At 37.0% G+C, this 54,798-nt stretch overlaps 7 protein-coding genes and 1 pseudogene across 13 annotated transcripts; 5 read left to right on the top strand and 3 right to left on the bottom strand.

Annotated features, from left to right (window-relative positions):
* The first annotated feature begins 2,613 nt into the window (after positions 1-2,613).
* On the top strand, positions 2,614-7,433 carry LOC125190114. Of its 2 annotated transcripts, XM_048087315.1 has the most exons (5): positions 2,615-2,938; positions 3,411-3,830; positions 4,005-4,520; positions 6,226-6,586; positions 7,174-7,433. In XM_048087315.1, exons 2-4 carry the CDS (start codon positions 3,482-3,484, stop codon positions 6,558-6,560), a joined length of 1,200 nt encoding a protein of 399 aa, XP_047943272.1. In that variant the 5' UTR covers positions 2,615-2,938; positions 3,411-3,481; the 3' UTR covers positions 6,561-6,586; positions 7,174-7,433. The 2 variants fall into 2 exon arrangements, with proteins under 2 accessions (XP_047943271.1, XP_047943272.1); XM_048087314.1 differs by having other exon boundaries at positions 2,614-2,938; positions 3,411-4,520.
* A 633-nt stretch (positions 7,434-8,066) lies between these two features.
* LOC125187788 lies at positions 8,067-10,399 on the top strand. The gene is made up of 2 exons (XM_048084426.1): positions 8,067-8,516; positions 10,119-10,399. Exons 1-2 carry the CDS (start codon positions 8,172-8,174, stop codon positions 10,281-10,283), a joined length of 510 nt encoding a protein of 169 aa, XP_047940383.1. The 5' UTR covers positions 8,067-8,171; the 3' UTR covers positions 10,284-10,399.
* Positions 10,400-19,824: 9,425 nt separating this feature from the next.
* Positions 19,825-22,940, top strand: LOC125187790 (uncharacterized protein At2g34160-like). The gene is made up of 5 exons (XM_048084428.1): positions 19,825-20,110; positions 20,245-20,293; positions 21,967-22,029; positions 22,134-22,198; positions 22,641-22,940. Exons 1-5 carry the CDS (start codon positions 19,991-19,993, stop codon positions 22,731-22,733), a joined length of 390 nt encoding a protein of 129 aa, XP_047940385.1. The 5' UTR covers positions 19,825-19,990; the 3' UTR covers positions 22,734-22,940.
* A 1,658-nt stretch (positions 22,941-24,598) lies between these two features.
* On the bottom strand, positions 24,599-26,057 carry LOC125187787 (probable sugar phosphate/phosphate translocator At5g25400). The gene has a single exon (XM_048084425.1). It carries the CDS (start codon positions 25,933-25,935, stop codon positions 24,868-24,870), a length of 1,068 nt encoding a protein of 355 aa, XP_047940382.1. The 5' UTR covers positions 25,936-26,057; the 3' UTR covers positions 24,599-24,867.
* Positions 26,058-33,720: 7,663 nt separating this feature from the next.
* Positions 33,721-38,186, top strand: LOC125187785 (beta-glucuronosyltransferase GlcAT14B-like). Of its 6 annotated transcripts, none has more exons than XM_048084420.1 (7): positions 33,721-34,447; positions 34,746-34,821; positions 34,909-35,024; positions 35,733-35,804; positions 36,377-37,286; positions 37,645-37,702; positions 37,804-38,186. In XM_048084420.1, the coding sequence occupies exons 1-5, from the start codon at positions 33,907-33,909 to the stop codon at positions 36,865-36,867; spliced, it is 1,296 nt and encodes a 431-aa protein (XP_047940377.1). In that variant the 5' UTR covers positions 33,721-33,906; the 3' UTR covers positions 36,868-37,286; positions 37,645-37,702; positions 37,804-38,186. The 6 variants fall into 6 exon arrangements, with proteins under 6 accessions (XP_047940377.1, XP_047940378.1, XP_047940379.1 ...); XM_048084421.1 differs by having other exon boundaries at positions 37,645-37,959; positions 38,074-38,186; XM_048084422.1 differs by having other exon boundaries at positions 36,377-37,297; positions 37,639-37,702; positions 37,898-38,186.
* Positions 38,187-42,101: 3,915 nt separating this feature from the next.
* LOC125189471 (polygalacturonase ADPG1-like) lies at positions 42,102-44,368 on the bottom strand. Its single transcript, XM_048086745.1, has 10 exons — positions 44,282-44,368; positions 44,063-44,197; positions 43,865-44,002; positions 43,605-43,781; positions 43,482-43,508; positions 43,186-43,393; positions 43,006-43,087; positions 42,806-42,914; positions 42,604-42,720; positions 42,102-42,510 (listed from the first exon to the last, which is right to left on the bottom strand). Exons 1-10 carry the CDS (start codon positions 44,366-44,368, stop codon positions 42,280-42,282), a joined length of 1,311 nt encoding a protein of 436 aa, XP_047942702.1. The 3' UTR covers positions 42,102-42,279.
* A 1,583-nt stretch (positions 44,369-45,951) lies between these two features.
* LOC125187789 (protein BUNDLE SHEATH DEFECTIVE 2, chloroplastic) lies at positions 45,952-47,357 on the top strand. The gene is made up of 5 exons (XM_048084427.1): positions 45,952-46,096; positions 46,340-46,437; positions 46,674-46,746; positions 46,802-46,898; positions 47,113-47,357. The coding sequence occupies exons 1-5, from the start codon at positions 46,039-46,041 to the stop codon at positions 47,189-47,191; spliced, it is 405 nt and encodes a 134-aa protein (XP_047940384.1). The 5' UTR covers positions 45,952-46,038; the 3' UTR covers positions 47,192-47,357.
* Positions 47,358-48,139: 782 nt separating this feature from the next.
* Positions 48,140-52,605, bottom strand: LOC125189470 (annotated as a pseudogene).
* Positions 52,606-54,798: the final 2,193 nt, after the last annotated feature.

Raw genomic sequence — 54,798 nt, 5'->3', positions numbered from 1 at the left:
ATGATGAGTTGCCCCTGTGTCAAGTAACCAAAGTGGTGTAGGTGATGTAACAGAAGCTATGTAAGGGGAGAAAAGTGTAGTACTAGTAAAAGGTGAAGATGTAGCTGGAGCTATTTGTGCGGCAGAAGGAGGAGCAGTAGAGGTGGATGGAGAACTGAGAGATGAGGCAGCAAGTTGTGACTGGAGAAGAGAGATCAACTGCTGACACTGATCAGAAGAAGGCAATGTAGTAACTGCAACAACTTTCTCACTTCCATCGGGAAGTGAATCATCAACGTAATTCACTGATTTAGCAGAGGTGGAGTTATTTGAAGGAGGTTTGCCCCTGCCTCGACCAAAACCTTGTGGAAATCCATGAAGTATATAACATCTGTCAACAGTGTGGTTTGTTTTACCACAATGAGAGCACAAGAGCCTGCCTCGGCCATATAATGAATTAGCTGCATTCACTGAATAAGGAAGTTCACTCGAAGCAGGAGGAAGAATAGAAGGCACAAAACCATCAATATTTCGTTGTCGTTCCTCCAGTGGAACAACGGACAGAATACTGGATCGAAGCTGAGAGAATGATGAATTCAATCCAATCAGGAATTGCATTGTGTAATCCTCTTCCTGATACTTATGCCAACGAGAAGTACTATCACACCTACAAGTGCGGCAAGTACACCAAGATATTGGCTGTGAATGCTTGAATTCATCCCCATACAATGCGCAAATTAGTAAAATAGGCATTGACATCTGAATTTCCTTGATTAAGCGACATGAGCTGTTGTTTCAGCTGGTAGTGCCTAGCTGAATCTCCCTGGGCAAAATGATCACGCAGATCTAACCAAACATCATGCGCATCATCCAAATACATGATACTAGAACATATTTGAGGAGATATAGAGTTCCTAAGCAATGAAACTACCATAGAATTGCACCGAATCCAAGCAGGATATAGAAGATCATCATCATGAGGCCTCAACAAAACTCCATTGACAAACAACAAATTATTTTTAGCTAAAAGAACAATAGACATAAATCGACTCCAATTGATGTAATTGGAACCGACGAGCAACTGAGATACCAATTGAATACCAGGATTATCACTCGGATGAAGATAATAAGGACTCGACGAATCCTCCGCCGGCTGGATCTGGTTACTGCCGCCGCCGCGAGGAGCCATCGGAGAAGAAAGAGACCAGAGAATAATGGCGGAAGTCAACAAATCTTCACTAATACCATGTAGAAAACACAAATCGAACATGCACAAAGAATGCATACATAAGAAAATCAGAGAGAGAAATATGAGATTTTATTTCATCAAAAATATCTGAAAAATTGTACAGCCAAGAGCTCATCTCTTATATACATTGGGATGACTCATTCTAGACAAAAAAAAAAAAACTAGCTAAGTACATGTAAAAAGTCAGCAAGAAGTAGCTGATTATTTCCCACACAATTGACTAATTGACTAACCTTTGCCACGTCAGCTTCACCGGCTCTTTCGCTCCTAAACCCAACTGTAGCATTCTTCATTTCTTCAACACATTTCTCCATTTTCAACAGTGGCTATAATCAATTATGTACTCTATTGCTCTCAATAAAATAAAATTTTAAGATTTCAATTATGTATTTTTTATTCTCGATAAAATGCAATTTTAGAATTTTGATTAAATTTTTATGTTTTAATTATGTACTCTGTTATTTGGGCTTGGTACTTGAGTTTACCCTAAGGCCAGTCTAATTCTTTTAGACCACCTACACACTCTAAGTCTGCGAGCCAAGTAGCAAGCCATATTGTCAACATGATGCGACGAAGTCCACGTCGCAGCCTCCAGCTCCATCATTGGCATCTGTAACGGCTTGTAACGACCGACGGTTATAGCCCAGCGATATGATAGACTTTAAGTCTGTGTTATCCCCTGCATTCGACTGAGTCTACAAATAGACTAGTCATTCTATGCATTCCACACACCAATCTACAAAGTATTCTGCATCATAAGCTTTATCTTCTTTTAGCATTGTTCTTCTATCGAAGTTCTGCCTTGCCTCCATTCAGTTCGTTGGAACTCTACTGATAGTAGTGCTGCTACATCAGAGACGAAAAACCATTTTATTTTTGGGGACGACATGCCAATCCGAGAGCACTATCAGGTATATCTCGTTTTGCGTACAGAGGCCTCCTCGACTTGGCTTATTACTGGTTTATGATTTTTATTATTTCGAGTTTGTTATTGAGTTTCCATTTTAGTCTTTTTTTTATTCCTTCTTTTTTTGGGTTGTATTATGCTGGTTAGTTTTTTTTTTACCTAGAACCGACACTTATATTATTGATAACATGCTTTCATGATTCTAATTGACAAACTGAAAAAGATGTTAGATGCAGTTTCATAGGGTAGATAATTCTAACTATTTTAAAGTTATAAAAAGATGAACTAAAATGAGTGTTTTTTTAATATTTTGTTTATTTATATGAGATAAACAAATGGCTGTGGATGACTATAACCCTTAATTAGTGATGATAGGGACAGGAGGGTGATTAGGGTTTAAGTATGCCAAATTATTAAATACTGTTACATTGTTGATATATCTATAAATTATTGATGGGTTCATCATTTTAAAAAAAAAATTATTAATGGGTTCATTTTAGTTTGGGCTTTACTTAGGTCTGCAGTTACAGTCCCACGTGTAGATTTTTTCCCCAGAAATTGAAGTCCGATTTTTGCTTAACATGAAGAATTGATGAGAAATTGGTATTTTTCGAGCTGAAAAGAGAGCGTTTGATCTGCCGCACGGATATTCATGAGGTGAAAATTTAGGGGGAGACCGCCTACAAGACGAGGAGGAACATCAAAGGAAAGAAACAATCAATTTATGCCGAGATCCTCAAATATTGTATATCAATCTATAGGAAGCTGAGTTTTAAAGAGCTCAAGTTCAAGTTACACTCGAGGTTCGTTCAACATCTCGAATTCAATCCCTCATTTTTAGGAAGATAAATTGCGCATTTTTATGCCAAGTATATACCGTCCGGTTGATTTTACGATTCGTGGGATTCCAAATTGATTGTTTTTCACCAAGGTTAAAATGTTAGTTGTGTTTGTTTTGGATGATTGATGGGAAAAATGGGCTATTTGGCGTTGGTAGTTGGTGCATTGCCCGATGATAATGTCCTTTTATACCCGTTAAAGATGAGAAATTTCGAAATTTATGTGTTCTTACGGTGATGATGAATAGAAGAGTTGCTGCATTTTTTAAGACTTTGGTGCATCTAAAGTAGAGTGCTTTAGACATAATGATTTAGGCATAAATACATTGCACATTTCTAGTTTAGTGAGAATTCGGATTGGTATGTTTGTTTACCTTGTACTTGAAGTCAAAGATCACTACAATAAGTTGCTAAATGTAATTTTCTATTTGTGTAGTGCTTTATACAGCCAATAAAAGGGATTTGGTTGATTTGTTGGTAAACACATTGGCGTTTCTGGAGGATTCCATGGCAGGCAATGGCCTGCCAACACTGGGCCGGGTGAAACTTGTTGATTTAATACCATCCGAAGGCATTCCTTCGGATTCATATAAACTGTCAGTTTCAACTTTGTCGCAGTCATTGGCTCAATATTCAGCGGCCATTATCCAATTCCCCATGAATTTTGGAGCGCTCTTAAGGTCTTGTCTTGAGTCATCACGTCTCTACTTTCATCATAAACCGTCATTTCCTTCTGCTGATAGTATTCAGCACAGCGAGTCTCGTGAATGGTGCAAGACATCTGGTTATCGTGCAGACCCTCACATGTGGCAAGAGATTTATGATTTTAGACCTGGGCTTACTTCTACTGAACCAGGTAATGAAATTGAAATCCCTCCAGCAGGCCTAGTTGACATATACTCGCTGCTTGGGAAAGCATCTCGTGACATACTGGATGCTATCAGCTTCTACCTGAATCTCCGTAGTTCACCATTCACTGAAATACTTGATAATGTTCCCTTAAGAAATCGTGAAATTTCATCTTCTGTAGTGTCTGTCTGTTGTCATGGGAGGCCCTCTTTTCAGGGAGCACAACATCATAATTTGACTGCTCAAGAAGATGGTCAGATAGTTATGTTCTCCGACCATGACTATCAGGTCGATAGAAGCCTTTTAACCCTTCTCAAATCCGATAAGGCAGGACTATATATAAGAGATCTTCATGGTCATTGGGTTCTTGTGGATGGTGATCTTGGGCCTCAAGAAGCAATAGTGTATCCTGGACTTGCTCTATACCAGGCGACTGCAGGTTATATAAATCCTGCTATGTATCGAACAGATATTAGTAATCTGCAAGGCTCTATTTATGGTCGCTGCACACTAGCATTCAAACTCATGCCTAAATCCATGGCCAGTCTCAATTGTTCAGAGATGAGAGCTGCCGGGCATGGAGTGGAAGCTCAGTTCCAGCTTCCTGTGCCAGTTGATGACTTCATGCAAAGATCCACAGATCAACTCCTTAGCCGGAATAGTTTTGCCACTTTTGGTTTCCCGGCAGCCCAAGAAGGTGGGTTTTCATTATTCACTCCTTTTCCTTATATTGAAAAGTTAGTGGCTCAATACGTCCTTACAGTTAACTGCTTAACTAATGCTGTATGATGTATCATTCCAGTAGCTTACTGTTTCATTACTAATGTGTGAATGTGTTGGAAATTTTGCTATTATGTGTTTGCAAGTATCCCATTAAAAGGCAATCTGATGAATATATATACTTTATTTCGAGGCAGAATCCAGCTCTTTCCTTGTACTACCAACCTCATGGTTGCATTTCCAGTTATCTCTGTTAGCTTATTAATATTCTAAACTTGGCCCCATTAGACAAATGATCATTGATGTAGAAAGCAGTAGCTGGGCTACTGATTGGTGCCTTTTGCCTGGATGATGGACACGATCTGTTGCAGGATCCATCCCCTGATTTGTTACTTTAAGTTTTATTAAATAACTAAATGTTTTTTTTTTCACATTTAATAGCCCAAATATTCTTGAAATATAAAAGTCATAACAAGTTTAGTATTTCTGGAATTAGACTGAACAGGGCCAAGGATATAGGTCATGTTTCAGTTACATGATTTTTTTGGTAAAGAATAATGAAAAGGCTGTCTAACTGCCAAGAGACTTCCCAAGGAATGATTCCTAAAAAGGTCAATTAGGCCTAAGGCTCAACTAAGCCCCCCTAAGGGGTGTTGAAGCCTTTGCACCACTATAATATGTTTAGATGTCATTGTGTCAATCCGAATGAGGAGTACAATGGGAAAAAAATAAACTCATACTCCCTTCGTCCCACATAAGTCACTTTCCTTTCTGGGACATCCCACTTAAAGTGACACATTTTCCTTAAATGGAAACTCCATCACCTCTACTTTATTTTCTCTCCTCTCTCCTCTCAACTCACAAAACAATAGTACCTAAAATCCAATGCCAAAAAGGAATGTTTCGCCTTATGCAGGACGAAGGGAGCACTTAATTAGCCAGTTTGTTTCCTCTAAATTGACTTCTTCCTTTTTTTAGATTATCGAGTTAATGGTGCACATTTGGAAGAATATTGTGGTTTCTTTTTCTAATAAGTTTATCCATGGGATGCTTGCTAAACCACATGAATTGTTTTAAGTTGATTTACTTTTTAAGTAAAGCTGTTTTTAATGTTCATTTTTGGTAAAACTGAAGTGCTAATGAGCAATGATCCTTGAAAATTACTTCCTGCAAGTTTTTATACTTTGATACCCTTGTTTTTAAGTAATAAAAGCATGCCAGTATCATTTAACTAGACTTGACAGACGAATTTGATCTGCTATTCTTCTGAAAAAAGTGCTTGCAAACTTCTCTTATGCTGAAACTAACAAATATGAAGTATATTTCCTAACAATTCAACATATTTTAGCTATATAAGCTAGGGCAAGCAGTGCTATAATGATTTATAGAAGTCAAATTGTTGATGAGGTAGGCAATGAATAGAATAATATATGTGGATATGGCTGTTTCTGAATTTGGAATGCCTCTTCCGGTAATAGAACCAAATCATATGTTTGCAATATTTGTTAACTTGGGATGCTGTGCAAAAACATCTTTGAAGCATAATGCTAGTTCCTTCTATACATTGTTTGAAATCCATTCTCACTCTTTACTGCATATAGTTTCTCTTAGCAATTATGCTTGTCTGTCTTAGTTAGAAGTTCATAACAACAGGTCCTTGGGTCGATGAACTACTGGTACAGGATCTATAAAACCAATTATGCAGAGGAAGAAGAATAATCTAAGATGTAAGCCCCTTCCACCTTCAAAGAGGCTCCGGCTCGAGGCCCAGAGAGTCTTGAAAGAGAGGGTTCAAGATATTGCTGATAAAAAGGGCATAAAGTTGAGATTTTGCACCTTGAAGGAGTGTGAGGGTCACATCAATTCGATTGACAGTCCTTGCGCAAATGTGAGAATGGAGATTGGGTGGCCACCAGGAGTTCCATTTGTCCACCCACACGATCTTCCAAACAAGGCAAAGATTGGATTTCTGGAGACCTATGAACCGGGATGGTCAGAGACAAATGATATAGAGTAATGCCAACTGAGACAGCAACTGCATTTGTGAGTACCTTTTAATTATTTTGTTCTGTATTTAATCTCAAGTTGACTTCAATTCTCATTGGAAATCATTGATTTTGTGTGAAAATGTTCAGATATTGGATGATGATTTATAAGTAATAGCAATATATTGTACACCTTTAAAATTGGAAAATCGTTGGTTTAAGTGCTTTTTGTGTGTGCTTTTCATTGTGAAAAGATGTGAGAAACAAAACATTTCTATATGTTTTCAATCTCTCCATTTGTTTGATTATGTAAGTAGATGATGTAAGTAGATTATGTGAGATTCACAGTAGCATATCTGTATTATGATTTGGAAGATGTCTTAATGTGATAGTATATTGTTTCAATAGTACGGTGTGATTTGGAGCAGTAAGTTTCACACCAAATTTAGTTTGAACGTGGTAATTTATGAAGGTGTTTCGTGTATTGTCTGGGGTCCTATTAAAATGATTGTCTTATATTGAATATAGATGATATAATTCCATTCGTAAGCCTTTAAATAACGCATCTCTATTACTTTATTCTTTAACTGACTAAGAGATACCATTCATCACATAAGCATATTGTCTATTTGCTTCTTGTTGCAGGCAACTGATCTCGCAGGTCTCCTTTGTATGATCTTACAACGTGTCTGCGCTTGACTGGAGTTGGTCTCATAGTCATAGGCACGGAGTTTTCTCCTGCCATGAAAGTTTTGTTACCATAGGAGTTTGGTTGTAGAGGGATAATGTACTATTATCATTACTATAACTATTAGCTCATTCTATCATTGGAGAATTGAAAGACCACAAATGTAATCAAGTCTGATACTAAATTTAAGATGTATATGTTGCAGCTAATTCTGACAGGTTTGCTCTGGTTTCCCCCAACTAGAGATTGAACTATATATTTTCTGTTGAAATATGATTGCTTTGTCTGCATTGGATATTTATAAGAGTTCAAATCGGCATTTACTATTTTATTTCTCTTAATTTTAGATTTAAATAGTTGAAAATGTTTTATTTGTGTAATATGATATTATTATATACATTTATATTCTTTAAAGTTCACATAATAAATTAGTTCTTATTTTTTAATAAAAAATTGTAACTGGTTAGAAAAATCATTTGGCCCGTGCATGGTGACGTTAGCAAGGTATTAAAACATATAACCTCACAAATATTTAAGTGCAGAGTGAGCAGATTAGCATGAGAATAAACATCATTCTCAAGCATTTTCAATGGAGTTATAATTTTTAGACAAATGAGCAACAACTAGTAAACAATTCCAAAATGGAAGAATATAGACAATGAAAATTTCGAGAGGGGCCCTATACACTAAGGCCCATGTGAAGGGGGGCTGTCTTCCAAAGACCAAATATTGTTAACAAAATTAATTAATTAAATTCAGTAAACAACAAAATGCATCAAATCTTCCCTTCCACCCACATTTAATCTCTTGGTTTTTATAATCCATGCTTACAGCTAGTCCCACATGCTTTGCTTCTCCTAATCCCATTCAACACCTAATCCTCACATATTTGATATTTCTCCATCAATTAATTAACTCATGCATACATTCTATGCTTAACTAACATTTCCTTTCCATGGCGAGCGATGGGCGAAGGAGAGAAGGCGTCTACGTGTACGACATGATCGCGGGAGCTCCACGAGCGCCCGCGGCCGCCAAGGGCGCGGTGTGGGGGTCGTTGGTGAGGTCGAAGACTTATAGGGAGAAAAACAAGGTGGGGGAGCAGCCGAGGAGGTCGGAGAGGAGGTCGGTGTCCGGGGCAGAAGGGGACGTGGGGGCCGCCGCGGCGCTGCTGCAGGTGAAGGTGTTGGCGAGTGACATGCCGGGGTTCATGCAGCTGCATGCCTTCCGATGTGCTAGGACTACTTTTGATGCATTGGACAAGTTTAGCTCCAAGCATATGGCTTTTACCATTAAAAAGGTAATTTTTTTTATTTCTCTCCTTTTTTTTTTTCTATTTTTAGTGTTTTTTATTGTTGCGGTTCATTTGTTATATTTGTGTAGTTTTGTCCTTCAAAATGATGATTAATATTGAATATGCTTATAAAGTTTAAAAGTAGTACTGTAGTAGCTTGGTGGCATTATATTTTGATTGAAAAATAATCTAGAGATTGATATCAAAGAATTTGTACGGAATGAAATGTTTGTTTACGATGATTTGTTTGAGAGTTTTCTAGGTGCGCTAAGGTTTAATATAATAATAATAATATTATTATTATTATTATTATTATTTACTCCTTATATATTGGATAGTTCTTTAAATTTGAATATTATAATTAAGACAATTAGAAGAAAATAACTAATTAGCCCTTTAAAAATTAAGGTCAAGTTTTCATTCTAGTACTATATGCTACTTGTTAATTAAATCGTTTCTTGTATGTGCGTGTTTGCCTAGTGATAGTGGTTGATGTTGATCCCAAAGGTCTCAGGTTGAGTCCACCGTGAGCAATATTTAGATTTCTTTATTAATCAATCAAACAAGATGCAAGTCTTTTTGGCACGGAGGTTAAGAAAAAGATATTTTATGCATTAAGTGGCAAAAGAATAATGCATGAAAACGGATAAAGTAATAAGAGAAAATGTGTACACTTTTTGCCAAAAATAAAATAGCTTTATGAACCTCCTAAAATGAATATACGACTCAATTTAAGTTACATATATCTAATTGTTTTTTTACGGTGCGGATGTTATGCAATTATTAGTACATAACTCTATAAACATGCAAGATAATAAATTAATAATGCCATCTTCATTTGTTTATGTTTACAATGGCGAAACATCGATCGTGCATCAAGGTTAATTTTGGTTGTCTTAATTACAGTCATGTTTTGGCTTCATCATTCATCCACGATCGAGGCCTATATAATTTGTCTTAAAGCTGGTTTTGATTAATTACGTTTATGTATTTATATGCCCATCAATATGCGTACGAAACCTTCCAAGTAGATCCAAACATATTCATGTTATATTATAGACGACGACGATGGAGGTCTAATCACATAGACACAACCATGATCGTTTGTTATATCTTACGACATACACCTAATTAAATGTACCATGCATATACAATTAACCAGATCAATATTTGTCAAATATTCTCCACTTGATTAATCATGCTGTGACGGCCCATCTCATGACTCTTAAAACTAATTATAAATATTTATTCATTCTTACAAAGCCGACATTCTTCATATTCTTTCATAATGAGTGGAGCCTAAGGATCCTCTCTATATATTATTTTATTTTTGCATATTTTGTATTGTGAATTGGTGATCACATACATACAATATCGGTCTATGATTACTTCTTCCAAATAAAAATGAATTAGAGTAGAAAGACAAGTGTTGGTCCTATGCCTTACAAGATCCTAAAATTCAGGGTGCTTGAATTGGCTCGAAGAGAGATCATTAAGCTCTTGTCTGGCCAAGAAAATGACTAGTTCCCAATAATGTATAGAATATTGCAAAATTATTTGAAGACAAATCATGTACGGAGTATTAATTTTTTTCAAAATGTGTGACAGGAATTCGATAAGGTGTATGGACCTGCGTGGCATTGCATTGTTGGATCGAGTTTTGGGTCATTTGTGACACACTCAACTGGATGTTTTCTCTACTTCTCTATGGAGAAGCTATACATTTTGGTGTTCAAGACCAAAGTTGAAAGAGCATTACTTGATCATGTTTAAATGTATATATTCAAGTTTTTATTTTTTTTTGTTAATCTTTACTTTTCTAGCCTCCAGCCATGTGTGTTCCAGATACTAGTAGAAGTATATAATTAAATACATTGAAGTTTGCAATAGTCAGATATTTATTTAATTTGTAGATTAAAATATTATTTTGAATCATACGAGATACGAAGATAAACCATTGCCGAGTTGTGTATCCAATTGACATTAACTATGGGTCGTCGACTTGTCGTGTAAGTCTAACCAGACAACATGCACGTAAATGAGTCACTGTTTATCCAGATTGCCTGAAATCAAAGCCGAGTCGACCACCCTCTTTTTTTTTATAGTGTGCAATTACGCAAAGAAACATTGTCACTTGCTCCTTTACAAAAACGTACTTCACCACTTACCATCTTTCATTCTCGCCCTTTCCCTCAGTACCAAACATAGTCTCCCAAAGAAGTTGTAATCCCTTCCTAGATTATCTAAGTATAAAAGATATAAAATGAACATAGAAGAAATAACAACTCTCAACGTTGAGATAAAACTGGAGAAAAATATCTCTCATTCATATATTCAAATAGAATGAATTACAAAGGAAAGCAAGAGACTTATTTATACTCCAAATACAACACGTAGCACGCATGTGCTCGAGTGCATGGGAGCATGGGTTTGATCACACACGATCAAAACCCTTATAACTGCCTATAACTACTAACTAACTTGCCAGCTCACTTCAGTGTCTTCCTTCTTATTCATCACGCCTCATTTTTCACTTTATTCTCATTTGCATTTATATTTCAATATCCCCCTTCAAGATGGACTATATAAACTTTTAAAGTTCATCTTGGATAAGACTCCTTGAAAAGCCATTTCTCCCAAAGGCTTGGTAAATATATCAGCCAGCTGCAATGTGTTTCGAATGTGCAAAGGCTTAATGATCCCTTCCAAGTATTTTTCTCTCACCGTGTGACAATCAATTTCAATGTGTTTAGTACGTTCATGAAACACCGGATTAGAGCAGATATGAACAGCTGCTTGATTATCACAATATAAGGGAACAAATTTCTTTCTTTGTATCCCAAAATCTTCAAGGAGAGCTGCTGCCCATACTACTTCACAACTAGCTTGAGCCATGGCTCTATACTCAGCTTCAGCCGAAGATCTGGAGATTGTGTGTTGCTTCTTAGCTCTCCAAGATATCAAAGAAGAGCCTAATAGCAAGCAATAACCAGTCATGGATCTTCGAGTATCAGGGCAAGCTGCCCAATCTGCATAAGAGAAGATGCTTAAAACAGATTCTACATTTTTAGAATAAAAAAGACCATGTCCAGGAGTGCCCTTGATGTATCTGAGTACTCTTTCGGCTGCTAGCCAATGTTCCTCACAAGGTTTAGAAACATATTGACTCAACATATGTACCGCAAAAGTAATGTCTGGTCTAGTAATGCACAAATAGAGGAGTCTGCCAATCAACCTCCTATACTTTGAAGGTTCTGCCATTACTTCACCAACTTTTTGTCCCAGCTGCTTGATAGGATCCATGGGGACTGAAGAAGGTTTACAACCTATTTAACATGTGTCTCTTAACAGATCCATAGCATACATTCTTTGAGACACAAGAATACCATTTTTGCTTCTAGCAATTTCTAGGCCAAGGAAATATTTTGGAATGCCTAAGTCTTTAAATTTGAAATGCTGAGCTAAGAACTTCTTAAAGTTCTCAATCTCCCTCTTATCACTTGTGGCTAACAAGATATCTTCTACATACAACACGATGCCAAAAAAATCAGAACCATTTTTCTTACAAAAAAATGAATGGTCCGAGACCGATTGTTGGAGGCCAAAACCGCTCAAGACTTGTGATAATTTCAAGTACCATTGTCTAGAGGCTTGCTTTAGACCATACAGAGATTTCTTGAGTCTGCAAACAAGTTTAGTCCCCGGCTCAGACTCAATCCCTTCAACGGATAGCCCAGGTGGCAGATTCATGTATATTTCTTCTTCTAAATCTCCATACAAGAAAGCATTATTGATATCAAGGTGACATAAGTGCCAATCATGAATAGCCGCAAGAGCAAGCATGAACTTTACTGTAGTCAACTTTGCCACAGGAAGAAAGGTGTCCAGAAAATCAACACCTTCTAGTTGAGACTATCTATTAGCAATAAGCCTTGCTTTATATCTTTCTACTGATCCATCGGCTTGAAACTTCACTTTGAAAACCTATTTGCAGTCTATAGGGATCTTTCCAGGTGGTAAGGCTGTAATATACCAAGTCTCAGTCTTTTTCAAAGCATTTAGTTCATCTTGAATATCCAAATGCCATTCTGGGATTGGAGCTAATTTCATGCATCGGTTATGTGATGAAAAGTCACCATTTAGTGGGTCTAACACAAATTTTAAGCCAGGTGTGTGAAGGAATTCGCTAGGTCCAGGAAGTACTGAAGGCAGTGGACCAGCGGAGGAGAGAGACGAAAAGTAAGCAGAATTAAGAAAGAAAATGGCCGGACGAAGGAAGTCCAAAGCTGAGCGCAAAGAAGACTATTCACACAAAAGAGTCCCTGCTGGACCCACTTCCATGCCTATATAAAGAGGAGCATGCAACACACGACATATAGATGATTTAGCTCTCAGCTCACACACACACTCACACACTTGGGAAAATGGGGATTCTGGGGTAGTTAGAGGTTTCATCTTCGGAAAAATTCTGTTGCAACACCGTCCTCACGGAGGGCGAAGATACAATCGTTACTTTTCAGTTTTTTGCATTTTGGTTCCGTCGAACTTCACCGTTTTGGAAGTCGACTGCTCGTGCTACTTATCGTTATTCTATGAAGTACATTTTATGTCATGATAGTGTTGATGTGAGTTGATCTATGTTGATTTTATGTTCTGGGGAGTTTTATTTCGAAGGTTGATGGTTATTTTCTGCTGTTTCGATGTTTATATACTTGATCTGGGAAATATGTTGTTAATCTGTGGTTGTAGTTGTTGATCTGTGGTGATTCAGCAAATCTGTAGTTATGGAGATGGTTTTTATCGTATTTTGGTTCGGATGCTTGGATCCGGAGTGGATTTAGCATCCGAAGTGTGGATCTGAACAGGGAAAACTGAGTTGTGCATGGATTTTGGTTTTCTGTTTTCGTTTTCATGTTGCTTCGTCTAGTATCGTAGATCTGCCTAGTTTTAAACTGTTCTTCATTTTTTTTACTGTTTTTATAATTCAGTCTGCTTCGTTTTAATTCACGTTCTCTCTCTGTTTTTACTGATTGTTTCATGCCAAAGGTTGGAGAAGATGATGTCGCTGTTAGTTAGTCATTTAGTTAGTTATTTTGCAGCCTTTTAACCGTACTCTACCTTTTTTCAGAAAATGGTCCCCACTTGCAGTTGTTTTCCCAGGTCTAGGTAGTTTAGGAAATAGTTTTCTTAGATCTAGAAATTGTCTCGCTTGTTCCAGTTTATATGCATGTTTCCTGTTTCTGCCTAGATCTAGTTGTTAGCGTAACAAATTTCAATTACCAAGTCTAGTATAAATTCCTCAACCCCAAGTTGCGTGGCAGCAGCCATACCACCCAAAATCTCTTAAATGCGTACTTTCACATCTGTCCTCGTGGGATCGATCCCTACTTCCCTATACTAATTTTAGTATACGTGGTTGAGGGTTTTGAAGAGATATTATGTGTGTCCGACGACCAAGATCTTTCAGCATTCCGTGAGTTCCTAGACCCTGTGATCTAGTGGATTCTCTGGACCCAGGAAGCTTGACATTCCTTATTGTGCACGCAGTTTAAAAATATCCAGAGTTTCGAGCAGCCTGAGAGTAAGTGGCTGGCTCAAATACTGCAGTCATCAGAATGACATATTGAAGGTATGTTGGTGTAAGATTTGATAGAGTGAAGTATGAAGATATGGGATAGGGAGTGGCTGAGGATACTGAATTACATAAGTAATTAGTCAAATGAGAGGGTGGAATTATTTGTCTCCCAGTTCTGGTAATGGTCAGTGAAGGTTGAGTGTTATTTTGTGAGGATGAAGGAAGATCAGGAGTGGCATTATTTTGTGGAGCTTTATTCAGTGAGGCTGAAGAAAGGTCTGTAGGTATGGTGAGCACTTTGACGCTTTTGGTGAAAATTTGTCTCTGCCTCTATGAAGAGTGAAGACATAACACATGCATCAAAAGACCTTTAAGTGTGGGTAGGAAGACTGTTTATTGAACAAGATATGGAAAGGAGTGGTATTTTGAGGTATCACAGAAGATGGTGTTCTATTTATAAGGTAAACAACAGTGAGAATGCAATCCCCCCTGAAATGTATAGGTAAATGAGATTGGAAGAGAACACTTCTAGCCACATTTAAGAGGTGTTGATGCTTTCTCTCCACCCTAGCATTTTGTTGGGGAGTTTCTACACATGAATGTTGTAGGATTGTGCCAAACTGAGTATATAGAGAGGGTATGGAAAACTCTGGGGCATTATCTGTTCTGACCACTTTTATTTTCTTAGAAAATTGGGTATGGATAGTGTTAAAGAACTGGATGAGGATGTCTTTTGTTGGGGTTTGTATACTAAAAGATGCTTCGAGCGTACATGCCTTTGTACAGTCAGCTTGTGCATGTATACGAAAAACACCACGTCCACTTGTTTACCTAATTATGAAAATAAATAATATAATATAATGGTTTATTATTGAAATATGATAAAAAAAAGTCTAAGGCTTTTTACTAAGAAGGTCAAGTAGGGAAATTCGATGAATCTCCTCATGAGTTTTCCAGTAGGGGACTTGGCCAGATCTAGTAAGAAGAAAAACGTATTCACAACCTAGATGGGCTTTGGCTACCTATTGGTACGGTTGCGGTGTTTGTGATAATTCTCTCTTACCTAAGACGAGATTAGTAACACCGGTGTGGTAAAGCACTGAAAGGATCTAATTCGAAATGTATTCTTTATTGCTATCTACTGAAAGAATATATTTCAGAAAGTTTAGTATTTTCTAGTCTATGATATTAATATCAATATTGTTTATTCAATCAAACGCCACTTTGACTTATCAATATGTGAGAGTTTGTACGTAACTCAAGTTCATGATATCTTGGGTGGTAGTAATTGAATAACATGAAGGTATTGGAATATTATTTCATAGAATTCGCGTGCCCAGTGTGGTATGATTAAATCCCTAAAAGGGTGATCCCCAATGAGGTGTTTGAAAGAGGAATTTATTATTCAGAAATCTGCGTAGTTGGAATTTATTCCACGAATAATAAATAAAGTTTCAAACTAGAAAAACTCTTTGGAGAATTAATTTAATTCTAGTCACATAGCAGACAAAAGAATTAAATTGACGGATCAAGATAATCTTAAACGCGGGAAATATTATAAAATAAAATGGACCCAAGTTATTTGTAATTTGGTGATTTAAGTGGGAGTGCAATATTATTCTTTAGTGGAACAAAATAATATTCCATTGATAATATATTAAATCATGGGTCATTTGATTTAATTAGTAATTTGTCTAATGGGTGAGCCCAACACTTAAGTCATTCCATGGATCCCCAACCTAGCCCAACAAGTCCATTATAAATAGTGATGAGATGTGGAAACCCTAGCACACCACATACAAGACAACACACTCCAAAACCCTAACCCTAGCCGCCTAAATCGGCGCCTCTCTCTCTCTCCTCTTGGTCTCGAATTTCGTGCCTAGCACGTGGGAGAATTAGGGTTTTGATTATTGTTCTTGATCTATCCTAATTCATAGGATTAGATCTAGACAATTTCGTGTTTGTATTGGTTTTCCCTAGATCTCTTCAAGACTATTATTGATTATTCAAGATCCGCCCACACGGATGAGTGGTCAAGGACAAGGGAATAGGTTGGAAGATTCACGGTCGATAAACCAAGGATCTCCGGGTGGTGCAGCTAGCAACTTCGATCCTATGATGGATTATGAGGTAACAATCGAATCTACATCCAATATGCATGATTATGTGTTTATTTGATGTTAAATCTATAGATCTATGTTTATTGCATGAAATTGGAGTCGAATGCATAATCACCTAAATAGATCCGTTAAGGACCTGTTTGTTTTCCGTGTCTTCCGCTGCGGTAGTCCCAACATCTTTAACATCAGATTTGTGTTTCATCAGGAAAGTCCAAACAAATCTAGAAGCATCATCAACTATGGTTAGAGAGTAGGGGAATCCTTGTGTAGTGCAGGGATTGAAAGGGCACCAGACATCATAGTGGATCAAATCAAAGGTTTGATCTGCTATAGACTCAGAACAAGTAAAAGATAAACGTTTTTGTTTGGCCATAGGACAAATATCACAAACAGACAGGTTTATTTGGTAAATGTAAAAGGTCTGAGATACATTTAAGTTTATTCATGGAGGGATGTCCCATTCTCATATTCCAAGTATCAACAGAAACAATGGAATTTACAGCAGAAATACATGCTGAAGGATTAAGAATAGTACCAGATTCAACATTGAGAATGTAAAGATTTCCAACACGTCTACCCTTCCCAATCAAAGTCCCTTGTGAAGTTTCCTGAATGGTGAGGGAATCATGAGTGAAATTTACAACACAAGATAATGAAGTAATCAGAGAACTAACATAGATCAGGTTAAAGGTGAATGAAGGAACACAAAGAACCGAGGATAGGATAATAGATGATGTGAGGTGAATAGTGCCTATGTGTGTTACTTTAGTTGTTTCACCATTAGGCAAATTCACAAAGGCATCATTCACAGGAGATGAGGAGTCAAAAAGAGACAAATTGCAGATGGTGTGTAGCACACCAATATCTATTATCCAGGAAGGAGGTGAGGTAATATTAGCTACAAAAGGAGTAAAGGAAACAGTACCAGTAAAGTGAGATTGCTGAGACTGCTGTGGAGTTGTAATCTGAGGTGATGAGGTAGAGGAATGTATAAGTGCGGCAGAGATGTTTTCTGGTGAGTGTGTAGAAGGAGATGATATGCCAAGCTAAGACTGCAGAAGTGCCATAAGCTGTTGGCATTGCTCCATGGTTGAATTCAGAGAATTTGCTGAAATTGTTGAAGAAGTATTTCCTGCAACATTAGAGGAACTTTTATCACCATAATCAGCAAGATTATCCTCTACTTTACTAAATTCACAGATTTTGGCTGCACAGAGTCCTTGTATGGAGGTTTCCCCCTTCCACGTCCAAAACTAGGTGGAAAACCATAGAACATAGCATCTATCAATTGTGTGATTATTTTTGCCACAATGTGTACACAACCTCCCCCTGCCAAAAGATGAAGAGGTAGCATTTGCAGCAAATAACTGCTCACTAGATGAGTGAGAAGGAGATCCAAAACCATGATCTATGTTTCTCTGCCTCTCTTCCTGCACAACAAGAGAAAAAGCTTTGGATAGAGATGACAATGGTATCATTGCCAGAATATTATATCTGACTTGAGAGAATGAAGGATTAAGGCCAATGAGGAAATGCATCGTGCAATCTTCCTCTTGTGAAGCTTGCCACCTCCGTGCGCTGTTGCATCGGCAAGTAGAGCAAGTGCACCAAGAGACCGGTTGAAAATGCTTGAACTCATCCCAAACAATTCTTAGATTCGTGAAATAAGTGCTAACATCACCTTGATTGAGACCCATTATTTTCTGTCGAAGCTGATATGAGCGTGACGAATCTGATTGAGCAAAGCGATCATGCAGATCTGACCAAATTTCATAAGCATTATCCAAATACATTACGCTTGAGCATATTTGTGGTGAGATCGAGATGCGAAGCCAAGATACAACCATACTGTTGCATCTAATCCATGCCGGATATAGGAGATGATCATCATTTGGACGGAACAGCTCACCATTGACGAATGACAACTTGTTTTTGGCCAAAAACGCAGTGGTGACCGATCTACTCCAAACAATGTAGTTTGAACCGGTGAGAACTTGAGATACGAGCTGCAAGCTCGGGCTATCACTTGGATGAAGGTAGTATGGACTTGAATGGTCCTCCAAATTCGCGTAGCGCCATTATTGTTAGCATTACCAGCGTTGCCGCGAGGAGCCATCACAGAATCGAACAGAGAAGATCAAAGGTGAAAACAGAAGCAAATTTTGTTCACTGGTACCATATAAAAGATATAAAATGAACATGAAGAAATAAAAACTCTCAACGTTGAGATAAAACTGGAGAAAAATATATCTCCTTCGTATATTCAAATAGAATAAATTACAAAGGAAAGCAAGGGACTTATTTATACTCCAAATACAACACGCAACACGCATGTGCTCGAGTGCATGGGGAGCATGGGTTTGATCACACACGATCAAAACCCTTATAACTGTCTATAACTACTAACTAACTTGCCAGCTCACTTCAGCATCTTCCTTCTTATTCATCACGCCTCATTTTCACTTGATTCTCATTTGCATTTATATTTCAATACTAAGCAATCCCTATCAGTGAGATTGACCAACCTAGTAAGGTGGCAAACTTGTGCATGAATTCTCACTAGCCGTCTAAATTTATGTCTCTTTGTAGGAGGGTTTCAACCTTTCTCTCTATTATGTAGACAACAATACTTATGTGCACAATTCCTATAATTCGTAAACGATTTAAACGGATAATTGATGAAAAGATTGTCAATTTCTTTTCTCTCACGGTCTTCCTCATTTGAACTAGAAAATATTGATAAACTCACTTTCTACACGTATGTGATAGTTGTTTTATAGTAATAATTTGTTTTTATTAAAATTCTAAATTTTTTTATCAATGCTCATACTTTAATCTAAGATTTATTATCTTGAACAATGTTTATACTTCCCTCCGTCCCATTAAATATGTAACATTTGCTTTTTGGCACGAGATTTTATGTAGTGTTATTTTGTGAGTTAATTAAGAGAGAGTAAAGTAAGAGAGAATAAAAAGTAGAGAGAATATTGTTTCCAATTTTAGAAACGTTTCATTTTTAATGGGACCAACCAAAAAGAAAAACGTTTTATTTCTAATGGGACAGAGAGAGTATTATTTAGGGATATTGGTCTCTAAAACCATGAACTTTGGTCAAATTTTGGTATTTTCCACAAACTTTTAAATTAGTCTAAAATATCACAAACTTTACATTTTGTTTGTTATTTTCTATGACAGGTCAATCACTATATTTAACAACTTCTGTGCATTTTTATCCTACTTGGGACCACTAAATCAACATGATTTTCTATATAGCTTTTTATCATATTTGTCACGAACTTAAAAAATAATCTAAAATATATCATAATCATTTCACGATTGCCCACGTATAATAAGATGTTTGCTAAAGGTATCTTATTTAGGCTATCATGGGAAATAACAAATAAAATGTAAAGTTTGTGATATTTTAGATCAATTTTAAAGTCTACGTGAAATACCAAAATTTGACTAAAGTTCATGACTTCAGACACCAATGTCCCTATTATTTATAAATATGCTAAATTAGTTAGATACAAAACTAAATTATTGTTATTTACATGTGATAGTCTAGTTCAAGTAAATTGAAAATAGAAATTAAAACCCTAGAGAGGGGTAAAATCGGATCGCATTACAATTCCAAGTCTATCCCAATTTTGCCAACTGCAACCGCTCCATATCTGTATCCATATTCAACCAAATCATACATCGAAATCTCGTTGATTTTGTTGCACGTCTCTAAGATCAATTCAATCAATCGTTGGATTACTTCTTAATTTTTGTAAAAAATGGAGGAAATTACAGAGGGAGTGAACAACATTGCCATCGCCGGAGATACTCAGAAGAAGAACCGAATCCAGGTGTCCAACACCAAAAAGCCGCTCTTCTTCTATGTCAATCTCGCTAAGGTGCGGATTGTTGGCTTTCTCATCTGTTTTGCACGAATTATTTGTTTAATTTGTTTCTGTGTGCTACGATTACGATACTGAAACTAATTTTGATTTCCTGGATCTGAAATTGAGAGGATTTGAATTGTGTGCAGAGGTACATGCAGCAACACAATGAAGTGGAGCTTTCCGCTCTTGGAATGGGTACTTTTCGCCTTATTTTTTTGCGTTATTTATACTATATGTCTATATTGTGTTTATTTTATATCTGCATCCTTTTTGTTTGAGTTCTTATCCGTGATTGAATCGAGAGATCATACTGGATGCACTAATATATTGTCAATGATATTGGATTAGATTTTTGTTTAGCTATTATTGATGTTAAGACTACTAGATTCTATGAATGTCTCTGGAAATACTGTTGACCTTCTGTATTATGGTACATAACTACATGCCCGATTCATTTCGGTCTGTCTCTTCGTTAATATTTTCCCTTATGTTTGTTTCAGTCTATTAGGAGGATCAATTATGCTATTGCTTGATTAAAACAACCTTAGCTCTAGGAGATGCGTACAATTTCTGGTTTGCCGCCTTGCACTGCTCTTTCTCTTTCATTTAGTACTGGTGTATGTATAATTGCATTTATTAAAAAAGAGAGGTACATTGGACATTCTAAGACATGCTTAGATGTTGCTAATATTAACTCTCTTGTGGTAATTTAAGTTGTCGAGGTCTATGTGTTTTCTAGTTTTCTAGTTTCAATACTGTCAGAAGACTTCATTTATAGAATCATAAATATTTTTTAGGGGTATTGGTTTTAAAATCATTCACAATTCAGACTATACCACAAAAGTTTTACAGCTAGCCACTTAGGGTCTAAGTACACTGAGAATTTTCTATTTGGGTAATCAGATTGGGAAAATTGCTCACTTTCAAAAGTTTATGGTTAAGACCAATATCCCTATTTTATTATTTTATACGAGTCCCTATCTTTATAAAGCATGGAGGAGGGATAGCTGGAAGCTGCTCATAATCACCATATCACTCAATTTATCTATGCATACTGAATCACTGATATAAGAAAAATAGGTGGTGCATAGTGTAAGGCAAAAAGGACAAACAAAAAAGTTTTCGCATGATGATTGTTTGCAATGCATTATATATGCTGTGATGCAAAGATGCACTACCAGTAGCAGAACCATTTCAGCAAACTTCCATTTATAACTAGCATCCTTGAACATTGCATCAAATTTTAAATGTTTTCTAATATTCACGCCAGAATTATCACCACTCTGAGCCTGAGATTCAATACTTTATTTAGCACGTACCCGTTCAATACTCTGGTTTAGCTTTCACTTTTATTTGTGTACATGCTAGATGATTTGGCTCTTCTATTTTACCTGAGGTGTTAGATCTGGGTTTATTTAGTTCCTCCACTTCTTATGACTTATGAGATCACCCCCGGTCCTCCATAGAACTGAGGAATTGTAGTCTGTTAGGATTAGGTATTTTTATCTCCTGAATCCATGATTATTGTTTATCTTGTCGTTGAGCCATGTACTGTGGCCCACTCACAATGCTATTGATAGTGAATTCTGAAAACATTTACTGAAGATTGCCAAGTATTTGCTTGTATATCATTTACTACTATTTTGAATCACAGTACTATAATAAAAGAATTGTGAGTTTCACTTACTTTATCACTGTGGCCCACTCACAATGCTATTGATAGTGAATTCTGAAAGCATTTACTGAAGATTGCCAAGTATTTGCTTGTATATCATTTACTATTTTGAATCACAGTAATATAATAAAAGAATTGTGAGTTTCACTTACTGTATCAATATTGCTAATTGGTCATTTCCATATATTTGCAGCCATTTCAACTGTTGTCAGTGTTGCTGAAATCCTGAAGAACAATGGATTTGCAGTAGAGAAGAGTGGGACTAAGCTTTAACTCTTTGTTTTACCATTTAGTGGCTCATTCTTAGATTTATAAGACCTTATCTAGGCATATTGACGTAAACGATTTGACACACTGCAGAGATTATGACTTCTACTGTTGAAATCAGAGACGAGTCTAGAGGACGACCCATCTCGAAAGCCAAAGTAAGTTTATAATCGTATACCTATTGTACAGTTTGCAGCTGAAATGAGATTAAAGGTTTCTATTATATGTTGGATGGTTAAAATCCAGTTAAACGGTCACTGTCTTGAAAAGAAAAATATTTTGTAGAGACAGAATCCTTCCTTCACCTTACTAATTCTGTTATCCCAATCCAATTAGATTTGGATTAAAAATTTTAATCTTACGAAATTCTTTAATTTGGCCAAATGATGGTTTATCTTACAAAAATTTATGTTAGAATAATTATAAGCTACCAATGAAATGTATTTCTATGTGCTCTTTTTTTTTCTCCCCCACCCTTTGGCTTTTTGGCTGTGACTGATGGATGGGCTACACATGCTGCTAAATAATTTTTGATGAAGTTTCTTAGTTTTGCTCTACTAATCGCTATACAATTTTCTTTGTTTATATTTTGATAATTAGATTGAGATAGTTCTGGGAAAGACAGAGAAATTTGATGAATTGATGGCAGCTGCTGCAGAGGAGAGAGCAGGAAACAGTGAAGAGCAAAGTTAGAAATGTGGTTGATTTATCATGGGGTTTTTGTTACTATGAAAACCTTAAATTTGAGCTGATGTTTGAACGCATTTTCCAAGTTAGAACTCCTAGTTGTAGTCAATCTAGGATTTTGAGTGCAGTCAATCTGGCAGCTGTGAAGATTCTGTGTTAGCAATTACTACAAAACATTCTCCTTCATTTCAAAATTCAGTTTTCTTGTCACAATCTTGACTCGTGTAATATGCTCACAAGCACATTCAAATTAGTACGTATCTATTAATCGATGACAAAATATGCTTACAAGCATATGCACTAGTTTGATATGTGAAAAGGATGTGTGACATAATTGACATCTTGATGTTTAATGTTTACTTCAAAACCCTCTTTATAAAACAAGGGTCGTGATGTATTATTCGAATTTTTTAGATTTATGATATATTTTTTATATGTTTCACAATTTTTATGTGGGATATTAATGCGAATCATAATTATGATATTCATGAATAGATTAAACTACCTTAATTAATTGATTAAATTATGAAATTTTATAATTTCTATAGTAATTTATTTTGCATCAGATGGATCAGTACATGTAACCAAATTTAACGTTGACACTTTATTAAGGGTGAGGATTAGATCCAGAATGAAGGAACCATCCGTCGAGGAAAGATTTGTTTCACGCTACGTTATTTCTATTTATATGTCTATCTAAATATCTACTAATGAATATGTTAATTTTAGATGAATAGTGTAATGGTGAAGGACCATGCATATAGAACACTTTCGTGGAGTGTTTAAAAGAAAATTTCGTTCTTTTGTTTTTTAAAATTATTTACTATACTGTACTCACTAAATTTTTGTTCGAAATTTGGATTTTAGTTTTGTCGTACCAAAACTCAACTTTTTATTACTTTGGTCAAGTTATCACCAAACTTTTAAGAAAAATTTATTGGTCAAGGTATCACCAAACTTTTTAATAAAAACTTATACGCGTCAAAATATGTGAGAACGATTGATAGTCCATGTCTCTAACAATATTTTCATTGGAAAGCTACTGATCTAGTATGAATTTATTTATTATAGCATAATGTATGAATTCTTAAACGCAAACGTACTACTTATGAAATGTCGTTATGGTTAAGTGGTAAACGTAATTACTACTTTCCCTGAAAGAATCAAACTCGTGAACAGAACTAAATTATTGAATGATTTCACGAGAGTTGCCGTTAGCTTATATATCCGTCACACTAAAAGCTTTCTTAATCTACTCTCTTAAATTCCATGGATTAAAAACTAGTACGAGCTTTATATGAAACTATTAAAGTACAATATTAAACACTTGAGTTATTTTACAAGAGAGTTGGTTTTAGTCTATATACTCCTAGTAGTATTAGTTATTACACACAATAATATCATTCTCCTCCTAGCGGATGCTAACATTTCCTTTGCCTTCCAACGCCATTAATACGTGAATTTATTATCCTACTAAAAAGATGGTACTAGTATTATTCTGATATAAATGTTTGCTCAAACTAAAATACTCCACAAAGCGAAGAACACGCCGCAATAGTTGATACAATTCAATTGAATAAGTCTGCCTTCAAACAGTAAATAATATGAGCCCAAAATCTTTCATAAAACATGTATTTGTATGTAAACGGAAATGATTAGATATCTGAGCTACTCAGAAAAGGCCACTCGTTCAAGTAACACAACCAAGCCAAAATAGTTAAGCTTATGACCCTAAGATACAGAAGTTATCTATCCTACTAAACATGCAATACAAGTTGAGGATTATCAAGCCTCACCTTACCTTATTAGACACCCAATTCAACCTGAACTACTCATCCAGATTCAATCACAAAATCCAGAAATAAACAGAATTGAGATGAAATAAGTTTAAAATTGATGATAGTGTAAAGTCAATCTCAAGTCACAGATAGCCCATCAGACATGAGCAAAAACAAGAGATGACAAACAGTATATGTTTAAAAATGGGAACAATACATATAAGAAGAAGAAGGTGGATGTAAAGTAACAGAACCTAATCAACCATGGCTCCATCCATACTCATCAAGATCAAATCAACATCCTTGCTTTTACTCTAAACTCATCCTGCAAAAAAGATCACCTCATTTATCAAAAACCCCAATCAATTCTGCGACTCATTCTTCCTTCCAATACCAACACCAACACCCTTGGTTTCCCCATCCCTCTCCTCCAACAGCCTCCCGGCCTCCTCGTCCGCCTGCTGCGTCGTCTTCTGCGCCTCCTTCACCTTCATAGCCTTGAGCTTAGCGTGATTGTAATACCCCACGCCTAAAAAGGCCAATCCATAGCCAAACAAGTTGATCGGAGTGACAGTGTCCTTGATCACCGACCACGAAAACGCAATCAAAAGCCAATCCTTCACCACACCAGCCACATTCATCGTCAGAGCAGAGGTTTTCCCCACAAGCAAAAACACCGCCAGATTTAGGGCAAACGCACACAGCGAATTGCTACCGAAAATCACATAATCGAAATGGAAACTCGAATTCTCCTTCAAAATCGGGAACTCAACGAAGATCCACGGGATGAAAAGGAAGGCCAGGCAGCAGGGGGCGACGTAGTAGAGAGAGGTGATCGGATTGAGCGTGATCCCCTTGGAGGTGAGCAGGATCTGAATCATGACCAAACGCGTCGCCTCGAACACGACCGCCCCCAATTGGAGAAGAACGCCCCAGGAATCGAATTTGGCCTCACCGTAGGCGGCGATCCCGACGCCGATGGAGATGGAGATCATGTTGGTCATGGTCTCGGAATTGTAGGCGTCCTTTTTGAGGAGGACGCCGATGGTGTAGACGGCGACGGGCATGAGAGCCTTGAGCATCTGGATGAAGGAGACGGAGAGGAAAATGTAGGCGGAATTGGAGAGCCAGAGGGAGAGGGAGTAGAGGAGGCCGATGGGGAGGACGGATTTGAGGTAGAGATCCCAGGACATGGAGACGGGGTCGACGGCCTTGAAGACGCGGACGAGGAGGAAGGCGAGGGAGGAGCAGAAGGCCATGTGGATCATGGTGAGGGAGATGGGGTAGGGCCAATTGTACAACTTCCGATCCAGGATGTACTTGTTGTAGATGATGACCATGAAGGAGAGGAAGATCCAGATGGCCACGTAGGTGTAGGAGAGGATGATCTTCTTCAGAACGCCCTCGCTCAGATTGCCGCCTTTCCCCATTTCTCTCTGATTCAATTCAGCTGTGTGTGTGTGTGTGTGTGGAGATGATGAAGATTGAAGAAGAAGAAGAAGAGGAGGAGATGTGCTGTGATTGGTAATTTGGTATTTGTATTTTGGTGGATGGAATTTGTGTCAGGGAAATTGGGAATTAAATATAAAAAATTGATATCCCTAATAGGTTACAGATCTCTATGCAAACGTTGTCACATGTTTTTGATGTACAAGTGTAACACATCTACCAAATGCAATTTTGAAAATTTCTTATTTAGGTCGATTTTTTTACTAAATTTTGTTATACCCCTCGCCCCACGTTTAAGTAACTTCGACTAGTCTTATTCCCATATAAATGGTCATTAGTTTGAGTTTTATTCCTATGTGGCTTAATTGTGATTTCTAAGTGTCTTTATGATGTTAAGAAAACATAAGTGACAACATGAATGGTAGTAGTATAACTTAATTTGTGGTTTTATTTAAGATAAAATGTGGTAAAGCTCAATGTTCGAGTCAAAATGCTAGGTGAACAATAGACAAATATAAAAAGGGGTAATTGCTTTTAAAATCACCAACTTTCCATGAATTCCGGTTTTTCCCACGAACTTTAAAAAGTTCGTGTAATGTCACGAACTTTATTGTCGGTTGCTATTTTCCCATGCCAGGTTTTCCGGTCTGATTCAAACTGTTCGTTTCCTATTAAGACAATGTCCAAATTCTTTTATCTTACTATCGTTATCTTTGTCTTTGAAATAGCTTCGTGTCGGTACCTTGTACGCCTCAATCGGAACTCGGATCAAGAAGTTATGGCCATTATGATAGTACAAGGTCGCACAAAGGTCGCAGCCTTCATCAAATGGCCATAACTTCTTCATCCGAGTTCCGATTGAGGCGTACAAAGTACCCACGCGAAGCTATTTCAAAGACGAAAATAACGATAGTAAGATAAAAGAATTTGGACATTGTCTTAATAGGAAACGAACAGTATGAATCAGATCGGAAAACCTGACATGGGAAAATAGCAACTGACAATAAAGTTCATGACATTACACGAACTTTTTAAAGTTCGTGGAAAAAACCGGAATTCATGGAAAGTTGGTGACTTTAAAAGCAGTTACCCCAATATAAAATAAAAACTGAGCAAAAACAACTCATAGAACCACACATTTTGGAAGTACCACTAAGCACAACAAGACAACGAGAAAAAACATACAGAGGACCTCAAGTAGCTGTAGCGAAAAGATAAAATCCTATAAACACTCTCTATTTTAAACGATTCACTTTCTTTCTTGGGCTTATGTCAATAAACACTATTCTTTTTTAAAAATGAATCCATCCTATAAAAATAGGTTAATTGGAGCTACACTAGTTTTATGTCTTAATTGATATTTTGATAAAGTAAAATTGTGATTCATGAGTTTCTCAGTTAAAAATTAGAAATTTGTTCTTATTAGTTATAATCTCTCATTCTTTTCAGGTAAAAGGATATGAACCTGATCAATGTTAGTAGTGGAGTAGTGATTGTATTTATATTCACATTTTTGTTCTCTCATTCCCGGGTTGTAGCAATTATTTAAAATTATAAATATAATACTACTAATTATTTGCACCTCTCCTCGAGAATTTAAGACCAATAACTCATTATTCCAATTGTTTTTAACGGATTTTAATTAATGATATATGGACCATATCTTTATTAAAATAGTTCTTTCCGAATAGTCTATTCAACTCCATCCGACTAACGACACGGTTTTCGTGAATCCAAATTCATATAAAATCACTCTAAGTTAATTAGACCACCTTCAACCATACACCAAATTCCATTTTTGGTGTAAAAATATGCTCCAATCACACTCCATACTCATACCCATTTTTGGGTTTTTTAATCAAACAACACCAAATTTGAAGTGAACACCAAAATTGAGTATCTACTGCAAAAAAAATTTAAATATTGCATAATAGTCCTTATTATTATTTTGATAGTTGAATCAACCGGCGGCCAATTTGTATACTGTCAATTTATGTACTAGTACAGTAGTACTTGATAATTGATTCAAACTATCAGCCACATAATTTAGACACAATTTGTTCATGGAATTTACATATATTTTTCTAATCAAAATAATTAAATAGAAATTAGCAAGCTGACTATATTATAATAAATTATGTTTTTTTACAAATAATAACTAAATAGGAATGAATATTGCAGAAAAAATCTTGTTATTATTTCAAGAGTATATGACCTGATATGACACAATAAGAAATAAAAGTGCTTATCTGGAACTTCAAAATGCGCTAGTTGATCATTTGTGGGAACAATACACAAATTTCGAGTCTTGAATTTTAGCTATTTTTTATGTTTATCGTGATATGTTTTATGTAATTGCGATATATTTAAATGAGTTTCAATTTATATTTTGAATTTTATTATTGCAAGTTTAGTGTATTTAATTTTAAAAGTAGTGTAATTTTTTAATATAAAATATATTTAATACATAAATATATTAATAAAAAAAATTTGTATAATTATTTAAGTTACATAAATTATTGATAAAATATTATGGGATTAATATGTAATTTAAGTAAATATGTAGGTATAATTGAAAAGGTATAAAAAGAATATAAATATGGAATATTCTTTTGGGTTTGAGTTTGGAGTAAATGATTGGAGTAAAACTACTTTTTGGTGTGACCCAAACTCAAAAATGGGTTTGAGTTTGGTGTAAATAGTTGGAGATGGCCTTAAAGTAACCACCCAAATTAATACGTTAGAAAGAAGTTAGCATTTTTCTCAAATTCTTCCTACCCAAATGGAAAATTCATAACACAAACACTTAGAACAAATTAATTCTTTCATAGTAAAAACAAAATAGGCAAACCAAATCAAGTAAAAAAAGGAAGACAAATTAAATATATACATCTATGATTTATTCAGGAATGATATGCAACCGACCTTCATAGTACCATTATTTTAATTTTTATTATGATTTCAATATATCAAATCTTATAAATGGCATAAGGTTAACGTTCCTTTTCTTCTTTTAACTTGAAATAAATGAATCAAAATAATAAATCAAACTTTAATTAATATTCTCTCCTTCCATAAAATAGACATTTTGAGATTATATAAATTTGAATGCACAGTTAGTAAAGTAGGGTTTAGGATTACCAAAAAACAAAAATAGATTATTTTTATGAGATATACCAAAATGGAAAGAATGTGCATTTTTATAGGACAAAGGAGTTATATTTTATAAAATGGACCAATCAATAATCATTTTTGATATATTAAAGGTTTAACTATTCAATTTTTGATCACTCCGACTACTGTTCTGTGTGCTCGGAAAGTGCTCGAAAATTGTTGAAAGTGCTTGGAAATTTTTTAGTACGTTTGGTGCTCATAAATGTTTGTTTGGTAAATTTTTTCTTTATTCAAGTATAATTATTACACCTACAGCATGTTTCCCCTTTAAACAACACATTAAGAAACAGTCCTTCAAAGCTCAACTAAAAAAACTTGGTGTTTCTGAAAGTAACAAATTTAGAACTGAAAAAAGTGTTAAGATAGTCTTAAATCTTAACCAGTACCTTAATTTTTAGGATAATTATTTGATTTTATCTCGTTATTTTATTGTTTTAACCAAAATTGTCCAACCTTTTGATAATTTTTGTTGGTGGAGGCTGAAGGTGATGTTGCCGATGATTTTTAGGATTTGCCACCAAATCTGTTGTTGCTCAAGTATATAACAAAGTGATTTTGTTGTTTTTAAATGCTTTGAATTGCGTTATCTACATGGTTCATTACATTACATTGACAAACTTCCTATTTCATTGTCATCGCAAACCTACATAAATTTACGTTCGCGTTACAATCAAAATTTTTAAGCAAAAGACTAAAATGTTGAATAGTTTTATACAATTATTATAAGGTTTAGACATTATTATTATACATTAATATACTAAGGTGTCGTTCGGTTGTCATGACTAATAATCATGAGACTATCCATCTAGGATTAAGTTGTGGGATTATTTTAGTTGGAGGGGAAGACTATGACTAATTATCATGAGACTATCCATCTAGGATTAAGTTGTGGGATTCAATCAATTAAACATAATACATATTTAATCATGGGATTTAATCTTGACAACTGAACACCCCCTAGATCAATGACGGACCCAGGTGGGGTCGGGTGGGGTCGGCCGACCCCACCATCCGTCCATGAATACCGCCGGAATCTACCATTACCCAACCCTCCGACCTTCAAAATCCCTACCTCCGACCCCACGACATCGTCTCCACAGCATCGAAAAGAACTGAAATTAGAGAACAAAGAAGGAAAGGGAAATACAGAAGCAAAGAAAGAGGAGAGATGGAGAATTATTCAGTACAGAAGTTTGGGGAAGAAGATGAATAGCGGGAAGAAAGAATGAGATTTGGTTCAATATTCATTTATTGAGATTTAGTATACTACGTATTTTGAGATTTGGGCTAAATGAGTTGGGTATTTGGGCTTATTAAATGCGTTTTTTTAAATATTTTAATTCATTATTATTCTCCATTTTTTTTGGAAATCATCATAATTCGTATTCTATTCTTTGTGTGTGATTGCATCACAGTTTTATAAGTTTCTTCTTATTTTGGTAGTTACCAGTAGTATAATTTCAGTAGATACAAAACAATTTACTAAATTTGCTTATCATAATTTATTAGTAGTACCTTTTAAAAATTTTTAAATATAATTGCATGATAATATTGGTAAATCACATAACATATCAGAAATTAAAAAATATAAATACTTTGAAATATAACTATCCAAGAACACATCAAATATTTAAATTGTACTATAATACTATGTGATGTGTTCATTATAGATGTGGATATTAGTAGAAATCAACAATTTGCATAACAAAATATAATGTTACTTACACTATAATTCTTTCTAAAATATATAAAATATTAGTATTATTTAGAAAAAAAGTTTTAAAATCTTTTATACTCCCTCCGTCCACGAATAAATGTCCCGTTCACTTTTTTGCACTTGTTTTGTAAAAATGATAATAAATAGTTAAAGTGGAAAAATGATAAAGTAAGAGAGAGAATAATGTAGACAGGTGCGAAAAGTGAACGGGACATTTATTCGTGGATTCGTGGATGGAGGGAGTAAGTATTAACTTCAACCGAGTCCGACCCCACGGGTTTTATATCCTGGGTCCGTCATTGCCCTAGATGAAATCAACTATATACTCAAAATTATTTTCCAAAGTGTACTTGCATTATTTTAAAGTCGAATTAGTGCGCTACATTAGTCATTACTCATTTGTTGAATTATGTCTCACTCTAACGAACTATAAAAACAAAAACAAAATCAAATTGGGGCCTATGTATATTGCACATCATATATTATTCGGGTCATGAATAGAGTATTACAAAATCGATTTATGTGTGTAGGGATCAGATTAGGTACGGATTCACTATTTACCAAGACCTCTTTGTTCTTTATTAGGAGAGTTCAGTCAAACTCTAATCACGCGACTGATTTTGTTGAGTTATCAAGATTACAACCAAATAACTATCAACTATTACAACTATAGTCAATATGCTAGTCTAGGGTTCTTGATGTATCAACAAAGTCTCCTAAGAACTTGCACACTGAACACACAAGTCAGTAACACGAAACAAGATCCTCTCGGATCTATGAAGATAAGAGCATGTTAAACCAAAGAACAAGAGAGAGCATAATAGATCAAAAGATGGCTCAGGAATCCGCCAATAACCAGATCTATTCAACTAGAAACCAGTCCAATGGAGCACCGTTGAATCTGACTAGAGATCAACCTCTCACCACAGAAAACAACACCCCACAACTCAACCACACAGGATCTGGAAGCACCGAACACAAACTCACACAAGAAACCTCTCACATTAAACCCTAGTTCTTCACAACACTCAGCAACCGAAGCAGTTGCCTTCACCACCACTCACACTCGTCCAATCACTGAAGAAATCGTGAGAGATTACCCAAGAATGGTGGAAGATCCATCGGAGAAGAAAGGGAAAAGAGAGAGAGAGATTTAGGTATGCAGAGAGAAGAAAGAGAGAGAGTTTGATAGAATGAGAGACTCAAGAGTCTCTCCACTCACATAACTAACACACTCCACAATCCAATGGCTCAGGGCCATGATCCGGGTGAGAGTCCACGTGGCAGCATCTGGATCTGGAGCAAGAGGTAAGTCATTTGAGTTCAGCCCAAATCAGTAACACATGGGCCAAATAAATAACCAGCCCAAATAGATCCGTCAAATATTAAATATTTGGAAAACTCAATAAATAATGTATTAGCCATTTAAAAATAGATCATTTTCTTAGAAATCATTTTGAACTGTTGAATAAAATATTAATCACCTTTTAGCGTTTTTAGGGATAAACTTTTAGAGGGTAATTATAGTCAATATATGGTAAATAAAAAATAAATAAGGATGGCAAGGTCGACTACGTCTGCGGGCTAGGGCGACATTAGTTATAATAGGTGCCGGAGTTAGAGGCGCAGCGGCGGTGGCTGCTGGCGGCGCAGAGCAATTCGGCGGTGATGGAGGACTTTCTTAATCAGCTTTCATTTTCATTTGCATCTTTTCGGAAGATGGAATAATGAATCAAAATAATTGGCCCATCTTTACTACTTTCATGATAAAAGAAACAAATTTAAAGCTACAGTCACAGCCCAAAGTGTGGACCTCCTAGTTATCGACTTTTATTAACCTATATTGCTTGGGAATAAGTAGTAGTACTAGTAGTACTATTTTTATTGATTTCATCAATTTAATAGCATTTCAATGGAGAGCACATTTCATTGCCGATTGTAATCTATTCATTCCTTTCATAAAAAATAGTCTTATTTTACATTTTTAAATATATATAAAAAATAATTCTATTTATAAAAATAAAAAATTTCTGTATTTACTTACTCATTTTTTCTTCTTTTCAGTTACTTTAATTACTTTTTCTCCTTTCTCTCTTATTCTACTAACTTTTATTAAAATTTATGTCATTCACAAATAAAAATATATTTTTGGACAGAGGGAGAGTATTAATTATCTTTGTTGATGCATTATTCAATAATTTAGTAAATTAAAAATTATTGTTCGAATTATTATAATGTAAATTAAACATGAATAAAGACCAATAACAAAAATATTGAGATTTGAATAATCAAACTTAATCAAATGTGGTTTATTTTTTAATTACAGTAATTTTCTTTTATTTCAACTCAAGTTCCATTTTTGTAAAACTAAAATTACATAGATCATGTTGCTTTTTATAAATAAAACAAAATGGGTATAAGTATTATATTTAAAATCTTAATTTAATTTTATATAATTTCATTATATTTTTTAAAATAATATGTACTCCGTATATATTGATTATGTTTGACCACTTTTTTTTTTTAAACAGAGATCTCACAATATTTTAATTAAAATAAATATTTTAATAATGCATTGCATGACTGTGACATTAGTTATACTATTTTGTTAATTGTAAGTAATGATGTTTAACTAATAGACCAATTCAATGTTAAAATATTTATTTATTTTGTTAAAAATATGTGTAATTTTATTATGTTGTATTGTTGCGGATGGGTTGTAGAAATATGAATTTCAATTTTTGAAATTTGGCCATTAAAATCGGGCGGTTCATAGGTTTTGAATCTGAAGTGAACCGGAAATGGTTTCAAATTACAATCGCCACTTTGTCAGCAACCAGCTTCCCCACCACCTGTTCGACATAATTACTTAGTGGGAATTCACCGACAAAAAAACAGAGCATCCCAAGAATCTTTAATAGATGGCGCTTCATTAACAAAAGTACCTTTTTACATTCCCATCCACACCACTCCCAACACCAACAAAATCGTCTCGAATCACCCAAAACAAATACGAGCTCCCAATGAACAAATTCATTTGCCAGAAACATTGGATCTCTATATGGAAATCAGCAAGCCTATGCACCAGAGAAAATGGCTGCTGCCCATGTCCTTCTCTCTCCTCACCTCCTCTCTCCTCATCATTCTAACCCTCTTCACCGCAGTCCCCTTTCGCCATACGCCCCGAATCAAACCACAAGTTCCCGTCTTTGTTGAATCCAAGCTGCAAGCAGAGCCTCCGAATCCCAGTTCAAGAATCCCTAGGTTGGCCTATTTGATCTCTGGCTCGCGTGGGGATTGTGGGACTTTGAAGAGGACTTTGAGAGCTCTGTATCATCCATTGAACCAGTATGTTGTGCACTTGGACCTTGAAGCCAAGGCCGAGGAGAGGATTGAGCTGGTGGAATACGTCAAGAATGAAGCTTTGTTTGAGAAAGTTGGGAATGTGAGGGTTGTGGTCAAGTCTAATCTGGTCACCTATAGAGGTCCTACTATGGTTAGTAATACCCTTCATGCTGCAGCAATCTTGTTGAAGGAAGCTGGAGACTGGGACTGGTTCATCAATTTGAGTGCATCTGATTACCCTTTGGTCACACAAGATGGTTAGTTTTTTCTTGATGCTTTGATGCTATGTTTGGTTAACATGGAATAAATTTTCCCCTAATATCGAGTAGTATGTTCTAGTTAAGTTTTACATCCTTTATTCTTGGATTTATATATTGATGCAGTTATGCATAAAGATAAGTTGTGTAGCTAGATGGTTAAATTTTGTTTTTAGTGTTTTTCTGATTGATTTTTTTTCTTGAATCTTATTGGACCAACTTCATTTAGCGGCTTAGCCATATTCACTGATACAAATGCTTAGTGCTAATGGTTGAGATGTCTTACTTTGTTGAACAGATATGCTCCATACTTTATCAGCTGTGCCAAGGGACCTAAACTTTATTGAGCATACTAGTGACATTGGTTGGAAGGAGTAAGATTATATTGTAGATTAATTACCTGTGTATTTTTCAATACAAAATTTGATGTAGTTTGATTTTTGATGTTATTGGTTTTGTAGATACCAGAGAGCCAAGCCTGTTATAATTGATCCCGGGCTTTATAGCGTACAAAAGTCCGACCTTTATTGGATCACTGAGAAGCGCAAAGTTCCTAATGCATTCAAGCTTTTCACAGGTTAGAACGATGCATATTCTGCTGGAAGTATCTGTCTTTGATTCTTCGTTTCTTCATTATGCTTTGATACCTGCTCTATTATTTCCTGATAAGTTCTATTCATGGTTCTGATTCTTATTGCAAAAAACTGATGTTATGCTGTTCTGACTTTGATCACTGGATCTTTTGCTTTTTTATAGTATTAAATATTTCTTCGCATATATTGACTGCTTAAAGTTCTCGTTGTCCGTACAAACGAACAGAACTTATCGAAGAATTTAAATTCAGTGTATACATTTTTATACGGGATTTTGTCATAATCCCACGACATCCATATTGATGAATTCTATACCACCACAAAGACTTTTCTTTTATACCTTCCCACAACCCTTGTCTGTGGTCTTTATCATTGCGTGGTTTACATGAATGGCTTAGTCATGTGGTTGATAATTGTCTCACAAATGAGCTGTGAGAACGTTTGGAGCTCCTATTCTTTTTTTAGTTAGTACATATTTTGATATATGTATTGGTAGGGGAAGGGCCTCATCTTATAGCAATAACATTGACCCTAATGATGTCAATGACTCAGCAACATGTCATTTCCTGCCTTTTATTTCTAAACAAGATATCAATGGTCTCACCTTCAACTGCTTTGTTATATCATTCTTACTTCAAATTTCAAACTTTTTACCATTGTAAGTGGTATTGTGTTTGGAACCTGCTCCACAGTGATCTCAAGAGTTTTTCCATACTTGGTTGGGCATGTCCGGGCTCTATGCTCAAGCTCTCTCTCTCATGAAGGTTGATATCATTAGCGTGGATTTAAACTCATCATCTTAGCGCAATCCCCAACTCTGCTTAAGTAGGGATATTGGACAAGCAAAACTTGTTCATTAGTGAGTTTGCATCCAACACTTTTGATTTGTCAAAGATGACCTCCAACACATTCCAGATAGTATACTTTTCAAACTCTTGGACTAATTATTTTGCTTGCAATACCCGAACACCAAATTTCGATTAATCCTTTAACAATTCAAGCATTTTTTTAATTAAAATGCAGTTTCATGTTGGTTTTCTTTTAGCTAAGCAGTAACTATCATAAAATAGTATACTTCAAGTAGGACTTATGTTGAAAAGATAAATCTACTTTCTGAAAGAGAATAGGAACTAGTATTAAGTTTTTTAAGATTCATGGGCATCTCTGAAAATTCAACAAAAATCTCTATGAAAGTAGCATGATAATTGCCTAAAACACCCATCACCATAGTCTCTCTGATCCATTATTATGATCGCTGTTTTTTTGCTGATTTTAGCTACTATAAAATATTTTTTATGGGCTTCCTTGTAGTAATCCGGCTGCATATTTCATTCAGGTTCAGCTTGGATGATGCTTTCTCGTTCCTTCATGGAGTTCTGTTTATTGGGGTGGGACAACCTGCCCAGAATCGTACTTATGTATTACGCAAACTTTCTTTCATCACCAGAAGGGTACTTTCACACCGTTATTTGCAATGCTGAAGAGTTCCGTAACACTACTGTGAACCATGACCTCCATTTCATATCATGGGACAACCCTCCGAAGCAGCACCCACATTTCTTGACAGTTGATGACTATCAGAGAATGGTTGACAGCAATACTCCCTTTGCCAGGAAATTCCAAAGGGATGAAGCCATTTTGGATAAGATTGATTCTGACCTCTTAGGCCGTAGCACTGATGGCTTTGTACCAGGAAGTTGGTACAGTGGAGAGGAGTCAAATGCAAATGTTACCGAGCTTAGACCTGGTCCTGGTGCTGAAAGACTCAAAACTCTGATCGATGGATTGATATTGGATAAGGATTTCCATGCAAAACACTGCATCTAGCTTTTGGCAATTGATTCCCTACTGAAAAACTTAGTATTATGGGACGGGAGCCTGTTTACACAATAGTAGGAGGAACATAGTGCGACTTTCTCTAATATGCATCTCGGTACTCTTTACTTGAAGTACCATGTAGGTTTCAGAGCTTGTAGGTCAAAACTAGAGTTACTTATATCTGACCGAATTGGTCTGTGGAAAAGGCAGTCTAAAGCTGGATTTTGAAATATATGCATACATATTGAGTTTTTGGTTCAAGAAGCATGATTTCATATTCTTAGATCTCTGTTGTATGCCATGGTTCTTTCTTTCTATTCATGCCTTTTGTCACCAGTTGTCTAATCTATGCTCCCAACTCCAACATCTGGCGTTTGTTGGGAGACTGCAATTTCAGAGAAATGGAGAAATCTATGGCGGCCAGAAAAGTAAGTTTCGGGTATATCCTACCTCCATCATCATGTCTTTGTTTTTTTTTTCATAGGGGATTCTTCTAAAGACTCTAAACATTCGTATAAGAAAAGAAAAGAAGAAAAGAAAAGAAGCTGTTTATTACTATTATTATAAAAATTTCTTCAATACATTTTTGCTAAACATTTCCTGAATGAATGCTGTGTGTGTCGTCTCATATCACAGTGTCTTAATGTGTTTCATGTAGAAGACACGGGCCAGGAACGATATCATGCTCTATACCATATGCATTACTACAATTTGCAGTGACTTGTTTTCCAGTTATGGCTGATGTTAACTGTACTGATTCTATCGATATTCCATGACAAGGTACAGACTTGCTACAGTTGAGATTAATGGCGATATGCGTTGCTGATGTCCCCACTGCGTGCCGGTAAGACACCTTGCTTATTTGAACTCCAGTTTTCTTTACAAAATGATCAATGAGATGCAATCAATCATCATTCAGTTAAGTCGATAATTTCGAATATGTAGTGTAGAAATTTTTTACCAGCTCTGGGCATGCACCACTGACATCGCAGTAGTTTTGGTCTATGATTATCGGGTTCTTCACATTGTTGAATGTTAGTCTTTCAAATGCGACGTCCTTGAGATATCCTCTCCCCACCTTAGCAGCATAACCAAGCACAGGTTAGTACTGAAATATTTAGAGTTGATTTTAAGTAAAATGGTGGAAAATTTGGAGGTTATTTCGGACAGACCTGCCATGTTTTTATTCGAGCCCCGTTTGTGGTGTCATTGAAGATGCAGTTAGTTACATTGATGTTCTCTACTTGCACGAGGTTTCCACTTCTTCCCAAACTTCCAATGCTGTTCAGTTAAGAATAAATCAATAAGAATCTTGATCTTTTTTTTAAGATTCTGAGTTTGGATAATGTGTGTTCCAATTTGGTGTTTTATGCAATTAAAAACATGTATGAAATATAATACTAATGTGATTTTTTGGGAATAGAGAAAAAGAAATGACCTGATTCCATGACCAAGTGTACATTGAATGTTGCTTATGTTGAGATCAGAAATGTGGTCACCAATTGAGATAAATAGCCCTACTTTCGTACCTCTCCTGGGGGAAATGATAAATCACCTAAGACCGCTAATGCCCCATCTAATTCAAGAACAAGATACTTTGATCCTAGTATTAAAATATATTTCGTCCCATTAATAATATATTTTATACACATTATATTTAATTCTATTATAAATAAACCATTGAGTTGCAAACTCATCCCACGCATCGTTGAACAAGAAAAGTAAAAATTAAAATAAACCCTCCGCCTATAAAAAATAGTTCAATTAGTGGGCAATGTAAGTTTTAAAGCAAAATTAGTCTAGTAAGAAAGATAAAGTGACAAAGTGAGTAAAATAGGAGAGAAACAAAGAAAATATAAATAAAGTACTCCCTCTATCTCATAATTCACTTTTCATTTTAGTTTGTCCTGATGATCTTTTACTAAAAATTAAAACACTTTTATCTCTAATTTATTCTCTCTCTCTTTTACTTTACTCTCTCCACTTAACACACAAAATAAAGTTTTGTATAAAATCTCGTACTGCCCAAGGAAGGGATCATCTTTGTTGGGACGGAGGGAGTAACAGAGAAAAAGATAAAAAGTGGGTTAACTAGGATAATGAATTGGGAGGAACTTAATTTCGATTTTGAGTATTAGACTAATTTTGGTGTGAGCTTAAGGAAACATGAGACTAATTTTTTGGACGTAAGTACTATTAAATTTTCTCAACTCACTTAGCATTATAAGCCATAAGGCTTCTCCCGAGTGAGCCAAAAACAAAACCATGAAGTTGTGTGTAAAACGTGCAATATCATACTAATGTACAGGTGTGCGCGCATCAGCGGTGGACGCTGTACAAGTTAAAGAACGAATTAATTACTTTGGAACTCTCCGTACGGCCATCGCCTATGGCTCCATAGTCGGTGACATTGAAATATGTTGCTTCATCAAATGCCCATGCAAGGTATGGTGAGGAAGAAGAAACCAAAACAAATAATAGCACCACAAACCTCATAGCACCCTGCAAAAAATATTAGGACAACATTATTAATCTTGCTTTCAGCCAATAAATAGTTAACTTATGTTGTGTATATATAGGAATTAGTTCTGTCTATATCACAACCCTATGCGTATATGCATTATATTTGAATTCTCACCGTGGAGAATTCAATAAAGAATGCCTATTGCTACACCAAGGAGATGTTGTTTAATGTCCTACTTAAGCCTTCTTTATATACAGAGAAAATGTGAAGTATTTAACGTACTAGTTAAATCTATTTATAAACACAGATAAGATATGAGATACTCTTGTGGATTAGATTATGTACAAGTGTAGATCACATACCATGCACCATTAATTTATGAATAAGATTTTGCTACCCAATAGTTAAATAATATTACCTGGTGGTGATTTAATTTTTACATGGATAATATATTAACTACTTTTTAATCATCTTTGCCTTTTCATGGCCAATATATTACTTAATTTATATTCATCTTACTTTTATTATTTTCATCTTTACCCCTTATTATTTTCATGGCCAATATATTAAATACTTTAACTCATCTTTACCCTTATTATTTTCATGGCCAATATATTAAATATACTTTTTATTCATTTTTACCCTTATTTTTTTCATGGCCAATATATTAAATACTTTTTATTTCATCTTTACCTTTGTTATTTTCATGGCCAATATTTTAATTACTTTTTGTTCATGTTTACCTTATTATTTTCACGGCCAATGTATACTAAATAACTTTTTATAATCTTTACATTATTATTTTCATGGCTAATGTAGTAAATTATACTTTTTAATAATCATTACCATTATTATTTTCATGGCCAATATATTAATTTCTTTTTATTAATCTTTACCTGAGTTCATTATTTTAAGGTAATTTTGTCAGTCAATAAGGATTTAGAAAGTATGTTATGGCATGACAATTTTGATGAGATCCGAAAACACGACATGAACACGCACGAAATTAGAAATTAATGAGTTAGTGTCAAGCTTTATCGCGTACTTGTTTTGTCGAGTTGACTTGATAAGTACACGAAAATTCCAGGTTGGGTTCAGGCCGAGAGTTCAGATGAACTCCGTGATGGGTCCACCATCCCCGACTTCTCCAGCATAAGCTCAGTGTATGCGATGATCAGCGCGATCGTTATTCTAACGTCTTGCAAAGTTTCGCATAACGTTCAAGTTGTCAATTTGTTCACACCTATACCTATTAGTGTTTTTTGTGCCTATTAATTTAGTAAATGTTGTCCATCTATGTACATATTTTATACTATTTGAGTGTTGAATTTAATGAAAAAAATGGAGCTTGGATTGTTTCTTTTTTCTTTTTCGAATTGAATTGAATTGAGAATTTATCCATTGAATTATATAAATAATTCAAACTTAATTGATTTAATTTTGAGTTTAACTGGTAAGTTGAGTCGAGTTTATGAATGATAAATTTAGACTCATGCACGAAAACAGTCGCACATTTTTCGCTCCAATTGCGCTCAATTATGCACTATTTAATGATGTGATATTGTCAATTTTCATTTGTGTATATGAACTGAATCAAACTAAGTTGATTTGGTTTTGAGTAGAACGGGCGATTGAGTTGAGTCGAGTTTATGGGTAACAAATTTACACTCGTGCACGAAAAAAATATCGCACAATTTCGCTCCAATTGCATTGTGTTGGAAATATGGAGGTTATGCAGGCCTTCTTTGTGAAGGTTGGACTCCAGAGCGTTGTTCAAATAATCACATATATACTCGGGGAAGTGAAAGAGATACCGGCCAATCTTTTGGACAGCGAGTGCTTTAAACTGCAACAAACTTATATTGGAGAAACTGGGGAAGTGAATCTCATCCACGAGACATTGGAAAAGGCGAAAGATCATCCCAAGCTTCTTTCACAACCACGCGATATCGGCATGGATGAGGTTAAGGTCAATAAGGCCCTTCCTGATGCTCGAGAATATCGTGATAAAGAAGGATTCTTTGAAAAGAATGTTATCTTCCTCTTGTGCATGTGATAGGATGGATGAACAAGAGTGGCAGGCAGGGATCACAAGATTCGTTCAAAACAACTCAATGAGTATATAAATTAACTAGTTTGAAATTTGAATAGTATTTTGTGCAAGTTCTATTCATTAAAAAAAATCTCACGATTCCTAATACTTAAGTTAACTATATTCGCGTTAATTCGATTCATGTAGCAATATGATTATATCTCATTACGTTTATGAAAGAAAATAGAAAAAAAAAGTGCTCCACACAAAATAGAATAAAATATCATGACTTCATTAACACAGTGCATAATCGAGCGAAATCGTGCGAACGCTTTCATGCACGAGTCTTAACGTATCATGAATAATAGTATGACATAACTTGATCCACTTCAACTCAAAATCAAATCAGTTCTATTTGAATTATTTGTATCTAATTAATATAATGGTAAGTTCTCATCAACTCGGGGAAAAAAAAAATTCAAGCTCAATTTTTTTTCATTTGAATTTTACACTCATGATAAAAAGATTTACATTTATGAAAAAAATTTCACGTCACGACAACTATGCCAGTAGCGAGAGTTTTGGCACGCAAATGCCAAGAGAAAGTGGCATGGGCCACAAAGCTACCAAGAGAAATGTTAGAGGGATTGAAGGAATAGGTTGAAATGTGTGAAGAAAAATAACACATACATATAGCCTATTTCTAAGCACACTATCTGGTAAACAAACTTAATTTGTAACATAACATGCTCCGAAAATGTATACTCCATTATCAAAGAATTCAATTCAAGTTCTCTATGACCAAAAGCACTAAAATTTGGTTGTCATGTATGTACAAATCTAGTAGTATTTCGAATACAAATTAAAAAGGTCGAAGATTGTGAATAGTAGAGTAGATGTGGATCTGCTCTGATATGAGAATAGATTAGTATTGCCGAAGACATGGGCCAGGAAGCGTGCCTTGCTCTCGACCAGAAGCATTGCTGCAATTTGCAGTAACTTGCTTCCCAGCTATAGCTGATGTTAACTCTATTGATTCCATCCATATTCCATAACATGGTACCCAATTACTACAGTTAAGATTGATGGCGATCTTCGAAGCTGATGTCCCTTGTATTTCTCGATACACTATATTGCTTATTTCAACTCCGGATTCCTTGAAATAGGAGACCATAAGCATTTAAGACCAGAAATATTTTTGAGGTATGAATGATTTAACCATTTGTCATTTTTCTTTGTATAAGCTTACTTGCTCTTGGCATGCACCCCTGATGTTGCAGTAATTCTGGTCGATGATGATGGGATTCTTGACGTTGTGGAGTACCAGTTTTTCAAATGTGACGCGCCGTACATATCCTCTTCCAACCTTGTCACCATCATTAGTGAAATAATTAAGTATAGTTTTAGGCCAATTGGCAATCATATGTTTGGCAGTTAGTTTGAGTTAGTACCTGCCATGTTTTGATCCGAGCGCCATTTGTAGTTCCGTTGAAGATGGCATTGCTTATTTGAATGTTTTCCACTTGTACATAGTTTCCTCCCCTTCCTAAGCTTCCAATGCTGTGCAGTTATTGACAACAAATTGCTAAGAAATTAATTTCATGTATTATCACTAGTAAAGGTGTACTAATGAAATGAAATCTGAACAGACCTGATTCCATGACCAGGGCCACATTGAATTTTGCTTATCTCCATATCAGAAATGTAGTCACCAATTGAGATACAATCATCGCCTGTGGGCATTGACAAATACAAGAATCTACAAAATCAATGAATATAGTATTTGGCAAATAGATTAAATAAAATTGGTGATTGGTAGTATATAAATTACCGCAGGCTATTGTAGAATTTGTGATGAGAAGATGGTGAGATGATTGAATGTGAATACCATCTGTGTTGGGGCTATTTTCAGGAGACTCAATAATCACATTCTCAATGATGAAATCGTTGCACCCTTTCACCAGCATATGTGTTTGGGCACTATTTATAAACTTCACGTTCCTAACGCTGCTATCGTTGCACCCTAAAAACTTCCACGCCTGTTTACCGGTACTTGTTATTCAGTGGCGGACCCATAAAATACGAGGTAAAACATGTGCAATTACCCGTTGTGAAAGCATAACTTACTGTTGGAGCTAAAGTTGTGCAATTTTCCTGAAAATACAAGGAACATTAACAACATTTACAAACTTGTTATACACTTGATAATCTTAAATGAAACAATTGAGAAGAATTTATGACAGCATGTACCAAAAGAGGATGGTATCTACAAGACTGATCCCACCAAGTCTTGCCTCTCCCATCTACGACGCCATAGCCATAGCCATCGATGTTAAGGCCATCGATATTCGTAAATGCCATCCATTGACTTGCATCTCTTTCATCCCACGAGCTTGGTGACTCTGGTGCTATCATTGTCCCTAAAATCTTCCTATCCACAACATTAATCTTACCATTACAAAATCATGAATTTGTACTAGAACAATACTACTTGAATAAAGATAAGGTACCGAGAAATTGATGATCGTTGGATTGCAAGGGCCGTGAAAGATGAGGGGGTGAACTAGAAATATGGTCTCCGGCGGAACATATAGTGTTGCAGATTGAAGTGAAGAACTACAAGCTGCATCCCATGCCTCTACAAATGCCTACATTTGTAAATATGAGTCATAATATAATTAAAATGAAAGAGTAGTTCTACAAATTACCTGTGAATCATCTGTACAACCATCACCAGTGGCTCCATAGTTGATGACATCGAAATAATGTTCATCAATGCCGCAGGTAAGGATTGGTGAAGACGACGAAGCGAACACCAATAACAACACTCCAATCACAACATCCTACACAAGGAGTACAACTTAATTATACATAGATATGGATTAAACATTTTGATTTTTTAGTTGTAACATGGAGTATATTATCACCATGAAATATGCCAAATTAACACAAATGTTGATTGCTAGCTTGCTGCTGCACTTCTCTCTATCTCTCTCACTCTCACACACACACATATATAATACTGCAATATACAATGATGTAAAAATCAGACTGTGTGATCCTAAATTAATTTTCTTATGCCAAATATTTTATTGGGTGTATTAGTATAGTACTATAACTTATGCCAAATATTGCATTGGGCATATTTTATAAATAGAACAAGTAGTAGACAAGAATTAGAGGGAAGAGGAGACTGAGATATAACCGTTGTATGAATCAGAAAAATGTAACCCTTTTGGCTCGTGAAAACTATTGGACAAGTCACAAGTTTCAAGATTTCAGTTCTTCTAGTAATTACATGGACAAAAGCTCTTTTACTAGTCACTATTATTTCTCTTTTTTTTGGGGAACCTGTTAAAAAATTTATTCCTACTACCTCGATTCCAAATATATAGTGTTACTGTTGTGCTTCATTATACATAAACGTGTTTCATTTATATGTCTCATTGTAACTCTGGCTAGTTAGTGTTATATCATGTTAGTACTCCTCCGTCCCAAGAAAGATGATCCCTTCCTTGGACGGCACGGAATTTTATGCAGTTAATTTTTGTGTGTTAAGAAGAGAGAGTAAAGTTAAAGAGAGTGAATAAAGTAGAGATAAATGTGTCCATTTTAAGTAATGAGTCATCTTGGCTGGGACAAATCAAAAAGGAAAATGGGTATCTTCAATGTGATGGAGGGAGTATTATTTTTTTTTCCTTCCATTGAACAAGTAAAATTTAATTTTGTCTTCTTGGAAAGGGGGAGCGACAGAGTGTGATATTAAACCTATATGATTATAAAGAAGCCTTTCACTACTCAGATATCACTGAAAGGATACAAATAAGATAGTTGAAAATTTATTATAGCGGACACATAAAAATTAGTGTTAATAAATGAAAATACTCACTTTCGTAAGGTTCTATATGTTTTCTACATTCACTTGTAATTTAATTTTTATATTATGTGAAAATACTGAAAATATTACTGTTAATGTACGGCAAATTTAGTTGTTGGCTCAAACAAGGAATCCACGGCAAATTTCTCCGAAGGTGGCGGTTTATTGGGGCAAATTCAATTACCACATCACCGTCGGTTTTATCTAAATTTGCATTAATGAGATGATTAAAAAAAATTTGAGATGTTGTATTTTAATACCCCTCCCTTCCATAGTTGAGTTGGGATAACACGAGTTTTAATGTATATTTGGTACGAACCAAGAATATAAAAAAAATTATTGGAGTGTATTAATGGAGAATAAGGTTCATCTTATTAAAAAGTAAGAATTTACCGAAAATAAAAGTAGACTATTTTTATTAGACACGGATTAAATAAGAAAGAGTCTTTACTTTTATGGGATGGAGAAAAATATTATTCTTAACTTATGAAATTCACTAGAATTTAGTTAAATTGTATAAATTTATTGACTATTATCTCTTGACTTATTTAGTTTTTAGTTTCTGACACTAATTAATTAGAAAATGATAGAGAAATTTTATTTGGACATTTGTTGAAAGATGAGATATTTTGGCTAAAAATGGTTAATAAAATATCAAGATGAAAATATCGGAAGCAGAGGGGCATTTTAGTAAATGAGGAAATGCAATCTGCACCTTATCTCTTTGAGCATCTACGCTATATGATACAGTGAGTACGCAGTGGAGTGTGGAGGGAGGAGAACACAAATCATCCACATTCTTAACAAATGGCACTCTCTCTTTGTTCATCCACTCGTATGTCCTTCAACACCGCTCCTAAAACTGGTACACCTCTCCCTCTCTCTCATCGTTTTACTTCTTTTCTATCGGTATCAGTTTGCGAGTTCATAAATTTACCCCATAATCACATTCATAAAATCAAAATTGATGAATTTATTGGGAAGAGGCTTTATAAGCTAGATTAAAATAGCGCAATTGTTTCGTTTATTATGAAATTCGAGTTATACATAATGCAGTGGGCATATTGCGTAATCAACTTATGAAATTTGATTTGTTTTGGAATTGCAGGACTTATTAGTGATAGATTTACTAGTGGGAGAGTGAATTGGATTACGGATGCCACCAACACTTCCAATAATGCTTCTTTCCAACCTTTAAAAGCTACTGTGAGTGTAAATGTTGTGTTGATTTTGTACCTCACTGTCACTGGGATAATGATCTGTCTGTGGATGCGTTGTTTATGCTACATAATGTTATGTTTTAAAAACACTTATGTCAATTTTTGATTCCAATCCTTGCTACCACAATGCCTGATTTTAGGTTGATTTTAGCTTTTACTGCCCCTCCGAGTTCATTTGATTCTATTTATATGTAACTTGCTCTTTGGTCTATTTATATGCAGCCCGATGACGACAAGAAGACGGTCCCGGCCGCCAAAGTAAATAGCCTACTCTGTCAGGATTGTGAGGGCAATGGTAAGTGAAGCATGATTTCCTACACTTTATTCTGGGGCTAACACAACATTTTTAGGTGCTAAACAATGCGGGCAATGCAAGGGCACTGGAATCAATTCAGTGGATCACTTCAATGGACAGTACAAAGCTGGCAACTCTTGCTGGCTTTGCAGGTATATCACTATAAACAATTATCACACATTTCTTGGCATTCAAATTTCTGCTGTTGAGTGTAATTCTGATACTGTATTTGCACTTTTGTATTATCTGAACTGGTTCATAAAGAAATGTCCGTAAAACAATCAGCGTAATCTATGAAATGAGAATGATATAATCAATGAGTTTCAGATGCAAGTATGTTGGATACTGATCTCAAGTCTTGGACAGGGGGAAGAGGGAGGTCCTGTGCGGTAGCTGCAATGGTGCTGGATTTCTTGGTGGTTGGATGAGCACATTCGAGGATTAGCTTATGCATCTTCGATCTTCTTGATTTTAGCGTATCGTCGATAACACAGCCAACAGCGATATGTAGTGCATTGAGTATGTTAATTACTTGTACTTGTTCAACAGATCAATTTTATCCTTTGATCCAACCATCTATTTTATGATACACCTTTCTTGTTTGGTGAAAATTGTGGATAAGAATATTGGCGCACCGTAGATTAATATTGACAAAGTATTTTGGAACTAAAGTTGTGTTTTACATCCAGTATTTTATTCTTCCTATGGATCATCAAATTATTTATTTTTGTAAGAATATCCAAACATTACAACTACTTAACACTTTTGTAGTACTATTTATTAATTTTGTGCTTTTTTTTTGGTTTAAATCATGAGGGGAATGGATATTATTTGCTCAAACATGATTTCTACTAGCCAGAGTCATTTCTGCTTTATTTGTGGGATTACACATTAAATTATTGTGTAGGTAATAAAATCATATTAAAAATTTTGGTTGACGTATCCTAAAAGTTTAGATCAAATTCATTTTTGAAAGAGAGATTTGACATTTCTTCGTGAATGTCGAAAAATGTCCTTTCAGGAATTTCAGTCCCAAAATTAGTTTAAAAAGTGAAAAGATACAAAAAAAACTGTGTTTACCTCTAATTTTAGGGAGATCCCACGATATTTTTAAAGTTTAAATACTCCATCCGTCCCATTAAAAATGAAACATTTTCCTTTTTTATTTGTCCCATTAAAAATGAAACGTTTCCTAAAATGAAAATAACTCTATCTCTACTTTTTCATCTCTCTTACTTTATTCTCTCTTCTTTAACTCACAAAACAACACTGCATAAAATCTCGTGCCGATTTCCAAATGTTTCATTTTAAGTGAAACGAAGGGAGTACTAAATTTGTTCAATCCTCAAAATCAAGGACCAAGTAGTTCACTCAAAACAAAAATGATGCATAATTATATGGATAGGGAGGTAGGAATGGTCTGTTCATGCCAGAAAAAATTACAGGGATCAACTCGGGACTTGACCTGCACCAATCTCTCAAAATTGCTATTGTAAGAGCATCCACTATAGGTGGACACTTTTTGGTGGACAACTTTTTTTTGTCCATAGCCCCATTTTATTTGCCCACAGTCACAAAAAAAAGTGTCCGCAGCAATAGTGGACACTTTTGGTGGACAAATTTCACTTTATTTTATTTGTTGTATATTTTAATTCAATTACAATTAAAATTATCGGACTATAAATAATTAGAGAACGAGATAATAATAAAATTAAAAAGTGCGATGAGACCAAATATTCGTTGTATTAATGGATACCGGAAAATTACACAACGAACATTTTATAAAAAAAAATATTTAAAAACAAATAAAAACACCGCCACCATCTACTCGGTGGCGGAGTCGGAATCCTCTGCCTCTTCTTCGTCGCCCACTCCCCCCGGCGCCGCCGCCCCTGCCCCCGCCGCCCCCGGCGTCGCCTGGACCAGTCGGCCCCAGATCCTCTCTGATCCTACACATGAGCTCATAGTATATCGCCTTGGTGATCGGGTCGGTGGCCGACTCGTAGAAACGGCAGTTATCTTGCAGTTGTTTCATCAATTGCACATTCAGGTTCCTGTTCAAGACCACATGGGCCCCATGGTCCACGGACTGAGCTCCAGTAGGCGCCTGCGCGGTGCGCGATTCAGACCCGGGCGCCGAGTAGCTGGAGGAACCTGCAGACATTCGGGCGCTGCGGATACTGGCCTTCTGCCCCAGAGGGCGTGAACGCCTAGTGTGTGTATCAGAGGGCTCATCCGTTTGGGCGTCGTTGAGGTCGATTGAGTGTTCGCCGCTGCTGCTGCTGTAGTTCCCGGCTCTGTTGCGTCTATTGCGCTTCGCCGCGTGACCTTTAGTCTCCTCTGCACAGATAGACTTGAATTTCGGGCAGTTCTCGAGAACGAGAAACTCCTCCCACTGGGTGAACTTAGGCTTATATAGCGCGTTGTATTGGGACACAGACAGAGCCTTCACGTCGGCTTCGTTGCGGCCACTCTCAGCGTTGAGAAGGTTGTTGCCGTAGATGCCCGCGAACTTCCTGGTGGGTGTCAGAATCCTCCCAAACTTTTTCCGGAGCTGTTCCGCGTCACGCGGTTTGGCGCCTCTCGGCTTGAACTCATTGTAGGTCAACAAGACGCGCTTCCAAAAGCCCATCTCGGTCTGATCGGTGCCAACACAGGGGTCTGATGTGACGGCATCCCATGCCCTCGCCACAGCAATCGACTCGTCTTTGGTGTAGTGCCCGCCCCGACTTGTTACCGCCGACTCGCTACCGCCGCTGCCGCTGCCATCCCCGTCGCCGTCGCCGCCGGCCCGCCCCCCACCGCCGTCGCCGCCGCCTCTCTCCCCACCGCCGTCGCCGCCGCCCCTCCCACCACCGCCGTCGCCACCAGATCTCGTCGGCGGGGTCTCCGGTAGGCCCGGACTCATCAGCCCCATCATCTGCTCCAGTGTGAACCTATCGAAATCAGACAAAGGAGTCTGGGTGTGCTGGAAAGAGTGAGAAGGGGTATCCGGCCGTGGATGGTTGGGCGAGTCCATAGTGGGTCGATAATCTCCAAATGCCGAACGACCCAAATTCCTCTGATGAGAAGATTGACCCCGATATTGGATTTGTTGCCACGGCGGGGATGTCGGTGACCACGACTGGAATGGAGGGGGATTGGGACTCGATCCCCACAGCTGAGATGGCTGGGAAGAAGGATAGTATCCGTATCCCGATTCTTCCGTGCCGGGAGAATCTTCGTCTCTCCCGTGCATTTGGTATAAACTCTAGGGTTGTGAAATTGGGGGTGGAGTGAAAAACAAATTGGTGGGGTATTTAAATAAGCCAAAAAAATTAATTACAAATTCGAATTAAAAAAAAAAAATTTTAAAAGCCGGCGACCGCCGCGGCGGTTTCGCCGCGCAATAGATAGGCGTGGCGGCCGCTGCGCTTCTCTCTCATCTGGCCCGTCCTCGCTGCAAACGCGGCGATGGCCCTTCCGCCCCAACATTTTCGTCCGCCCCTGGGGCGGACGCATGCTCCCCTATAGACCGCCGCGGCTAAGCCGCCTCCGGGGCGGCCGGCGCGCCGCCCCTATAGTGGATGCCCTAATACTTACTCCCCCATTCCACAGCATCAACGGAGGTGCGGTTAAAGCCGTTCATCCCGATCTCGTCGTCTCTCAAGTTAACATAAGCCTCCCTCGGATTCATAGACACGTACTGCGTCATGTATTCGTAGAGCTTGTTTATCCAGTCGTACCTCTTCCCCACCTCCTCTTCATCGACGTCAGGTACTCCGCCATGAACACCACCCCCTTCATGTGCGAGAACGGAATCTCCCCCTCCTCAATCTGCCCCATTTCCCCCCCAAACGGAGTCCATATCACCAACGGCGCCTCCTCCTCCAGCATCACCCTCCACAGCCCCTCCAGCCCCTCCTCCGCCACCGCCTCCTTCACGAAGTCCGACTTCCCCTTGAAGTAGTTCACGAAAGGCGGTTTCCCCGAGAGAAGCGTCTCCGGCGCCGTCCCCGCCGGGAAGCTCCCCATGTACACCACCGACTCTATCCAGCTCATCTCCACCGTCTCGTTCCGTGCCATCCCGAGCTCTGGAAACTCGAAATTCACGATTTGGAGAAGCGACTCCGCGCTGCCGAGATACACCCCGTTGTACAACGTCACTATCGTCCTCTTCTTCCCGGAGTCAGCCGCCACTGGCGCTGGCTGGATCAGTACTCTCATGAATACATTCTCGTCGATTTTGTCGGCGATGTGCTGCCATTTGTATAGCGTTTTGGTGCCGCCTTGTTCTAGTGTTCGCGCCACGGTGAAAACCATTACGGTTGGCGGAACTTTGAGGAGCCGAACCTTCCATGCTAATATAACGCCGAAGCTGCCTCCGCCGCCGCCTCGGATCGCCCAAAACGCGTCCTCTCCCATGGATTTCCGGTCGAGGATGTTTTCGTTGGCGTCGACTATTCTCGCATCGGCCACGTTATCAGCGCTGAGGCCATACGCGCCGCCGACGCCTAGGCTGGTGAAGAGGCCGGCGGGGTAGCCGTGCGTTTAGCTCTTCTCCGATATCCGGTAGTATAGCTCGCCGGCCTGCGCCCACGCTGTCTCGGAGCGGTCGTCGACGTCGACGGCGCGGAGCTTTCCGAAGTCGAGGAGGATGAACGGCGGCGCCGATTTGAAATCCGATGTGTAGGAGAGGCCTTCGTAGTCGTGGCCGCCGCTCCTCAGGCGGAGATGGACGCTGAGAGCCTTGGCGCAGACGACGGCGGCTTGGATGTGGGATTCGGTTAAGGGCGTGAAGATGAGGATGGGCTTGGGGTTGGAGGGGAGCAGACATCGGAGGTTTTGGGCCGTGGAGTTCAAAATGGAGGTGAAGAGTGAGGTTTGGGAAGGGGTGATGAAGGTTGAGTTTGGAGGCGGAATTTGAACGGCCTGTTTGGCTACGCATTTTGGGAAGGAATCCTGGATTTTTTCGGCGATAGAGGAGTAATGAGGGTAGAGGACTCATTTTTGGTGTGTTTAGTACTACTATCTGAATGTTGATGGTGGAGTTCTATATTTATAGAGAGATAAGAGCACTCCCAATGGTCCGGCTAAAAACTCCCTTATTTCTCCCTAACTCCTGCCACATCAGCGCCACATCAGCACCAAAATTTATCCCCAGTTTTTAGCCAACTTTTAGCCAACTGCTCCAATGGTTTCTCCCTTATTTCTCCTTAACTCAACATTTCATTTTTACATCATCATTTTTAATATTGTTTAATTTTCCCTACAAATGTGTTTAATAAATAGATTTATAATGAACAATTCATCGTTGTATTAATCATTGGAAAATATAATACAACGAGAAAAAAAAAACTACAAATAAAAAACCATAAAAAACAAATATTTAAAAAACTAAGAGGGAGGGGCGTCCGGCGGGAGGCCCATCAGGATCTTCATATTTTGGATGGTCGACCAGAGGGACTGCTTCTCTTCTGGGGTTCCGCCGCCGGTGAAGTACAGCGTGTACAGCTGCGTCAGATTGGCGACATTGGCAGAGAGCGTGGCTTGTTGTATGAACTGGGGTTCCGACTGGGCATCCGACGATGCGCCCTTCCCCTTCCGCCTCCCCTTCGCCTTCTTCGCTCCCACAGGGCGCTCGTGCGGACCATCCCCAGTCAAGTCGATGGGGGTCGCGCTTCCCTCACTCTCCGCACCGCTAAGTCGCGAGCGCACCGATTTCCCGTGCAGCGCGGTGTGCATCCCCGTCCGGAATTTGGGGAGATCCTTCAGCCTATCATAGATGTTCCAATACTTGAAGCCCTTCGACAAGAACTGGCCATTATACCTCTGCATGGCCTCATCTCGGACCATGTGCTCGTTCTGGCCACTCGTCATGTTCGTCATCAAGTTAGAGTATATACCGTTGAAGTGGCCGCAGTGTTGGGGTTTGTATACTAAAAGATGCTTCGAGCGTACATGCCTTTGTACAGTCAGCTTGTGCATGTATACGAGAAACGCCACGTCCACTTGTTTACCTATTTATGAGAATAAATAATATAATATAATGGTTTATTATTGAAATATGATAAACAAGTCTAAGGCTTTTTACTAAGAAGGTCAAGTAGGGAAATTCGATGAATCTCCTCATGAGTTTTCCAGTAGGGGACTTGGCCAGATCTAGTAAGAAGAAAAACGTATTCACAACCTAGATAGGCTTTGGCTACCTATTGGTACGGTTGCGGTGTTTGTGATAATTCTCTCTTACCTAAGAAGAGATTAGTAACACCGGTGTGGTAAAGCACTGAAAGGATCTAATCCGAAATGTATTCTTTATTGCTATCTACTGAAAGAATATATTTAAGAAAGTTTAGTATTTTCTAGTCTATGATATTAATATCAATATTGTTTATTCAATCAAACGCCACTTTGACTTATCAATATGTGAGAGTTTGTACGTAACTCAAGTTCATGATATCTTGGGTGGTAGTAATTGAATAACATGAAGGTATTGGAATATTATTTCATAGAATTCGCGTGCCCAGTGTGGTATGATTAAATCCCTAAAAGGGTGATCCCCAATGAGGTGTTTGAAAGAGGAATTTATTATTCAGAAATCTGCGCAGTTGGAATTTATTCCACGAATAATAAATAAAGTTTCAAACTAGAAAAACTCTTTGGAGAATTAATTTAATTCTAGTCACATAGCAGACAAAAGAATTAAATTGACGGATCAAGATAATCTTAAACGCGGGAAATATTATAAAATAAAATGGACCCAAGTTATTTGTAATTTGGTGATTTAAGTGGGAGTGCAATATTATTCTTTAGTGGAATAAAATAATATTCCATTGATAATATATTAAATCATGGGTCATTTGATTTAATTAGTTAATTATCTAATGGGTGAGCCCAACACTTAAGTCATTCCATGGATCCCCAACCTAGCCCAACAAGTCCATTATAAATAGTGATGAGATGTGGAAACCCTAGCACACCACAAGTCACACCTCTCAACCCTAACCCTAGCCGCCACTAACGTGGCTTCTCTCTCCCTCATTTGGCTCGATTTTCGAGCCTCCAAGTAATAGGGAGCTAGGGTTTTTGGTTTAATCTTGTCTTGTTCATTCTAATCCATAGAATTGAATCGAGATAGATAGTTTGGTGTAGTGTTCCTCCTAGATCTCATCAAGACTATTTTGGTTGTTCAAGATCCGCCCACACGGATGAATAACCAAGGACTAGGGAATATTTTTGGAATCTATGATATGATGTTCTAGATCGATGAAAGAATATTATGAATCTTGAATTTTATTCAAGTTTTTCACAAAAATATTCTAGATCTATGATGAACATCATTAGATCTATATATTCTAAGTAATATATACTAGATTATATGTTTGTTGATTACATATATGTATGTGTTTAAGTGAATATATGTTTTTGAATCAAGAAATAAAGTGGTCCATGATTGAATACTTGGATCGATGAAAGAATATTATGAATCTCGAATTTTATTTGAGTTTTTCACAAGAATATTCTAGATCTAAGCAAGTATTCATAGATCTATAGTTTTATGTTCTTAATATGCTAGAACAATTTAAATTGCTAAAAAGCTAGATGTTTAAATATGCATATTTGATATGAACATAAAAGATTGTTACAAATTAAGAAACGATTAATTAAGATTTAAGATCGCGGTCAAGCGAAGCGACCGCGATGAATCAAGTTAATTAAAATCGAAAAAAAAAAAAATTAAACTAGGGTTTCGAAAAACCCTAGCTTCACGCCGACCGGGAATCGCGACGGAGAAGGAGCTCGGGGCGGCGGCCGGCGATGGTCGTCGACCAGAGGGAGCTCCAGTCCAGTGGGAGAGGCGGCAGACGGCGAGCAGGCGGCGGAGCTGTCGGAGGCGCGTCGGATCGATCTCGATCCGACGGCGTGGGCCTCCGGCGGCTGCTGCAGCGGCTGTCTGACGACGACGGCGCTGGAGGCGACGAATCGGCGAGGCGGCGGCGCTGGAGGCGCGTCGGGTCTGCCAAGATCCGGCGACGTGGGCCTCCTTCGTCGCTGCAGCGGCTGATCGACGCT

Source organism: Salvia hispanica, chromosome 5, assembly GCF_023119035.1.
Source record: "Salvia hispanica cultivar TCC Black 2014 chromosome 5, UniMelb_Shisp_WGS_1.0, whole genome shotgun sequence".
NCBI lineage: Eukaryota > Viridiplantae > Streptophyta > Magnoliopsida > Lamiales > Lamiaceae > Salvia > Salvia hispanica.
The sequence above is the reverse complement of the archived record's forward strand: the minus strand, read 5'-3'. Positions and strand labels throughout refer to the sequence as shown.

What these genes read in the sequence shown, in the direction of transcription:
- LOC125187787 (XM_048084425.1), bottom strand. Translation starts at nt 25,935, where the DNA reads ATGGGGAAAGGCGGCAATCTGAGCGAGGGCGTTCTGAAGAAGATCATC.
- LOC125187789 (XM_048084427.1), top strand. Translation starts at nt 46,039, where the DNA reads ATGGCACTCTCTCTTTGTTCATCCACTCGTATGTCCTTCAACACCGCT. An exon ending in TCCAACCTTTAAAAGCTACT is followed by an intron (nt 46,438 to 46,673) that starts GTGAGTGTAAAT and finishes ATTTATATGCAG; the next exon opens with CCCGATGACGACAAGAAGAC. An exon ending in AACTCTTGCTGGCTTTGCAG is followed by an intron (nt 46,899 to 47,112) that starts GTATATCACTAT and finishes AGTCTTGGACAG; the next exon opens with GGGGAAGAGGGAGGTCCTGT.
- LOC125190114 (XM_048087314.1), top strand. Translation starts at nt 3,482, where the DNA reads ATGGCAGGCAATGGCCTGCCAACACTGGGCCGGGTGAAACTTGTTGAT. An exon ending in TTTCCCGGCAGCCCAAGAAG is followed by an intron (nt 4,521 to 6,225) that starts GTGGGTTTTCAT and finishes CTACTGGTACAG; the next exon opens with GATCTATAAAACCAATTATG.
- LOC125187785 (XM_048084420.1), top strand. Translation starts at nt 33,907, where the DNA reads ATGGAAATCAGCAAGCCTATGCACCAGAGAAAATGGCTGCTGCCCATG. An exon ending in AGTGACATTGGTTGGAAGGA is followed by an intron (nt 34,822 to 34,908) that starts GTAAGATTATAT and finishes TTGGTTTTGTAG; the next exon opens with ATACCAGAGAGCCAAGCCTG. An exon ending in TGCATTCAAGCTTTTCACAG is followed by an intron (nt 35,025 to 35,732) that starts GTTAGAACGATG and finishes CCTGCTCCACAG; the next exon opens with TGATCTCAAGAGTTTTTCCA.
- LOC125187788 (XM_048084426.1), top strand. Translation starts at nt 8,172, where the DNA reads ATGGCGAGCGATGGGCGAAGGAGAGAAGGCGTCTACGTGTACGACATG. An exon ending in TGGCTTTTACCATTAAAAAG is followed by an intron (nt 8,517 to 10,118) that starts GTAATTTTTTTT and finishes AATGTGTGACAG; the next exon opens with GAATTCGATAAGGTGTATGG.
- LOC125187790 (XM_048084428.1), top strand. Translation starts at nt 19,991, where the DNA reads ATGGAGGAAATTACAGAGGGAGTGAACAACATTGCCATCGCCGGAGAT. An exon ending in TCTATGTCAATCTCGCTAAG is followed by an intron (nt 20,111 to 20,244) that starts GTGCGGATTGTT and finishes AATTGTGTGCAG; the next exon opens with AGGTACATGCAGCAACACAA. An exon ending in GCTTTCCGCTCTTGGAATGG is followed by an intron (nt 20,294 to 21,966) that starts GTACTTTTCGCC and finishes ATATATTTGCAG; the next exon opens with CCATTTCAACTGTTGTCAGT.
- LOC125189471 (XM_048086745.1), bottom strand. Translation starts at nt 44,368, where the DNA reads ATGTGTGTGTGTGAGAGTGAGAGAGATAGAGAGAAGTGCAGCAGCAAG. An exon ending in GTTGTACAGATGATTCACAG is followed by an intron (nt 44,003 to 44,062) that starts GTAATTTGTAGA and finishes TTACAAATGTAG; the next exon opens with GCATTTGTAGAGGCATGGGA. An exon ending in GTAGATACCATCCTCTTTTG is followed by an intron (nt 43,509 to 43,604) that starts GTACATGCTGTC and finishes TTGTATTTTCAG; the next exon opens with GAAAATTGCACAACTTTAGC.